The 68589-nt window shown below is 48.1% G+C and overlaps 6 protein-coding genes, 2 long non-coding RNA genes and 3 pseudogenes across 11 annotated transcripts; 4 read left to right on the top strand and 7 right to left on the bottom strand.

Moving 5' to 3' along the window:
• Positions 1-6229: 6229 nt before the first annotated feature.
• Positions 6230-10387, bottom strand: LOC112902699 (transcription factor GTE1-like). Its single transcript, XM_025971867.1, has 8 exons — positions 10180-10387; positions 9851-9991; positions 9178-9255; positions 7497-7721; positions 7268-7366; positions 7034-7092; positions 6772-6922; positions 6230-6562 (listed from the first exon to the last, which is right to left on the bottom strand). Exons 1-8 carry the CDS (start codon positions 10297-10299, stop codon positions 6401-6403), a joined length of 1035 nt encoding a protein of 344 aa, XP_025827652.1. The 5' UTR covers positions 10300-10387; the 3' UTR covers positions 6230-6400.
• Positions 10388-15794: 5407 nt separating this feature from the next.
• LOC112902697 lies at positions 15795-17002 on the bottom strand (annotated as a pseudogene).
• A 1817-nt stretch (positions 17003-18819) lies between these two features.
• On the bottom strand, positions 18820-20870 carry LOC112902700. Its single transcript, XR_003230638.1, has 3 exons — positions 20814-20870; positions 20484-20624; positions 18820-19888 (listed from the first exon to the last, which is right to left on the bottom strand). It is a non-coding gene; the product is annotated as an uncharacterized LOC112902700 (long non-coding RNA).
• A 19371-nt stretch (positions 20871-40241) lies between these two features.
• On the top strand, positions 40242-41690 carry LOC112902856 (verprolin-like). The gene has a single exon (XM_025972041.1). The coding sequence runs from the start codon at positions 40700-40702 to the stop codon at positions 41375-41377; it is 678 nt and encodes a 225-aa protein (XP_025827826.1). The 5' UTR covers positions 40242-40699; the 3' UTR covers positions 41378-41690.
• A 974-nt stretch (positions 41691-42664) lies between these two features.
• LOC112903316 lies at positions 42665-43479 on the top strand. The gene is made up of 3 exons (XR_003230781.1): positions 42665-42755; positions 42857-42959; positions 43131-43479. It is a non-coding gene; the product is annotated as an uncharacterized LOC112903316 (long non-coding RNA).
• A 1477-nt stretch (positions 43480-44956) lies between these two features.
• LOC112903518 (short-chain dehydrogenase TIC 32, chloroplastic-like) lies at positions 44957-47559 on the bottom strand. The gene is made up of 8 exons (XM_025972782.1): positions 47295-47559; positions 46592-46823; positions 46401-46480; positions 46067-46220; positions 45893-45971; positions 45732-45813; positions 45559-45617; positions 44957-45461 (listed from the first exon to the last, which is right to left on the bottom strand). The coding sequence occupies exons 1-8, from the start codon at positions 47467-47469 to the stop codon at positions 45279-45281; spliced, it is 1044 nt and encodes a 347-aa protein (XP_025828567.1). The 5' UTR covers positions 47470-47559; the 3' UTR covers positions 44957-45278.
• A 1578-nt stretch (positions 47560-49137) lies between these two features.
• LOC112902629 lies at positions 49138-50118 on the top strand (annotated as a pseudogene).
• A 2720-nt stretch (positions 50119-52838) lies between these two features.
• On the bottom strand, positions 52839-53495 carry LOC112902628 (annotated as a pseudogene).
• A 3017-nt stretch (positions 53496-56512) lies between these two features.
• LOC112902327 lies at positions 56513-58782 on the top strand. 3 transcript variants are annotated; one of them, XR_003230560.1, is made up of 5 exons: positions 56513-56640; positions 57327-57413; positions 57494-57883; positions 57979-58072; positions 58559-58782. XR_003230560.1 is itself a non-coding variant. In XM_025971350.1 (4 exons), the coding sequence occupies exons 2-4, from the start codon at positions 57333-57335 to the stop codon at positions 58009-58011; spliced, it is 504 nt and encodes a 167-aa protein (XP_025827135.1). In that variant the 5' UTR covers positions 56513-56640; positions 57327-57332; the 3' UTR covers positions 58012-58225. The 3 variants fall into 3 exon arrangements, 2 of the variants coding, with proteins under 2 accessions (XP_025827135.1, XP_025827136.1); XM_025971350.1 differs by lacking the exon at positions 58559-58782 and having other exon boundaries at positions 57979-58225; XM_025971351.1 differs by lacking the exons at positions 56513-56640; positions 58559-58782 and adding an exon at positions 56648-57024 and having other exon boundaries at positions 57979-58225.
• Positions 58783-59120: 338 nt separating this feature from the next.
• LOC112902326 (nifU-like protein 2, chloroplastic) lies at positions 59121-62047 on the bottom strand. 2 transcript variants are annotated; one of them, XM_025971348.1, is made up of 4 exons: positions 61777-62047; positions 61594-61684; positions 60522-60835; positions 59121-59588 (listed from the first exon to the last, which is right to left on the bottom strand). In XM_025971348.1, the coding sequence occupies exons 1-4, from the start codon at positions 61873-61875 to the stop codon at positions 59397-59399; spliced, it is 696 nt and encodes a 231-aa protein (XP_025827133.1). In that variant the 5' UTR covers positions 61876-62047; the 3' UTR covers positions 59121-59396. The 2 variants fall into 2 exon arrangements, with proteins under 2 accessions (XP_025827133.1, XP_025827134.1); XM_025971349.1 differs by having other exon boundaries at positions 60522-60832; positions 61777-62044.
• A 422-nt stretch (positions 62048-62469) lies between these two features.
• On the bottom strand, positions 62470-67799 carry LOC112902325 (MLO-like protein 4). The gene is made up of 15 exons (XM_025971347.1): positions 66918-67799; positions 66781-66838; positions 66132-66340; positions 65925-66041; positions 65772-65832; positions 65585-65676; positions 65127-65201; positions 64927-65012; positions 64451-64500; positions 64323-64363; positions 64053-64223; positions 63925-63960; positions 63614-63681; positions 63252-63312; positions 62470-63030 (listed from the first exon to the last, which is right to left on the bottom strand). The coding sequence occupies exons 1-15, from the start codon at positions 67035-67037 to the stop codon at positions 62737-62739; spliced, it is 1539 nt and encodes a 512-aa protein (XP_025827132.1). The 5' UTR covers positions 67038-67799; the 3' UTR covers positions 62470-62736.
• Positions 67800-68589: the final 790 nt, after the last annotated feature.

Below are 68589 nucleotides of genomic sequence, written 5' to 3'. Positions count from 1 at the left end.
GTATGAACAAATCATGAGTGTGAATCATGATGTTTCAAGCAACGTGACCACTGAGTAATAAGAAAAGCATGATGTTTCACAAATAGTGAATCAGGGAAAATGCATGAACATACAATCCGAATGATAGAACTCATGAGCAAGCTGTGAGAAATTCCATAAACTAGCATGGCCATTACAGAACAATAACACTATGAAAATGCTACAATCGTATCACGGTTACGGGGCTCTAAATATAGATTATGTGGCATGAAGTTTGCTAATTGGTCAGTTTTGGAACAGCTGCCCTTGCACCTTCATTACTGTATCGGTCTTCGTATCAGTACGTGTAAGGCATGGAAAACGGCATGCCTTGGAAGCTAAACGGGTGTTGCTTGCAAAAGCGATTGGTTTAGTGCGAAAAGACTGAGTCTCAGAATAAAAGTTCATCGATCGTAATCTCTGCCAGTCTAGCAAAGAAGTGTTTGTTCAATCTTATCTGAAGCACTCTGTTTTATTTGCAGAAATAAACATCTATTTTTTTTGGCGTGTTTTTTCCTAAATTAATAGCAATATCTCTTTCAATCATACTGCCATACTGTCATCATCGCAAGTCAGATTTCAGAAACATGCCAAGCGGATGCGACTAGAACCAGCAGTTCGATCGCCACGCCAAAGGCCAGGGGTGGACGTGGATATATCGCACCCTGCCATCGACGGTGGCGAGAGCTCGAGCATCCAATTCGCCGCGGGAACAGAAGCCGAGAGTCTTTCCGGCCGCATCACGGCGACGCGGGCGCCGGCGGCGGCGGAGCAAGCAGCGCGGCGGGACGACGAGATGGAGCGCTGCGTCCTCCGGGAAGGAGGCGTCCAAGCGCTTCTACGGCGTCGCCCCCCGATTGATCCCGACCACGGGAAACGGATCGGACGGCTCCGAGCTACCCAGGGGATGGACGGTGAATGAAATACCGTCCACCCTGGGACGGTATCTGTACTACCGTCCTCCCCTGGTCGTGGCCAACGCCAACCGCCGGAGCGCCCGGACGCGGCGGCTCCGCGGAATCAGGCATCTCAGCCTCCAGGCAGCACCATGCGGCGGCGCTGCTCCCTGAACGCCAGGTGCGCCTGCGCTTGGCGCAGCAACAGCACGCCGTGAGCTCTGACTCCGAGCAGCGCGCGACGCGCCCCGGCATGCCGGGACTCCGGACTCCTTGATGCAGCGGCGTCGGGGCTCCAGCGGACTGCGTCCGCGTCGGACTGCGCAGATGGACGGAGAAGGCTATGGTGGTGGACGTTCGATGAGCCGGCGGACGGTGGTTGCCGGGTGTTCGAATGGGAGGAAGCAGGCGGCTGCACGGTGACGACGCGAATGGCTGCACACTGCATGCGCCGCGTCAAGTGTTTCTCTCTCATGCGATTGGTGGTATACTCAGATCTACAATGCTGCCTATATTCCAGAGTAACAACATCTAGCAAACTAGCACACACAAATCACTTATAACCATTTCTGCAGATTAACATGGAGTTATGGACCACCCTACCGTCTCGGTGGACTAAATAATCCAGTTACAATAGCACGCGAAGAAAACACAATCATCACGATGGAGACGACGGGTGTTGATCGCATCCGTACTCAGTTTCCCCTAATGCCTCAACTCATATGCAGGGCATGAATTTGTTTTCACAGCATAGCTGAAAAGTGGTTGGGTGGGGGGTGGGAGAGGGCAGATTTGCATATCATCTTCTGGTGCAAGTTAGCAAGACTAAGGTGCGCAAATGTTACAATGAACGAATAAGGTTATATAACTAGACAGAGACCAAAGCATGTGGATAATAAGGACTAATTAGCATGGCCTTTGAGGAAGAAGAGCATGACGTTTTTTGTAAAAACAAAGTAAGAAGATACTGGATAAATTTTAGTGAACCAGGGACAAAGATTTCAGTTGAACTAATATAGTAGTATAGAAGGTTGAGACTGAATGATAGAACTCAGGATTCCTCCCGGATGACTAGTCCATTGCGAAAGAAATAAAGTGAGGACGAATTCAGAGACATGCTGAGAGAGATCATGTCCAGCTAGAAGCCTTTCAGCAATCACTTATTCAACTGATGTCTGCAGGTTCTCGGTTTGAATAACAAGAGCATGCTCGTCGGCGCGTATTCCCCCATAGCAAGGTTCAGGATTCAGAAGTGGCTCGGTGGTGGCCTGGCCCCGGTCGTCGACGAACATGGCCCCTGCACCCTGCGACGGGAGGGTGTCTTCAGGTCTCCTCGGCACGGTCATGTGGGCAAGATCAGCGCGCCGCCGCCATGGCTTTGGTTGCAACCACCTCGACCGCTGCCATGCCTCGCATTGCCCGCACCTCTCACCGTTTCTGGCTCTGTCTTGCGCCTTGCACAAGCACCAGATGCCTCCGGTGAACCACCGGCCGGGCCTCCGCCCTCCGAAGCCAGCGCCGCCGCCGTTGCCGTCGTCACGCACCCTTGCCACCGTCGGTCGGCCTGGGATCGTTGGTTGGTGCAGTGGTGCTGCCCCACCAGAGACAACCGACCATAGCTCCGAGATCTCCTCGACATGGAGCACGCGCGTGAGAGGGCATTCCTTCGCTCGCCGCCGCGCGCCGGGCCGCCGCTGCTTCAATTCGCCGCCGAACACTACGACCCAGACGAGGGACCTATATGTAAACATGTGGATAAATATTTTCACACAGACCCCTGAATCGGATCGCGACTATTAATCGCGATCCGAATCAGGGGGAAAATTGAAAATTTGAGGGGCTACTTTGATAAATAGTGGATCCATTTGAGGGTCCTATTTGAAAACATGCTCAGAGTGATTCCACGACGATTGCGCCGCCGGCGGTCCGTTCCGCCGCCCACGACCGGCCGGCGAAGTACTCCTGTGCAAGGCCGCCACGGCAGGAGATGCACTTGCCTATCCGGTTGACGCTTAGGCTGCCGCCGGCCCTGCGCCGCCGCACAGAACGCAGGAAGGGGACAACAGAGATGCAGTGCACCTGCACGGGCACGGGCACGCACGCCACGATCGGTGGGGTCCGAGGCTGCTCTGCGAATTGCTCCAAAAGTTCGGCAAATTTGCACTTTTTTTCCTGAACAAATCGTTTCCCCGTCGTGGAAATTCAGCATCTCAATGAAGATGAGATTCACAAGAAATGTGGCCGTAGATTATTCAGAGTTCGGTGGCAGCGAGGCGTCCGTTGGCTCCAGCCGTGACCCGTGGGGTTGCAGAGCGCCATGCTCTGCGCCTGCAAGCGATCCCCGTCAGTCATCGAAGGCGATGGGCTTCTGGCCTTCAGCCGGCGGCCGAGAGGATGGGCGCGAGGAACATGCCGAGGCCCTTTGCGGGGAGGAAGGAGGGGATGGAAGCAATGTAGCGGCCGGAGCGCGGCGGCGCTCCGGCCAGAGCAGCCGTGCGAGAGGTAGTCGGTATTCGAAACACACCAGCTGCAGACAGAACAAGGACGTCCAGATGATAATGATACACGAGAACATGGCACATTGAAAATTTTCAGATGGTTATCACAGTTGTCGTTACTGAAGCTTCAACCAGCTGGCCAGCTGCATCAGCTTGGAAGTGGATGCACAAAGACATTCGCAGTGCAGATTCTTCAGGATTCAGAAGTGGTGCGATGGCCACCTGCTGCAACACATCCAGAAGTACAGACATTCGTCCTCTGTTCCAGTTAAATGCTCAGATTCAGTAGGTCAAGCGGTGTGAGGCTGTTGCAAGCCTGAAATGGAGGGCTTCTGCAGTGGGCGATTGGAGTGGTGAAGTGGAGGATGGATCATCTCGCGATGGCGCGTGGTTACAGAGAGGCTTTTTGCAGGTTCAGATTGGGCACTCGTCCTGCTCGTCTGCTCATCCGCAAGCTCAATGTTGGCAAGGAAGAAAGAACGGGCAGTGAGCCGTCCACTCAAATCTCCTTCCATCCGCCCTTGGTTAACCGCCGGCCGGACCACAGGGACGGACGCGCGGCGCGGGAACAGCCTTTCCCGCCGCCGTCGCCATCCTCGCGCTGTCACGCACTGTCCTCTGCGAAGGCCATCTAGCAGAGACAAGCGATCGTAGCTTCGAGATCTCCTCGACATGGAGCACGGCACGTGAGAGGACAATCCTTCGCTCGCCGATGCGAATGGCGACTGCGTGCGCGGCATTAAGTGTTTCCTTAAGCGCTTGGTACTCTGCCAGGTCTACATGGCTGCAAGCTGCTTTGTTGCTTGGTCGAGGCTACAAAACATTTTATGAAAGACATGGTTGAATTTTGATAAACTAACCGTGAACAGAGACTGAATTTTGACAATTGATTTGGAAAGTTGTACAATAGGAATGGTAACAAAAGCTACCAAGTTAGGCACGGAGTTTGATTGCCATACACCTTTAGAACATAGAAGAAAACAACTGATACTTAAAAATTCTCCACCACTTCACACGTGATCATTCAGAGCAAGTACTGCAAGGGGGTGAAGCGCTTCCAGTGTGAGGCAGCCACACAAAAAGAAGAAAAACAGATCAAATTATCTCAGAGCCGTGCCATCAGCTCCACCACCTACCAACTTCCCTCCGGTTTCGGACCGTTTTAGGGCCCTCATATTTTTTTGACGAAATTTCACATGTTACCATGTCAATTACACAGTTAGCCCTAACTTCCAATGTTCTCACGAAAGCAGAGTTGTTTTCAAGATCTTCTTGAGCCAGAATTTGGAGCATTTTGGGGTTGGAAACAAATCATATTTGAACAACTGCTCCGCGTTGAAGGACAATGGATCTTGCTCTGCTCTCCACGATGACAACAACGAGAGCCCATGGCATCCAATTTGTGGAGGGGTCGAAGGCGGTTTCTCATCTACCCTGCTTAATCATGACCGACGGACGCATCATGTAGAGCGAGGATTTTGAACAAAAGGCGGCATTTCAGTACCGACTGCAAAGCCAGCCAATCATGTAGTATATCTTTGCAAGACATAGTACCCAGAAAGAGCAAACAAAAAAATTTCATAGATGCTGAGTGAGTGCTTTCCTGTGAGCTTAATTAGCAACCTGATCACCTCCTTTGGTGCACCAAATAATCATATTACCCTGGGATAGAAGAAACCCAAGTATCTGATAGTCCATCAGGCCATCTTCAGCAGCTCATAATCATAGTATACATTTGTTTAAAGGGCAAATGAAATAGTAGCAGGAGATGATTGTTTTGGGGAGAGAGCTGCATCTCATGTCCTAAGGGAAGTACAAAAACACATAAAAGAAAGGTTGCCATGCTACTGGAACTCCGGTTATATCAAATCAACAATGTAGTAGGTATAAATCATAAGCGATATAATACATGAACAATAAGCCATTAGGGTTCAACTAGCATGACCATCTAAGAAGAGCATGACTTTTTCTAGTAAAAAAGCAAGTAAGAAGAGGGTGAAGAAATTGTGCTATGATGAAAGGACCAAATTTCAGTTGAACTCATGAGCAAGCTGTGAACACAGATCAGTGCCATTACAAGCATGACTAAAGAAACAATGGCATGAAGAAAACAGTTCCCTCTACAGGTTATGGGGCCGTGCCATCAGCTCCACCACATGCCATCTTCCCTTCACTTTCAGACATTTTAGGAACTAATATTTTGTCTTTTCTTTGATGTAATTTCCGATTTGCCGCAGGAACAAAGGAAGGTTCTCATCACGTAGAGTGAGGATTTTGAACAAAGGGTGACATTTCAGTGAGACACTAGCCACCGTTTGCCTTGTCAGTGACCTAATGAGAGAGCGTCTCAGGTTTCTGGACAGAAAACACTAGGTTCTTGAATACAGTCTCAAGGTTAAAGGCGACGGTGGTGACCGTGGAGGCGACCATAAAGGGCAAGGTGAGCAGGGCCATGGCAGGAAGGATGGCGGGCTTGTCCTTGTCGTCACCGGTGGTCGTGAACAGTGTGTGGTGGCAGTGGAGTATAGTGGTAGGCTGTAGCTGAGATTTCAGCGATCAGAACTCATATACGATGTCTCAAGGTGGCTCCATGCTGTGCGTGTTGACGAGTCATTGTGACTAAAGTGTTTGTATTATTATATTATAGGCTGGAATCCCTAAAAGATCTTTTAAAAAATAACTGCTTGAGCTGGGTCACCCCTGGCTAACCGTTTCTTGCGAAATTCTTGTGGTTTATGTCAACATGCCCTGCAACAAAAGTTTGCTGAAGGAACCTTGACGTCATGTCTTCTGCAAGCAGGGTTCAGAGACACGAGAGGAAGCAATCACCAGACATTTTGCAATTTCGAAACACTCACGAGTTACAGACCAATGCATACTATGTACACGACGACTGCACACGAAAGGGCAAAAATTGTTTTACCAAGGCTACTCCTACTTCAAAAACATTCTGAACAATCAGTGGCAGTCAAAGAAAGGTCTGGACTGCTAGGGCTGCTTCTTGATTCGTTTTGAAGCAGTTTTGGCCAGGGCATTGCATATCTCTCTCTTTCTCTTGGCGTTCTCGTCCATCTTCCCAGAGGCAACGTTGGCCTGTCGTTCCAGCGCTTCCCGCACAAAGAATTTCAGCCTCCATAGTGTTGTCTCGCTCTGCATCAGGGAGCACGGTTAAAGTGGACCAGAAGAAATAACCAAAATGGTTTGAGGGAACTCTCAAGTTGAAACACATGGGGTGGTATTATTTCCTTAATTTTGAGCCACGATAAAAGAAACCAGTTATGGTCTATGGTCATTATTGAACAGAAAGAAAAGGGGGGGGGGGGGGGGGTTCAGTGTTAGGGAAACAAACAAAACATTACCTGAGCATCCATGTCGAGATCCACTTCTTCTGCTTTAGTTTGGAAGCTTGGGTTGTCTTGTGCAACAATTTCTAGTGCCTTGTTAAGATCGTCTGGAGACAAGTGGCAGAGACCTGCACCCAGTTTCCTCTTCTCATCTGTGGTCATTTTCCTACGATATCAATATTTTAGCAACCATGTGATTCAGCTACGCAGGTATGATGGCATCGTAACATAAAAAATCAAAGCAACGGAAAAGGAAATTGAGCATTATAGCATATACCTGCATCTGTGGACCACCATTTTCCGGAGTTCCTCCAGCTGTTTATTGATCTGATTCAGCTGCAGATAAAGAAGAGGAAGTCTTGAATATCCATGGGCAAATAGGATAAGATCCTTGAAATCTAATACTGAGGCAATGAAGATTTGTCAACATTTATACATACTGCTTCTAACACTACATAATTGAACTGATATTAACCATCCCAACAACAAACAATGGATTGAAACATCATACCTCATCATCAGTATCTTTTGCTAACTTTGCAATTGCTGCTTCTCGAGAAGTATTGGTGGCTAGAACACCCTTTGATTCCTCTTCCTTTTGTCTTTTTTCCTACAAGCATATGTAGACAAATATGATGCACAGAACAAAAGATTCTGACATGCTTTTATCAAAGGCAAGGCAACTCATGTCCATAACAAAACAAAATAAGAAAGAAAAATGTATGACTAGAAAACTTTACCTCACTCTCAACTTTAGGAAGAAATTGCCGCCACTTCTCTTCAAATTTCTCAAGCAATGATTTAGCGAGCAAGTGGACAATATTCTCATCATCATTGTACTTCATTGCGTTGGCAAAAATTAATCTAACATCTGCATATATTTCTCGAACATTTTTGTAAGTGGTAACATCCTTCCCTTCCATTTTATTTTGAATAGTAGAGAAGTCCATAGGTTTGGTAATAATCTGTGAAGAAGATAAAGTAAATACATGAAAAGTACTGCAAATAAGTTTCAGGAAAACATAATTAAATAAATATTAATTGTCCCTATTAAGATTGTTTGGTAAGCATACAATGGTAATCAAGCCAAAGAAGCAGCTCTAACTCAGGTCAGCTAACCAGCTGCAAAGAAGAAACTAAATATAGAGACATACATGCTAAATTTCAAGGATTCCACAATTTGAACTAAGCAATAAAGGGAACATTATAAGTGATCCGACCATTTAACAGATAGTATAGGTCAAAGACACAATTTCATATCTCATAAAACTGAATGTTAGCTGGTATATTAATTCCATTGATGGAATTCTGAATAGGAAAAAAAAAAGCACTATTGCTGAAGGAAAAACCACACACTACAATCGCTTGCTTCTAAGGTGTTATATTTATATAACACGAATATGGATGTGTATTGGTATCAGACAGATATGGATACATGGATACACAGTTTTCCAAAAACCAAAACATGTTTTATTTTACAACAAATAAATAATAAGGCATATATAAACATATGTAGGAGAGAATATGTACAATAGAGAATAAGAGGAAAATACAAGCACTAATGGGCCACAATAACTCTGAGCAGCCATCCCACTCAGTAGAGCCCAATCCACCCAAAAGCCGATAAAGCAACCCCCTCCCCTCTCCCCTCAAACCCTAATCTATAGATTCCTTACTGGATGCCGCCTCCTTCGTTCCTTCCCGACTACACCCGCAATGGAGCAACGCAGCAGCAACAACTATGGCCGCCCCCAGGAGAAAGGACCTTCCAGATCGAGCTCTATTGTATGCAGCTCGAGTGCCAGCAAACCCCCCCCCCCCCCTCCAGATCGAGCTCTGCAATTAACCGGTGAAGAAAGCTGCTATGGCCACAGGTGCCGGACCAGCACAGCAAGAATAGCAGTGAGGGCAGGTGCAGGCATGCAGCCTAGCCTGTTTCTCCTGCTTATCCTCTCTCTTCTCCCTCCCCCTCTGGTAGCGATTCGCTCAGGTGAGCTGGGACATAGCCACGAAGTGACCAGTACATATCGGCTCACATATCGAATTATCTCATATTTATTTGTCTCGATACTCCATGGATACTTATCGGCCAAATATCCAGCGCATAACGGTATCGCATACGTGTACAATACTGATACGTATCTGATACAATCTGTTCAGCATAGATTTATATATATTTGTGCTTGCAGTAGAACATAAACGATGGCCAAAGTGGACCCTAATCAAGGTCGAGTCCGTATACCTCTATAAGATTTTGTATTGCGGGTGAATATCCAGGATTACACTAAATACATAACATCAATAGATTCACATTTTTACTAATCTACAACAATATCCCCTTGTAATCAAAATTACTATCGCAATATGAATTAACTACAGCAATAAGGGATAAAAATGCATTATCAGGCTTAGTCGCGCTACCTTGTAATAGTCATGAAGGTGCAGTCCTACAACATCCACTGGCTCCCGAAATGGCCATGCATCATTATCATCGGTGATCTGTAAGGATGGAAATCAAGAAGATTGAGTGCGAATTACAGACTCATGCAGCAAACTATTCTCATGTTAAAACTTTTTCCTTAAAGAGAAAGCCATAAACTTTGTCAAAGTATCTGCAAGCTCGATATATGAGGTATTTTAACTTAATGCACGTAATGGACCTTGAATACAATCAATTAACAACAAAGATGCGTTTATGCCTCAATAGAATATGTATTTTAATTGCCCAAATGATCTTATCAATAGCACTTCCAAAAGCTGCAATCGCATACCACCTTCACTACTTAAGAACCTCAAGTAGAATTAGAAGAACCTCATTAGTATGTGCCAAGAGTATTATTCGCAAGTTCACCCAAAGACCGCAGAAGTAAACTTATAATCTAAAACATATGCTCAGGCGATCACAATGATAATAATCTAGGTCCTCACATGTTTCATTAGGAATTAGGATGGTCTGATCTATCAGGCATTCAGGCCGTTTACAGTTCTAATTGATCAGATTTCTAGAGCTTCCTTCATAATGCAAGAATACTGAGCTACACCAACAAGCACTAGGATAAACAAAAGTGCAACGAACCAATTCGAGAAATATCACCTCTCGTAAAATCACGCCCAACTGGCGCATAAGGTCGGGCATCCCCCTCCCGTATGCCCCATGCCTGCCGCCCTTACGCCCGCCGCTGCCGTGCTTCTTGCCATCGTAGAAGTCCACCACCTCGTTCACCCGTCTCTCTAGCTGCAGCACACATCGCAATAACCCCCGATCTCAGAACGGCTGCGCCCAATTCTTCTTGCGCGCAAAAGAAACTCACAAATTCCCCCGAATTCCCCAAAAGCACATTCCGATCGACGCTTTCCCCACGGCCGGATCGCCGCTTCGACGCTAGGCGGGACGGGGCTAGGGGACGAGGAAAGGGGGGTTACCACGTCGGTCTTGGAGACGAGGTCGTCGACCTGGCACTGGAACGCGTCGGACTCCACCTCGGGGGCCAGCGCTGCCTCCGCCACCGCTTCTGGCGCTGCTGCACCGTTCGTCGGCGTCATCTAGGGTTCACGGACTGGGGCGGGCGTGGTTCGGCGGCGGGGCGGGCGGGGGCGGGCGTCGGGCGGGGTTCGGCGGCGGGGCGGACGGGGGCGGGCGGCCGGCCGGCGGCGGGGCGGGGGCGGGGGCGGGCGGGCTCGGCGGCGGGGCGGGCGGGGCGGCGGGACGGGGGCGGGCGGGGCGGGCGGGGCGGTGGGACGGGGGCGGGCGGGGCGGCCGGTGGCGGGGAATTGGGAGGGCGCTGGGCGCAGCGCAGGTCGGGGAGACGGGGGGTCGGGGGCGGGCGGACGGGTGGCTGGCGGCTGGCAACTGGGATGGCCGGATGGGAAATGGCAAACCCTAAAATTTGTATATATATAACCACTCGGGACCCACATGTCAGCGGGTCTGGCGGGTTTGCGGGTTCGGGTATTAATTTTTCAAATCCGTTACAAATTATCCGTTGGGTTTAGATCTGTATCCGCGCCCGTACCCGCGGGCACACATCTAAACACGTACCCGCGCCCACCGGGTTTAGTATCCGCGGGTACGCGGGTATTTCATACCCGTTGCCATCCTTAACTACAGCCGACTGCGCCGCTCTGGCGGGACTCTATTTTCTTTTCTTTCTTTTTTGTGACGGCGCATGATGTCGATGATGATGAGCATATGGGCCAGCTGAAGCGGTGAAATGGGCTGTGTATGGGCTATAGAGTGGGCTGGACACGACAAGACGGCTCTGGCACCTGATTTTTGCACCTCTATATTTACAACCAATTTATATTGGAGATATATTTTTTTAGATAAAATGGAGATATGGTTAAGTTATAAAAGAGTTATAGGGATTTTTTGAGTAATTTCTAAATATATATTGTGCAACTAAAAAAATCATGCGTTAAACTTCTCTCGAATACTTTTGCTACACTATGGTCTGAGTGTTAAACATCTAGAAAATATTAAAATTCTTTCTAAACAAATCTATTAAGCTCATATGATTATATACGGAATATATTTTTATTACTATTGTTGGCCATATAAGGGAGATACTTATGTGCTATATTTCTACTATAGATGAGTGAGCTAAAGAGCGTGCTATAAGTTACAAAATAGCTTGTTGGTGTATAGAATCAATTTTCATCTCTCATCCTATGAATTTAGAATAGGCTTATATCTAAACTTTGAAAAGTGGTTGGAAAGTGACGGGATGTCAAATTCTAAACCAAATAGCCTAATTTATTAAATAGATTTCAATTCCTTCAAAATAAGAGTATCGAAACGGCCCCAGCCAAACTAGAAGCTAAATGGTCCGAATTAACAATTAGTTGTGTCAGAGGAATTCTCCAGCCGGGTGGCGGAATGCACCCGCCTAATCCTAGTCGAGGAAGGGTTTGGAGGAGACTTAGGAGCGCTCGATCGATGGTGGATAAACACAGGAAGAACACGAGGATTTTAGAGTGGTTCGGGCCGCCGGAGCGTAATACCCTACGTCCACTTGGGGGTTGTATTGCCCTTGACCTTGAGAGCTTGAGAGTGTCTGAGCTTGCCTGTCTGCAACCTGAGAGGCCTCGAGAGAGCTTGTGCCTGTGCGAGAGCTCGAGCGTCTCTGTCCTTGTGTGCTAACGGACGCACGCTCCCTTGTATAGTCCAAGGGAGACGCTTACACTGTGCGGGCCCCGACAGGTGGGCCCGGCCAACAGTAGCCTAGTCTATAAAGATATGGAGATCTTTATCTTCTGCTCCGCGTGGAGTCTTCTTGACCGGGGAGTCGTGCGCACAGCCAGGGCATGGCTGTGTGCAGTCTTGTCTTGACAGGTGAGGGAACAGCGCGCTGTAGCAGCGCACGCCTTGTCTCACTGTCGCAGCCGGCGCACTGTAGCAGGCATCATGACCCGCGCGCGGTGCGGTGATGGGACAACACGCCGGCTGCCTGTGCGCAGAGCACAGTGACGTGCCGCCTGTGCGCAGAGCACAGTGACCTGCCACCCTTATGTCAGGCGGGCTTACCGTGGTGTCAGGTGCAGGCCACGCCTTTGACCTGTGCGCCCACAGCCCACCTACCCGCATTTAATGCGGTAGTTGGACTGGGGCGCCTGTGAGGGGCCATCTGCCACGCGGACGCGGCAGGGCCAATCCTGCGGCCACCGAGGAGGAGACACGTGGCGGCCCCGGACCCCTTCCCGGGGGAAGGGGGTCCGGGCCCCCGAGGCCGGTTGGAGCGACCCCGGACCTCCCTGGGGGTCCGGGTCGGCGGAGGATGGGCCTCCACACGGCGGTCCCGGACCTCCCTGGGGGTCCAGGCCCGGAGGCTGGTTGGAGCGATCCGGACCGTGGAGGTCCAGCCCGTGGAGGTCGGGACCGTGGGGTCCGGACCTCCAGGTCCGGACCGTGGGGGTTCGGCCCGTGGAGGTCGGACCATGGGGGTCCGGCCCCCACACGTTGTGGCCCCGGACCTCCCTGGGGTCCGGGTCCGTGGAGAGCCATCCAGGAGTGTCCCTGCCCTTGTGGGCACACGAGGGCCCCCGGACCTGTAGGAGCACGAGGGGGGATCGGAGACCAAGATCCCAGCAGACAGGTCCGGGCCGTGCGCCACGAGGAGGGCCTGGACACCCTAGCAGGAGGTACCCCTGTCCGGATGTACCGACAGGTTGGGAATATTATTTTGGCCAGAACAATTGATGGTCCATGAAAATTATTAGACGTCATGTGCATAGTCTATTTTGGAGAGCATCCTTGAATTAAAGAATGAGGTGCATCCAGTTCTGTACACTGGCAGCATCAATCGAATACATGAAAGGTACATTTATATAAATACTTTTTTGCATGGATATGCTTTCTATTTCAATTAATCGAATGCAATTAGCACGATAACTATTTTAATAAATAATAATGGAGCTAATCTCTGGCCTCCACACTAAATAAGGATGCACATAACTATTTTATTTTTTAAAATATAGGATTTGAATGATATTGGACCTAGTCATGCATCCACAACTCCATAAATTAGTAATGGTACCAAGGCCCATATACTGTATGTGTCGGTACATCCGGACAGGGGTACCTCCTGCTAGGGTGTCCAGGCCCTCCACAAGGGCAGGGACGCTCCCAGATGGCTCTCCACAGACCCGGACCCCCAGGGAGGTCCGGGGTCCGCAACGTGTGGGGCCCGAACCCCGCGGTCCGAACCTCCACGGGCCGGACCTCCGCGGTCCGGATCGCTCCAACCAGCCTCCGGGCCCGGACCCCCAGGGAGGTCTGGGACCTCTGTGTGGAGGCCAGTCCTCCGCTGACCCGGACCCTCAGGGAGGTCCGGGGTCGCTCCAACCAGCCTCCGGGCCGGACCCCCAGGGAGGTCCCGCGCCACCGCTTGGAGGCCAGTCCTCTGCTGACCCGGACCCTCAGGGAGGTCCGGGGTCGCTCCAACCGGCCTCGGGGGCCCGGACCCCCCTTCCCCCGGGAAGGGGTCAGGGGCCACCACGTGTCTCCTCCTCGGTGGCCGCAGAATGGCCCTGCCACGTGCCCGTGGCAGAGGGCCCCTCACGGGCACCCCAGCCCAACTACCGCATTAAATGCGGGTAGGTGGACTGTGGGCGCACAAGTCAAAGGCGTGGCATGCCCCTGACACCATGGTAAGCCCGCCTGACATAAAGGTGGCACGTCACTGTGCTCTGCGCACAGGCAGCACGTCACTGTGCTCTGCGCACAGCCGGCCGGCGTGTTGTCCCATCACCGCGCCACGCGCGCAGGTCATGATGGCCTGCTACAGGGCGCCGCCTGCGACAGTGAGACGAGGCGTGCGCTGCTACAGCGCACCGTTCCCTCACCTGACAAGACTGCACACAGCCATGCCCTGGCTGTGCGCACGACTCCCCGGACAAGAAGACTCCAGGCGGAGCAGAAGATAAAGATCTCCATATGTTTATAGACTAGGCTACTGTTGGCCGGACCCAACTGTCGGGACCCCGCACAGTGTAAGCACCTCCCTTGGACTATAAAAGGGAGCGTGTGCCCGTTAGAACTGAGGCTCTCTGAAGGCCTCTCAACCAAGCAGAACTAGTCTTAGACACTCTCAGGCTCTCAAACTCAAGTGCAATACAACCCCAAAGTGGACGTAGGGTATTACGCTCCGGCGGCCCGAACCACTCTAAAATCCTCGTATTCTTCCTGCGTTCATCCACCATCGATCGAGCGCTCCTAAGTCTCCTCCAAACCCATCCTTAACTAGGATTAGGCGGGTGCATTCCGCCACCCGGCTGGAGATTTCCTCCGACAGTATGCATCACGACTACAGGAAAAATTGCGGTCCATAAAAATTATTGGGCGTGTGGTAGCATGTTGGCAGTCCATTTTGGACAGCAAGCTGAATTAAGGATGAGGTACATTCCGTACCTGCACAATAGCACTAGCATGTTGCCATATTATCGAATGGTACAAGAAGAAAAGAACATTGCCGATAGACACATTAAATGGATGTGACACTTGACCTGCATGCAGATACTGCACTACATAACCCAGTCAAGCCTCGGCGGGCTTAATATAACTCCAGTTACGCAATAGAGTATTTCAGATAAACTCACAGAATAATCCAGTTGCCAAATGACTGAAGCTATGTGCCAAAAGCCTAAAAGTGTCACACAATAGTCAGGCCTGAAATGCTACGCAGACTAAATTTTGAGACAAACTCGCCAAAAAAAAAACAATCAAGCAACACTGGTGTTGAAAAATTACACCAAAGATATGGTAAGAGGCTATAGCAGAATGTCCTTCGTAAATCATAAGTAACTGAAAACCCAGGACACAGAATACATCATGGGATGATCAAAACATTTTCTTCTATTTACACTGGAAATGAACTTGCACAGATATTTAGCACCATACTTTCAGAAAATGAAAACAAATTATGCTTCTTCGCCGATATTTATAGATATCTAAGCAGCTGGATAACCAAAAGGTAATACAACACTCAGTGCTTGTTATGAAGCCCATTGTGCTAAGAGCATATATGAACTCTCTTGGCTTTATCAAAAAGAAACATATACAGCGGTATTGTTGATTTGTTATTGGTTTCAGATCAGGAAAAATACTCCGGTTCCAATGCAGACAAGTAAGAAGACTGGGTGCTAAACTGGAGAAGACTTTACCACTGATGAAGTCATGAGATAGGAGCATGAGGGTGGCAGTTCCTATTGAACCTCAGACCAGAGCAGTGGAGATTCACTTTCCTGCAGGCTAAAGTTCATGTGCTGAAGTAGCTGATGTAGAACAATACAAAATTGAAGCATTATCAGAATGACAATTTTGCTCCCAAAATCAGCAGCAGAAATCAAGCACCCATATGATCCTCCAAGAATTGCATGGATTCATTCATTTTGTTAAAGGCTTAAAGAGCATAACATAATCAGAAGAAAATGCAAATGAAGATACGGTGAGATCAAAGTGCAAGCATCCTTATTTCTGACTCAAGAAAAATAACAATAGTAACTTCAGTCAACCTCTACTTTGAGAATCACAATGTATGAGCTACAAGGCAACAATCCCAAAATTCAAGCTCCAACAGAGCAACAGGGCATTTGTGCTGTTTCTACGGCTGCTGCTTGGGATCACGGTAACCAGCATCCACCAGCACCTTCTCCTTCTTGGCGAGCTCAATGTCGTGATCAACCATCATCTCAACGAGCTGCTGGAACCCAACCTTGGGCTTCCATTTGAGCTCCCTCCTCGCCTTGGTCGAGTCCCCTTTAAGGCTGTCGACTTCCGCCGGCCGGAAGTACTTCTTGTCAATGACCACATGGTCCTTCTAGTTGAGCCCGGCATACCCAAATGCAGCCTGCAAGAACTCCTCTACGGTGTGTGACTCCTCGGTGGCGACGACGTAGTCACCTGGCTGATCCTGCTGCAGCATGAGCCACATTGCCTCGACGTAGTCCCCAGCGAATCCCCAGTCCCTGGCGGCGGAGAGGTTGCCGAGGAAGACCTTGGTCTGCAGGCCGACCTTGATGCAGCCGACGGTGCGCGTGATCTTGCGCATGACGAAGTTCTCCCCGCGGCGTGGGGACTCGTGGTTGAAGAGCACGCCGTTGCAGGCAAATAGCCCGTAGGCCTCGCGGTAGTTGACGGTGTACCAGTGCGCGGCGACCTTGGCGGCCGCGTAGGGCGAGCGCGGGTGGAACAGCGTGTCCTCGCTCTGCGGCGGCGGCGTGGAGCCGAACATCTCCGAGGAGCCGGCCTGGTAGTAGCACATGGGCTTGCGCGCGAGGCGGACGGCCTCGAGGAGGCGGAGCGCGCCCGTGGCGGCGACGTCGGCGGTGTAGTCCGAGATCTCGAAGGAGACGGCGACGTGCGACTGCGCGGCGAGGTTGTAGACCTCGTCGGGGGCGATGGCGTCGAGCGCGCGGCGGAGCGAGGAGGAGTCGGAGAGGTCGGCGTATTGGAGGCGCATCAGCGGGCGCGGGGATGAGGGCACGGCGTGCGGGTCGTGGTAGATGTGGTCCAGCCGCTGCTTGTTGAAGTTGGAGGAGCGGCGGATTAGGCCGTGCACCTCGTACCCCTTGGAGAGGAGCAGCTCCGTCAGGTAGCTCCCGTCCTGCCCCGTGATGCCCGTGATCAGCGCCACCTTCCGCGCCGGCGCGAGGGGGCGCGGAACCGAGGCGGGCTCGCCGTCGCCGGCGGCAGCGTCGCCGTTGGAGTGCGCCATTCGGGAGGGAGGGAGGGGGGTTTGGCCTCGGGTTGGGTGGGTGGGGGCTCAGATCTGAGCGGAGAGATGGGAAGCAAATTTGGGGGGGGGGAAGAAAGCAGGGGAGGCAGGGAGTATTTGTAGGGCCCGCGTGCAGAGCCGAAGGACGGGGGTCTTGGTCCACTGTGATGTGCAGCATGGGAGGAGGATTGATGGTTTTTTTCCATTTTGACGACTTGTCAACGAAATATCGGTGACTGTATTCCACCATTCGCTCTCCATGAATCTAGGCCGGTAATCGATCGAATTAACAAAATTGATGCTGTCGGAGGAAATCTCCAACCGGGTGGCGGAATGCACCCGCCTAATCCTAGTTAAGGATGGGTTTGGAGGAGACTTAGGAGCGCTTGATCGATGGTGGATGAACACAGGAAGAACACGAGGATTTTAGAGTGGTTCGGGCTGCCGGAGCGTAATACCCTACGTCCACTTGGGGGTTGTATTGCCCTTGAGTTTGAGAGCTAGAGAGTGTCTGAGCTTGCCTGTCTGCAGCCTGAGAGGCCTCCAGAGAGCTTGTGCGTTTCTGTGTATCTGTGAGAGAGCTTGAGAGAGTTGTTGTCTGTTCGGGCACACGCTCCCTTTTATAGTCCAAGGGAGGTGCTTACACTGTGCGGGGCGCCGACAGGTGGGCCCGGCCAACAGTAGCATAGCCTATAAAGATATGGAGATCTTTATCTTCTGCTCTGCTTGGAGTCTTCTTGACCGGGGAGTCGTGCGCACAGCCAGGGCATGGCTGTGTGCAGTCTTGTCTTGTCAGGTGAGGGAACGGGGCACTGTAGCAGCGCACGCCTCGTCTCACTATCGCAGCCGGCGCACTGTAGCAGGCCATCATGACCTTGTGTGCTAACGGACGCACGCTCCCTTGTATAGTCCAAGGGAGACGCTTACACTGTGCGGGCCCCGACAGGTGGGCCCGGCCAACAGTAGCCTAGTCTATAAAGATATGGAGATCTTTATCTTCTGCTCCGCGTGGAGTCTTCTTGACCGGGGAGTCGTGCGCACAGCCAGGGCATGGCTGTGTGCAGTCTTGTCTTGACAGGTGAGGGAACAGCGCGCTGTAGCAGCGCACGCCTTGTCTCACTGTCGCAGCCGGCGCACTGTAGCAGGCATCATGACCCGCGCGCGGTGCGGTGATGGGACAACACGCCGGCTGCCTGTGCGCAGAGCACAGTGACGTGCCGCCTGTGCGCAGAGCATAGTGACCTGCCACCTTTATGTCAGGCGGGCTTACCGTGGTGTCAGGGGCAGGCCACGCCTTTGACTTGTGCGCCCATAGCCCACCTACCCGCATTTAATGTGGTAGTTGGGCTGGGGCGCCCGTGAGGGGCCATCTGCCACGCGGACGCGGTAGGGCCAATACTGCGGCCACCGAGGAGGAGACACGTGGCGGCCCCGGACCCCTTCCCGGGGGAAGGGGGGTCCGGGCCCCCGAGGCCGGTTGGAGCGACCCCGGACCTCCCTGGGGTCCGGGTCAGCGGAGGACTGGCCTCCACTCGGCGGTCCCAGACCTCCCTGGGGGTCCGGGCCCGGAGGCTGGTTGGAGCGATCCGGACCGTAGAGGTCCGTCCCGTGGAGGTCCGGCCCATGGGGTCCGGCCGTGGGGTCCGGACCGTGGGGTCCGGACCCCACACGTTGCGGCCCCGGACCTCCCTGAACGTTAGCTGGTATATTAATTCCATTGATGGAATTCTGAATAGGAAAAAAAAAAGCACTATTGCTGAAGGAAAAACCACACACTACAATCGCTTGCTTCTAAGGTGTTATATTTATATAACACGAATATGGATGTGTATTGGTATCAGACAGATATGGATACATGGATACACAGTTTTCCAAAAACCAAAACATGTTTTATTTTACAACAAATAAATAATAAGGCATATATAAACATATGTAGGAGAGAATATGTACAATAGAGAATAAGAGGAAAATACAAGCACTAATGGGCCACAATAACTCTGAGCAGCCATCCCACTCAGTAGAGCCCAATCCACCCAAAAGCCGATAAAGCAACCCCCTCCCCTCTCCCCTCAAACCCTAATCTATAGATTCCTTACTGGATGCCGCCTCCTTCGTTCCTTCCCGACTACACCCGCAATGGAGCAACGCAGCAGCAACAACTATGGCCGCCCCCAGGAGAAAGGACCTTCCAGATCGAGCTCTATTTGTATGCAGCTCGAGTGCCAGCAAACCCCCCCCCCCCCCCTCCAGATCGAGCTCTGCAATTAACCGGTGAAGAAAGCTGCTATGGCCACAGGTGCCGGACCAGCACAGCAAGAATAGCAGTGAGGGCAGGTGCAGGCATGCAGCCTAGCCTGTTTCTCCTGCTTATCCTCTCTCTTCTCCCTCCCCCTCTGGTAGCGATTCGCTCAGGTGAGCTGGGACATAGCCACGAAGTGACCAGTACATATCGGCTCACATATCGAATTATCTCATATTTATTTGTCTCGATACTCCATGGATACTTATCGGCCAAATATCCAGCGCATAACGGTATCGCATACGTGTACAATACTGATACGTATCTGATACAATCTGTTCAGCATAGATTTATATATATTTGTGCTTGCAGTAGAACATAAACGATGGCCAAAGTGGACCCTAATCAAGGTCGAGTCCGTATACCTCTATAAGATTTTGTATTGCGGGTGAATATCCAGGATTACACTAAATACATAACATCAATAGATTCACATTTTTACTAATCTACAACAATATCCCCTTGTAATCAAAATTACTATCGCAATATGAATTAACTACAGCAATAAGGGATAAAAATGCATTATCAGGCTTAGTCGCGCTACCTTGTAATAGTCATGAAGGTGCAGTCCTACAACATCCACTGGCTCCCGAAATGGCCATGCATCATTATCATCGGTGATCTGTAAGGATGGAAATCAAGAAGATTGAGTGCGAATTACAGACTCATGCAGCAAACTATTCTCATGTTAAAACTTTTTCCTTAAAGAGAAAGCCATAAACTTTGTCAAAGTATCTGCAAGCTCGATATATGAGGTATTTTAACTTAATGCACGTAATGGACCTTGAATACAATCAATTAACAACAAAGATGCGTTTATGCCTCAATAGAATATGTATTTTAATTGCCCAAATGATCTTATCAATAGCACTTCCAAAAGCTGCAATCGCATACCACCTTCACTACTTAAGAACCTCAAGTAGAATTAGAAGAACCTCATTAGTATGTGCCAAGAGTATTATTCGCAAGTTCACCCAAAGACCGCAGAAGTAAACTTATAATCTAAAACATATGCTCAGGCGATCACAATGATAATAATCTAGGTCCTCACATGTTTCATTAGGAATTAGGATGGTCTGATCTATCAGGCATTCAGGCCGTTTACAGTTCTAATTGATCAGATTTCTAGAGCTTCCTTCATAATGCAAGAATACTGAGCTACACCAACAAGCACTAGGATAAACAAAAGTGCAACGAACCAATTCGAGAAATATCACCTCTCGTAAAATCACGCCCAACTGGCGCATAAGGTCGGGCATCCCCCTCCCGTATGCCCCATGCCTGCCGCCCTTACGCCCGCCGCTGCCGTGCTTCTTGCCATCGTAGAAGTCCACCACCTCGTTCACCCGTCTCTCTAGCTGCAGCACACATCGCAATAACCCCCGATCTCAGAACGGCTGCGCCCAATTCTTCTTGCGCGCAAAAGAAACTCACAAATTCCCCCGAATTCCCCCAAAAGCACATTCCGATCGACGCTTCCCCCACGGCCGGATCGCCGCTTCGACGCTAGGCGGGACGGGGCTAGGGGACAAGGAAAGGGGGCTTACCACGTCGGTCTTGGAGACGAGGTCGTCGACCTGGCGCTGGAACGCGTCGACCTCGGACTCCACCTCGGGGGCCAGCGCTGCCTCCGCCACCGCTTCTGGCGCTGCTGCACCGTTCATCGGCGTCATCTAGGGTGATGGAACCCCGAGGGGGAAATCCCGATCTTTCGGTGAGGGACGAACTGGATAACTCGATTTGGAGGAAAAGAGGGGACGTTGGCGGTCCAACTTTCAGCAACCGGGGGATTGCTGCGCCAGCAACCGATACACCTCCTCCCTGGTCGCCGCGCCCTTGCGAAGCACGACACCAGCCACGAGGGCACCCGACCTGCAAGCAAATCGAAGAACTCGCAAGAACAAGTATACAAGCACTGAAATCGCAAGGAAGAATCAAAGACTCAGCATGGATTAATCGAAAGTGGAGTTCTGAAATACAAAGAGACGGGTGGCTGGATCAGCACACGCGCTCCAGGAGAAGTAGCAGCAGCTAGTTCGTGAAATCAAAACCCGCCTCTCCCTGGTGGCGGCTGGAGTGTCTAAGTACCTGGGAGGGTCACTCCCCAACCCTAGGACGCGCCCTTGCTGGGCTCAACTGATACATGGCCCATTGGGCCGAAATATGGTGGCGCAACATCTGTGGATAGAACCCTCCTCTGTAAGGAAAAGACGATTGCGCCCAACTCCGAAAAGGTTTGATCATGAGGCTGGATCCGTTTGAAAGAGGACTTCATAAGCTTTATGCGAAGTACTGGAACGGCCCAATCCGAGTCCGAATGAAGTCGGGACTGATGTCACAAGATGGTGTTGTCATGCTGTCCGAAACCAGCCCATGCGAATCCCCTCTCCTTCTTATCCTCTCCATCATTCCTAAGCAAAACAAGAGTGCACGTGTTTCCATTGTCTAAATATAATGGACTAGAGCTTAAGAATGAACTTACTTGATGATTGAGTTGACGGGCACGAGCACGAGTAATAGGGCCAAGTGGTAGGGATGTCGCAGCTGATGGTGTAGCTTGTGGTGTGGAAGTATCGTTGGTGTTGATGTCCTCATCATAGGGTTCACGGCCGGGCGCGTGGCCGTCGGCCGCCTGCGACTACAGCCGACTGCGCCGCTCTGACGGGACTCTATTTTCTTTTCTTTCTTTTTTGTGACGGCGCATGATGTCGATGATGATGAGCATATGGGCCAGCTGAAGCGGTGAAATGGGCCGTGTATGGGCTATAGAGTGGGCTGGACACGACAAGATGGCTCTGGCACTTGATTTTCGCACCTCTATATTTACAACCAATTTATATTGGAGATATATTTTTTTAGATAAAATGGAGATATGGTTAAGTTATATCAGAGTTATAGGGATTTTTTGAGTAATTTCTAAATATATATTGTGCAACTAAAAAAATCATGCGTTAAACTTCTCTCGAATACTTTTGCACACTATGGTCTGAGTGTTAAACATCTAGAAAATATTAAAATTCTTTCTAAACAAATCTATTAAGCTCATATGATTATATACGGAATATATTTTTATTACTATTGTTGGCCATATGAGGGAGATACTTATGTGCTATATTTCTACTATAGATGAGTAAGCTAAAGAGCGTGCTATAAGTTACAAAATAACTTGTTGGTGTATAGAATCAATTTTCATCTCTCATCCTATGAATTTAGAATAGGCTTATATCTAAACTTTGAAAAGTGGTTGGAAAGTGACGGGATGTCAAATTCTAAACCAAATAGCCTAATTTATTAAGTAGATTTCAATTCCTTCAAAATAAGAGTATCGAAACGGCCCAGCCAAACTAGAAGCTAAATAGTCCGAATTAACAATTGGTTGGGAATATTATTTTGGCCAGAACAATTGATGGTCCATGAAAATTATTAGACGTCATGTGCATAGTCTATTTTGGAGAGCATCCTTGAATTAAAGAATGAGGTGCATCCAGTTCTGTACACTGGCAGCATCAATCGAATACATGAAAGGTACATTTATATAAATAGTTTTTTGCATGGATATTGTAACATCCCAGTTTTCATCACTATTGAAGGAAATGCAAGGCTACTCTCTAGAACCTTCGCCACTAAGCAAGAGTGGCAAAAATTGGGAAGACAGTTTGCCATATGCGAAGTTCTCTTACAACAATAGCTACCAGTCTAGTTTGAAGATGTCGCCGTTTGAAGCCCTCTACGGGAGGAAGTGTCGCCCACCTCTCATGTGGACTGAGGTCGGTGACCGCACTATTGAGGGCCCAGACTTTATTAAAGAGGCAGAAGACAAGATAGCAGAAATCAGAGAGAATCTAAAGGCAGCTCAGTCCCGCCAGAAAAGTTATGCCGATAAAAGAAGACGTACTCTCAGCTTTGAAGTTGGGGACTATGTGTACCTTAAAGTTTCCCCAATTCGCGGCACACGCAGATTCCAGGTACAAGGAAAGTTGGCTCCACGTTACATTGGACCTTTCCCAATTATCAAGAAAGTGGAAGCGATAGCCTACAAGCTTCAGTTGCCAGCAGAGATGTCAGATGTGCACGATGTATTCCACGTGTCCCAACTCAGAAAGTGTCTACGAGTACAAGAAGAACAAGTGGCCCCAGAAACAATCGACCTGCAGGATGATCTCAGATACCAAGAAGTACCAGTAAAAATTCTAGATATTGTGACGCGAAGAACCCGCAACTCAGCAGTCAAAATTTGTCGAGTCCAGTGGAGTAGACATTCGGAAGCAGAAGCGACTTGGGAGAGAGAAGACGCGCTCCGAGCCGAGTTCCCCAGTCTCTTTAGTGGTGAAGCTGAATCTCGGGGACGAGATTCAACCTAAGTGGGGTAGGTTTGTAACATCCCAGTTTTCATCACTATTGAAGGAAATGTAAGGCAACTCTCTAGAACCTTCTCCACTAAGCAAGAGTGAGATATTTTCAAGGCAATCCTCTAGATCCTTCTCCACTAAGTAAGAGTTAGATATTTTCAAGACAACCCTCTAGATCCTTCTCCACTAAGCAAGAGTTAGATATTTCCAAGGCAACCCTCTAGATCTTTCTCCACTAAGCAAGGGGGAGATATTTTCTATGGAATACTCTAGAATTAGTAATAAGTAAAATTTTGAAAATGTTAAGATATTTTTGGAATTCTCTAGAAGAGGGACACTTGTCCTAATATCATGGCTTCCCTTGACCTATAAATAGAGCCCCCTCCTTGCCATGGCATCCATCCATAAGCAAGGTAGATAAGTTGCGGTAGGGCTAGGAGGTGAGTGCTGGACTAGCCACTTAAAGGTGCGCGTTCCTTCGGGACTTTGTCGCTCCAATAGGGTAAGTGTTTTTATAAGTGCTAGTCTCCTGGTTAATTCTCAGATAATCATGCCAGCGCCTATTTCCTTCGCCATAACTTCAGCACTCCCTGTAAGCCACAGAGTACCCACACCATTGACCTTGAAATAACCCGTCATGCAAATATGGCGGCACCCCCCCTCGCCATAAATCGGGGTCGTCACGCACAATGCCGGCCGAGATATTTTTCCGCCGCGTGAACCGCCTCACCTCGAAGCCGACGCCCTTCCTGCTGTCCTCACCCGCGCTCGCGCACGCGCGACACGCCGGCCCCATGACGGGACCGCGCACTGCCGTCGGCACCGCGCCGTGCCGCCCACCTCCGCGTCCCCACCTCGCCCACGCCGCTGCAGCGTCCTCGCCGGCTTTGCCGCCTCGACGCTCGCGCCTTCAGCACTATCACTGTTTGAGTTGACGGCGAGCTGCCGCAGCCCACGCCGTCGCCCGTCCCTGTGCGACGCCGCTGCTGCTCTCCTCGCCTATAAAAGGAGCGAGGCCGTGATGAACTCCATCACCAGCCCAAGCACACCGAGCCGCTTCACTCCGCTAGCTGAACCACTTCTCACGAGCCCAGCTCACTCACGAGACGAAGCCCCAACAGTTGACCCTCTTCCTCGAGCTGTTCCGCGCCAAGGTGAGATGGCAGGCAGCTCCCCGACCATTAACTCTGCAATACTAATGAAGGCCCAAAACACCCACCAGACCGTGAGCACCTAATCGAAATCATTCTATTTAAATACCAACCAATACTGTAAACCCAATATCTCCTTCATATAACCTCCTTTTCATATAACTCTTTTTTCTAAACTCTCCTCAAATCATATACTATCTATTCCTCCTATTTTCATTTCCATTTGAGCGTATTTTATAGCTTGCTTGTGTTTATTTGCCGGTTGTGCCGTTTCCACCCGTAGACCACGGAGTGACCGAGGAGGAGCCTGCCAAGGAGTACGAAGGCCAGTTCAGCGGGCCGGAGCCAGAAGACCCGTACCGCGAGCAGGAAGCCGCCGCCGCCGACGCGTACGTAAGCGAAGGCAAGTTTCATCGACCCCTACGTGAGCGGTTGCATCCATGTGAGGACGTCTAGTTGTAGCCCTGGTTTAGGATCGATTACATATACCGGTACTTGAGTGATTGAATGTGCTCATACATGCATATGATTAGTTATGCATATCCAGAGTTGAGACTAGGTTATGAAGAAATTTGGCTAGGGCAGCTGGGTATGCTGGAGCCGGCGCTACCGTGGTGGTAGACTGGCAGGTGAGTGCTACCGGGGAGGTGCCGAAGCCGTGGAAGGCTTGGGCAGCGGCGATGAAGGCGTCGTACGTGTAGAAGCCCCAGGCAGGGCACAGAGCGTTGTTGCGGTAAGGCAGCAGGTCCTCGAACACGGAGCGTGTGATTATGGAGGCGACGCCGCCGCCGTCGCAGCCACTGCACTGGCTCTGGCAGCCGCACCAATAACCTTATCCTCATCAGCCACATAAAGCCTGAAAGGAACCGCTCTCCTAGGTGCCTTGAGCACGGGCGGTGAAGACAAATAAAACCTGATGTTCTCAAATGCCTCTTGCTGGTTTGCCCCCTAAGTAAATTTGGCTTCATTTTTAATCGAAGAATAGAAATAAAAGCATCAATCTTTCCAGACAAGTTAGATATAAATCTTCTTAGAAAATTCACCTTGCCCAGAAACTTCTACAAGTCCTTCTTACATGTAGGAGCTTGCACATTCCTCGTAGCTTCAATTCTTTTTGGATCAATCTCTATGCCTTTCTCATGAACAATGAAACCCATGAACTTTCCAGCCGATACAACAAAAGCACATTTAAGTGGATTCATCTTGAAACCATACTGACGCATCCTCTCAAGAGCAAGTCTCAAATCAGCCAAGTGATGATCCAATCCGGCTGATTTAATCACAATATCATCAATATAGACTTCCAAGATAACACCAAGTAAGTCATGAAAAATCAAGTTCATAGCTCTTTGATAAGTTGCACCAGCATTTTTCAATCCAAAAGTCATGACAATCCATTTCAATAAACCAACAAAACCTGGACATCTAAAGGCCGTTTTAGATATGTCTTCTTTGGCTCTGAATATTTTATTATAACCAGCATTACCATCAAGAAAACTAATGACTTTGTGTCCAGAAGCTTCATTAATCAACATATCGGCTATAGGCATAGGATATTCATCTTTAGGTGTAGCTTTATTGAGATCTCTAAAATCAATACATACCCTTATTTTACCAGAATCTTTCTTCTCAACAGGCACGGTATTAGAAATCCAATCAGCATAATGACAAGACCGAATAAATCCAGCTTCTAGTAAACGATTAATCTCCTCTTTAATTCGGTCATACATAATAGGATTAAAATGCCTAGCAGGTTGCTTGTAAGGTCTAAAACTGGCTTTAATAGGTAGCTGATGTTCAACCAAGTCACGACTCAAACCAGGAATTTCATGATAGTTCCATGCAAAGCAATCAATATATTCTTTTAACAACTTAATCAAATCGGCTTTATACTCAGCCGATAAATTCTTGTTTACAAAAGTCGGCCTAGGAATAGAACCATCTCCAAGATCTACCTTTTCTAATGGATCAACCGACGTAAACCCTTGCCCTAACTTGTCTATATCATCAAAATCTTCAAAAGCTTCACACGTATCGTTCGCATGTGCCCGATAGTGTTCAATCCTCTACTGCAACCATTCTGAATCGGACCGATCTGACCGGTTGGGCAATCCGGTCTGACCGGTTGCACCTGATCGGCTGATCTAACTCATTCTGATCACATCAAACGGTTTAGCCAATTTTCAATCGGCTTTAATACAGCAGGAACGAAGCCATCTTTAGTGCAACTGATAAGCTCATAATTGAACAGATCCAAGCCTGATAAACACTTGATGTTGTCATGAATATCCGTAGAAGTTGTATCGGCTGTAGCAATGAAGGATTGAAGTGTCTCCATGGACTACCTCTATCTCATTGCCGATCCACTGAATTAAAAGCTGATGCAAGGTAGAGGGAACACACTGATTCGCATGTATCCTATCACGTCCCAGAATCAAATTGAAGTTACCTTGTACCTCAGAGACGAAGAATGTTGTAGCAAGTGTCTTACTTCCCATGGTCAGCTCCATGGAAGCAACTCCCTTAGCGCCAATAGGATCACCTCCTCCTACGCCGTTGACCATCATGTTTGTCTTGATCAGCTCCTCGTCTGTTCCGCCAAGCTTCTTGAACAATGAATATGGCATTAAGTTCACAATAGCACCACCGTCAACAAGCATCCGAGAAATTGGTCTTCCATTGATGTTCCCCCTCATGTAGAGAGCCTTCAGATGGTTATCTAATTCCTTCGGCTTCTGCAACACAGCATCACGTGGTCCAAATTCCAAATGAGCCAAATCTTCCTCTAGAACTACAGAGTAATCCGAAGACAAGCGCACAACGTTGATCTCCACGTTACTATGTTCTGGTGATGACCCATAATCCACCAACTCCTCATCATCCTATGCCTGAGGAGCCGCTGGTAATTCTCATTGGGAAGAGCCGAAGCAGGCGCCACCGATTCAGCTTTCTGTTCTGCTCCAGGGGCAACCGGTCTGACCGGTTCTGCTGGGCGGTCAGACCGGTCCTCTGTACCGGTCAGACCGGTCGGCTGGGGTGGCTCCACTGGTCCTGCTTGCTGGTCAGCTGCCTTGACCCTCCACACCTTGCTCTGAGGGACCATAGGCCTGTACTGGTTGAACTGCTCATCCCTCAGCTTCTCTGCTTCCTGCTCCTTCTTCTCCTGAAAGGGCAAGCGCTGCAACTTCCTCTTTTGGGTACGGGTCAACCTCGGAGGACACCACCTTGGTTGAAAGTACTTTGCTATCGAACTGCTGCTGCTAGCTTCATGATCATTTGCCATGACAATTTTCTGGATAGAAGACTTGTCCGAATTACCAAAAACCATCGGCCCCTTGCCTACATCCTTGACGACCATATTCACATCACCAATCTGCACTATTTTATAAGCAGCAGTTCTTCCTGAGTCCACCTGCATAGGCTGCACCTCTTTCTTCTTCTCCTTGACACGATATTCCTACCTTGGAGAGCGATAATGTCCTGGCCCCTGGTAGAACCGGTCTGTAGCGGTGTGACCGGTCCGTAGACGGTCTAACCGGTGCAGGCTGCTGCTTTGGACCTGATTGGTGAGATCCCAATCGGTCATGCACCGGTCGTGACAACCTGTCAAACACAGGCCTTCTGTGATCTTCCTCCCTCTGGTGAGATGGCGGATGCGGCATTGGATAGCATTGCATCCAGATTCCTTCATGTTCCCATGTTGGACAAGAAGAATACGATGCCGGCAGCACCCAAGGCATTGTAGCATACACCTTCTGAGGTGGAAACAACATAGTGACGTCGCCCCTGTGCTTGCTGAATTCTCCCTTAGGAGATGATGGCCTATCTTCGCGTGGACACCACCTTGGCTTTTTTTTTAATGGGCGATCTCTTGGAATGGCCTTTTGATTTGTGTAATTGTTCAGAAGCTGATCAAAGGTCAGTTTTTGTTTTGCAAATCTGCCCTGCACCTTTGACTCATTAACCTTCCAAGTACCAACTTCCGGGCGCTTGGGTTTAATCATCTTGGGTCGGCTCTGGGCTGGACCGATCTAACCAGTATGAGCAACCGGTCTGACCAGTCGCACCTGAGTCTCATGAGGAATTGGCTTGCCCCCCGAGTCCAGAAGGTTTTACAGTAATTTTTAGGGACTCCTTCCCATAAGGAGTCTTCTCAAGCACCACTTTCCTGGCTAGAATCTTTTCTTCTAAAGTTTTCGACCTCTCCTCACCAATGACCACATTTTTCCCTTTAGCTCCTTCGGCTTGTTCCGGCCAAATGAGTACCTTGGCGTTATCCAGATCAATGATGTGAACTGGAAACAGTGTTTTAGCAATCTGCATCTTAGGCAAGACCAATCATCCTTCATTGATGGCCGATTGTACTTGTCAAAGGAAAACATTACAATCATTAGTTTCATGAGATGAAGAGTTATGCCACTTGCAGTATGCACGCCGCTTCAACTCCTAAAGTGGCAGTATGGCATGAGACAACTTAATGTTTCCGTTTTTAAGCAACTCATCAAATATACAATCACATTTAAAAATATCAAAGGTAAATCGCACTTCTTCTTGCCGATTCTTTTGAGTCTACTTGAGTGATGAGCATGAATATGATTTGGCCTTAAATGGCCAAACAAACTCGACAGCATAAACTTCTTTCTCCTAATCGTCCGAAGAGTTAGATTCGTAATCAACAACGTGTGTGTTGGACCGATGAGTTTTATAAGTATCTTTCGCATTTTTAAACTTGAACTCTTGATTCAAAGCTCTAACTTGAAGTTGGTTGACAGTAATAAAATCATAACCTTCAATTTTTTCTTTAAAATGCGAACGCAAACCACCAAGAGCCAAATCAGCCAAATCCTATTCAGAAATTGACAAATTGGAACAACGGTTTTTTATGTCTTTAAATCTCTTGAAATAATCAAGAATTGATTCATCCCTATCTTATCTAACCGATGTTATATCTGTCAATTTTTCTTCATTATCCCCGCTATAAAAGTGATCATGAAAGTTTTGCTCTAATTCGTTCCAAGAATGGACCGAATTCGGGGCTAATGACAAAAACCGAGAAAAAGCAGTCCCAGTCAAAGACAGAGAAAATAAGCGAACACGCAAAGCGTTACTAGAACTAGCTTCACCAAGTTGAGCAACATATTGACTAATGTGTTCCAAGTAGTTCTATTATCATCACCACTAAATTTTATGAAATTAGGAACACGCCAACCAGTGGGGTAAGAAACCAAATCAAAATCATCAGAATAAGGTTTTTGATACAACCTGGACTTGCCCATATCCACCCCAAGTTTGGTTTTAATCATGTTAGCCAGATCTTCCTTTAACTTAGCAAAATTGGCTTCATATTTGCTGCACGTAGACGTCTGTGTGTTAGAAACTAGACGAAGTGAGATAGGATAAGTTTGTGCCATCGTCTGAACCAAACTAACAGGCACGTGCTTCAACAAGTCATTATACACATCATCCGGAATCTGTCCTCGAGGGACACCCGATGCTTGTGGAGGAATAGGTGGCACCCTGTATGCAACTGTAGCATAAGATGGCACAAAATTGGCCAACTCATCCGTTTGGCTTGGGTCTGCCGTACAAGGAAGTGATGCAATTGGAGCAGGAGTTGCTGGACTGATCACCTGCGAACCAGTCTGACCGGTCTGTTGGAACGGTCTGACCGGTCCAGCCGTAGTCGGCTGCGACACATGCGGAGGTGGTGTTTGCCCTGCAAAATAAATCATCAGCATGCCATACAATGGTTACTGTGCAGATGCAGGCGCAACCGATGCACTAGGTTCAGTTTGGACAGAATAGCTACTATCTGCCGATTTACCTTTCGTAAAAGTGAGCACGTGATCGATAAGATTAACGAGCAAGTCATTTGTGAACTTTTGCGACTCAGCAATTTTCTGGTCCATGATAGATGAAAGTTGACCAAGTAAATCAGAAGACGAAGTGCTTACATCGCTGGATACCTTAGACGGGATTGTCATGATGAACTTCTCCTTCTCAATCACACCTTGCCGAGTCTAGCCGAAGCATGAGGCCATCTTCCTTCTGCATTCTACTTCGTACTCCTTGAAGTAGGCCTCACGAGCTTGGCGTTTATCTTCTGGCACATCATCATATTGAGCATCAATGATGTTCTTGGAGTCGACCTTTGATTTGTCTTGATCTTCACCGGCAATACTTGCCGATAGTGATTTCTTCTTCCCCAGTGGAGTCGCCAAAAAGTACATTGACGCAAATCTGGTCAACACACAAATACGCTAGAACGCGCGGATCGCAAACGATCGTCACCGGCGGTGCACCTGTGCAGGCCGGTCAGACCGGTTCTGCGGACCGGTCATACCAGTTGGTCAAGGGGCAAAGCGAAGACCTAGAACCAAGAGCTCGGGAGGGACCCCGTCGGAGCTGATGGAGCTAGGGTTGTCCTGAGATTGGCAGGCCACTCAGAACACCCTCGAACGCTGTAGAGATGCAAGAAGAACAGCAATTATGGTTTGGAGAGTAAAAAGTAAAGGCAACAATTGTTGAATTGATTGGGGATCACCCTCAATCGGCCTTAGCCTTCATATATGTAGGTCGGGAAAGTCGTACCCCTTCACGAGTCGGTTTACGAAGATCATGATTTACAAAATCTAAACCTACTCGGATTATAGCAGACCCAACCGGTCTAACCGGACGGCCTAGGTCTTTACCAATTTTGGCTGTCAACGCATCGTCATCCTAGCAAGGTGCCCCAAGGCTTGAGATCGATGAGGCCAAGCACAAGTTTCATTATGGTCCAGCTTGGCCATTGGGTTAGAGTTCGTGCAACCGTCTGCTCGATTGAGATGTAAATTTTGAGGAGGTATTCAAGAATATTAATATGAATTTTCACATTTAAAAAAATATACATATGACTATCCTCTAACTATCTTTTTTTCGAGACCATGTCTGAGCACGTTTCCAATTAAGAGGAAGAGATCGATGAGGCCAAGCACAAGTTTCATTATGGTCCAGCTTGGCCATTGGGTTAGAGTTCGTGCAACCGTCTGCTCGATTGAGATGTAAATTTTGAGGAGGTATTCAAGAATATTAATATGAATTTTCACATTTAAAAAAATATACATATGACTATCCTCTAACTATCTTTTTTTCGAGACCATGTCTGAGCACGTTTCCAATTAAGAGGAAGAGAGTTACAACGATGCAGCTACTAGAGAACCCTCGTAACGCAGAGTTACAGACCACCAAGCAGGTGACTAGCGACCAAAGCGAATCTAAAAAAAAGAAAAGAGAGGGACCCCAGCTCTGAAAACCTAACAAGACGACCAAGACAACTGCGCCTACGAAAACAGAAGACTCAACACCAGAATTGCCTAAGCCAACCGCCTAAAACTTAAGGATGGCAAAGCTTCCATCCAAAGATGATAAACATTCCGAACCAAGATGGCAGCAAAATTCCGAACCAAGATGGCAGCAAAGCATCCGCCCGGAGCGATCCCGCATCAATCACGACAGTAGCACAGCAAAGCATATGCTGAAGCAGTAACACGACGACAGCGTATCCAAAGAGAGACGCACGGTAATGGTGGCAAAGCAGGGCCGTACCAAAGTTTTTGAGGCCCTGGTGCGAGATATAAAATGGTAGTAAATATAAATACCCAAAATAAATTGAAATTTATTATTTAACTTCGTGCGTTTGGCGGTGCTAAGAAATAACATAATCAATTAAGCTAAAGGAGAAAATAGCGAACCTTTCTTACCATTATTTTTTAACCTTTATTAAATATAATCAGCGTCTCGGTGACAATTAGAAAGTCGGAAACTTGGCAAGATAGCGACAGATAGTCAGCGACAATCGGAAGTTAGCAACTCATGAGTCACGGCTATAGGGCGGCACCGCCGCAGGTCATGGTGTTGGCACTTCGCCGAGGGCGTCAAGCGCGGTGCATCCTGCACCCCTGCATGCATGGCCGTGTCGAGTAGGGATGAACAGTCGAAGTCAAACCGTCTAATCCTAGGTAGCAACGAGGCCTCAAGGAAATAAAGTGTCGGTCCTTCAAATTTGATTTCCGTATGTTAGCTCTGGCATGTTCGGCTAGGGAAAGGAATCAGCATTTAGGAGCTAATTTAGAAGCTACGGCTGGCTATCACCTAGGCCTAATTAAGTGCTGAATAATTAGGGGGCCCCAGGATTTTGGGGGCCGGTGCGGTCGCGCTGATTGCACCACCTAATATACGGGCCTGTGGCAAAGCATCCACCAGCGGCGGCAAAGCATCCGCCGAAACTGAAGTAGCAAACTCGACGATCCATACGACCTGGCAGCAGCGGCACAATAGGGCATATTATGGCGGGGAAGAAAGTGTAGCACACGAAGACACATGCTCTCAAAGGAGAGGCGAGGCCGGTTCCATTGCGACCATTGGCATGCCGTCGACAGAGTGGGGGAACAGGGCGGTGACGACCCCATAGAAGGCGACAGACGCCAAAGGGAGGCGCAGGGGCCCGCATTGGCGGCGAGAAAAGGCCAACCGCAGCACCGGCGGCAGGCGCGGCAGCCCCGCGCCCAGGAGGGAGCGGGCGGGAAGAGGCCAGGCGTGGCCACGAGGCGGCGCACCCGGAGGCTGTCAAGCAGGAGGAGGCGCACCCGGACCTGGCGCGAGCGACGGCGCACCCCCACGCCCAGGAGGGAGCGGGCGGGCGGCCGGAGGCCGGGCACAGCCCCAGAGGCTGTCGTACAGGAGGTGGCGCACCAGGACCTCGCGCGGGAGGCGGCGTACCGAGACACCGACAGCCGGCGAACCGCCTCCCCCCCCCCTCCTCCATAGCCGAGCAGCCCCGCAGAGGAAGGGGCGCCACCACGATGAGATCTAGCCCAGATCCGCCGAAGAGATGGCCGGATCCGGCCCCCGGCAGCGGCCAAGATCGGAGCCGGGGAAGACAACCTAGGTTTAGAGCCGGGGGAGGGTGAAGCGTCCCCCCCCCCATCGGGGAAGACTTAAAAGTGTCACTTTATCAGTCCCAGGAGGCTGATAACACTTTTATTACATCAGATGGTACATCACCGTACAACTCTTCGCGGTAATGGGCAGTGAAGCGCCACTATTGCGAGGATTACAACAAAAACCCATATTACTACACTAACTACGAACAGGGGATCATCAGAGTCTTGCGCCATGCGGAGCTCCAACGGTGACCTCACCCACAGGCAAGACTGGGTGCAGGACGGAACCCTACTCGTCGTTCTCGGGGATGTAGTCAGGGTCCTCCACTGTAAAGTAAGAACGGAGTGAGTACAAACGTACTCAGCAAGTCCAATCACACCCACGGGGGGGGTATAACAGAATTAAATGCACAGGATAATCCAAGGATATAGTTACGGTTCTTTTGCGGGAACACAATTATATGCAAGGGTTCGTTTTTTAAAAGCATTTTTCAAAACAAGTTTTCAAGTGTCTAAGAACACACGATGTCGATCCTCACGGTTCCAAGTTTCAAACCGCTACCGGACTTCCCGTCCGTCGTAGCTCACAGCACCATTGCCGAATACTTTTCAAACAACTCACACCAGTTCAACCATTTCCCAGAGAGTAACACTAGTTATGTGACCACACCGTAACTTGCCCAGTACCGTGGGCACGGCTATTCGAATAGATTTTAAACTCTGCAGAGGTGTGCAACTTTACCCACAGGCGGGGTACCACAACACGAACACCTTAGCGCCGGTGCAGATCCCATCGAAGCCCTTACCCACCTTAGCTAGACCTGACTAGCCACCACGGGATCTATCAACGGGTCATTCGACCTAACACTGAGGTTTAACCGGGGCATAAGTCACACAGAGCTTATCCCGTCTCCTTGATCACCCGTTGCTCCCAGCTCTCCTGATGGCTATCAGACTAACTAGTGGGGTTAGGCCAAGCCGTTGTCCATACAACGGTCAAGTGGTTTGCACGACAGGAAGCTAGGTGAGATGTCACAACAACTCGGTCCTTAGGGATGACAGGACGGACATCTCCCTCCCTTGCCCTACCACACAGGTACGAGCACACCAGCGGCAATCCACACAGAAATGCCGTCCATCCCGTCTGACTCACTTTTCGAAACCACATTTTATCCCTTCCCACACACACACGCATTTCCTTTATAAAATTAGGTGTTCAAGGTATGGTTATCACAACAAGGGTGGCTATCCTACCATGTTTACGGCACGCAAAACCATGCAATTTCATAAAACAGGCCACTGGGTTGTGTTTATAAAAACTAGGACAAAAATATGCATCAAAGGGCGGAATTGAACTTGCCATCGTCAAATCCTTGCAGAAAGTCCTGGTCGAAGCACTGTCCCTCGGGTTCGGGGTCGCAGAACTGGTCCTCGTTCGCTTGGTCACAGTCGGGACCTTCCTCGTTCACTCCGTGTCCTACGACGCAAACAAACAGGCACACAATCAAGCACAAGAAGTAAAAGCTTTTATCGTCGAGCTCGAATCGGAAATAATTTAGTTACGGAGGTCGGGGCAATATCTCTGGGTGGTTTCTTAATGGCATGGCTAAAACTATACTAGAAAGGGCGTAGTAAAGTTTCGGGTCAATCGGAGGTCATTTCGCACATAAAATGACGCGCTAAAGGTGGTTTCAGGGCTTAAACGGGGGTCCAGGGGCTTGGTCGTAATTATCTAAAGAGGGCAGGGGTTTATTTGCAAATACTAGAAATATTCAGGGCGTGCTAACGGGTGTCGAGTGTAATTAGGTTTACGGGGTGAGGGGGGGGCTTGGTTTGAAATATTAAGAAGAGCGGGTTTCCTTTTGTAAAAAGGGATGGATATGTGTGTTAGAGTGAGGGGGGGTTTCTTTGGGAAAAACAGGGGAGGCCAGGGGGTTTTTCGCAAAAGGGGCCTCCTTCTTCCTCCTCCCCTCACAGGAAACAGAGGAGAGGGGAGGGAAACTCGGCGGCGGCCCATCCCGGCCGGCCGGGCCATGGGGCGGCTAGGGTTTGAGGGGGAAAGGGAGAGGGGAGCGAGGGGGTCCCGTTCCTACCCTCTCCTTGGGCGGGGGCGGCGCGTAGCGGCGGGCCGGCGTGGGGCAGGCGGCGGCGGCCGTGCGGCTCGGGTGGCGGCGGTCTGGGCGCGGGAGAGGGGGTAGGCAGGGGCGGCGCAGCTTGTGGGGAGCGGGGGGCTGCGGCCGGGCCTATTTATAGGCGGCCGGCGGTAGGGGGAGGCGGTGGCCGGCGAGCGGCTCCACGGGCGGCCATTAATGGCGCCCGTGGCTTGCGACGGGGCTCAGCCGTGCACGTGGGGGGGGGGGCCGGGCGGCGGTGTGCGGCACAGAGGGGAGGGCGCGGGCGGCGAGGCGGCACAGGGGAGGCGCGGGCGGCGAGGCGGCACAGCGGGCGGCGGCGTGTGCGCCACGGCGGCCGTGCGGCCGCGCGCGTGCGCCAACGACGGGCGGCACGGCGGGCGGCGCGGCACGTGGTGCACGCGCGGGTACGGGCGGCCGGGCACAGGCGCGCGCGAGGGGAGGGGGGGGCCGGTGGCCGGCGCGGCGGGTGCGGCCGGGCACAGGCGCAGGAGCAGGGGCTCGGGAGCAGAGACAGGGGAAAGAGAGGGGAGAAGAAAAGAAGAGGGAAAAAGAAAAGAAAGAGGGGAAAAAGAAAAAGGAAAAAAAAGGGAGAGGGGAAAGAAAGGGAGAGGGAGGTTGGGAAAAAGAAAAGAAAAGAAAGAATGGGAGGGAGAGAAAGGAGAGAGAGGGGGAGGGGCGTGTCGGCGCCGGTCGCGGCGGCGACCGCGGCCGGTCGGCCACGCGCGCGGTATTCGCGCGAGGAGAGAACGAAAGGGAAGGGAGTCGCATCTGCGTTAATCACGGCGGATGGTCGGTCACGCGCGCTGCACGAGGAGAAAGGATGGCGTGACTGCGATTAGATTCGGGTGCCGGGAAATTTAGGGTTTCGGTGGAACGGTTCTCGAAATTCTTAGCGCGTGATTTCTAGGTAAAATTTTCAGGATGTTACAGAGGGAGGTAGGGGTGGGCAAGGAACAAGCTGGGCCGACTTTGGCGCAGCTACGGGCCACCGAGGGAGGGGCGGCGACACCATGTCACCCCGTGTCGCCAAGGAAGGCGGGGGGAGGGGGGGTTGTACATTTATCCTGACTATCTATTTAGACGACGCCAGAACTTTCGTTCTTGATTTGCAAAATCAAAGATGACTAGTAGTCTTCGACTATCTGCTCGAGGTGTAAATTCAAAGAGGTGGTCAAAACTGGTCCGGCATGGTAGTGACTCAACGTCAGGTGACATAAAGTTAGAGGAACCTGTTCCAATCAGATCCCAGGCTCCCAGCCTCGAACCAATCGGCTGACCCTGGATGACCTCAAATAATGTAAAAAAAAAATAGGCACATGAAATTGTAGATTTTTTCGACACGGTCGTTTTGGACGAGGAAGATAAAATGAAACGTGATCCTCTCAATTGTGCTTATTGTGAACCTGTAATTATTTTTCTTTTTGTGTTCAGAAATACGGTAAACAGATCGTTGTGACCTCTAGGTGTCTGGTTTTAATGATTAAAGACCTGCTTTTGTTTACTTGATTTTCTCTAAATGTATTTAGATAGGTTGCTAGTTTTAACCGTTCGTTTTTTTTCTTAAAGCAGATTTCGATTTCACCGTCTACAGGAAGCAGCCATATCATATCACTTACCCTCTCGGTTCAGGGCCATATCCTATCTCGCTAATGGGCCATATCCACGTCTAGCCCGCCAGGCTTTTTGTTCGTGCAGGGCCGAAGCACCTAGCAGGCCCGGCCGGCCGACAGCAGTCGCTCCCCTGCTGGGCTTGGGTGGCGAGCGTGACCCAGATACAACGTAGAAAAATCCGGAAATAATTGGAGTCGCGCAGGTGAGTGCGAGCCGACCCGTCGCAGAAGAGACGCTGCGCTCGCTGTAGGTGGACCCGCCGGAGGTACTGCTTTTCTTCTTCGCTAGCTCGGCATCGAAGCTCCGGATAGGATTTCTAGGGGTTCTCAAGGTCTCTGGCTTTAGAAAAAGTTGGGAGGGGTGGTAGGGAGGCTTGGTGGCGGTGGCGAGTTGAGAGGACGGCACGGTGAGATGGTGGGAGTCGCCAGCCGCCGGCGGTCGGAAAGATAACCGGTGGCCAAGCACCGGGCGGGAAGCGTGAGAAATATTGGGGCCAGTTTGGCAGAACTCTTAGAGCTGATTCTCTGCTGATTCTGTGGAGTGATTTTCTGAAATAAACTAAGAGCCTGGGAGCTGAAAAAAGTAGTTTCTCTTGATTCTGTGAAGTTATTCTCCATCCTGATTTTCAGAATTTACGCTAGAGAATCAAAGAGAATCACTTTCAGCCACAGAACCATTTCTCTTAAAGAATCAGCTCCCACAAAAAATTAAGATCAGTTGTTAAAGTTCTACCAAACTACAAACTGGCCTACATTAGCACGCTGGTGGCTGCTCGGTAGCGGATCCGGCAGGGATGGCGGAGGCGAGATGTAAGTGGACCGCACGTGCACCTTCTGCCATGCTCTGCTTGCAGTTACACCTACAACACCGAGCAGCCCGTGTAAAATCGATTGACAAGGATAATAAAAATCACCCGAGTGACAGCCTGACAGGCAGGAATTCAGTTCGTGACCACAAAATTGAGAAAACAAATTGATGGATCAGGAGATCGGATTATTTAAACCTGGGCCTACAACAAGCGGTGGGACAATTCTTGCACTGTTGGCCCACGAGCCTGTTTAGTTTAGTGTACGACGCCCGTTTCCTCTGCACCAAAAGAAAAATGAAACAAAAACGATAGTACCGCATCGCCTGGCAAAGGTAGGATTTACATGGAGATAAGCAAGCCCCATACCAGTCGACTCTCCGTGAGGTAACCGTGGTAAGCCATCATCTACATTGAATTCTACCAACTTCAACCAATTTTCTAACCAAAACCTCAGCTCTACAACTCCATAGAGCACCAGCTATGGATCTAGATTTAGAATTCTGGATTAATACCCACCAATATCCGTTTGCATCTACGGTGGATGTGTGTCCGTTTCAGTTTAATGGATACATATATTGTTACAGTCAACCAAACCACGGGCAAAAACACAATCCACCCTCACAACCATCTTTTCTGGAGCTAGGTACCCTTCTAGCCAAACACGCCATCTAGGCAGCTCTAACTTCACCTGAAGAATACTTTGAAGTGGAACAGAACCTATAATGTATAATGTGTGCTTAGCATTTTTTCCCCCTTGCCTCAAAAGAGCGTCATTACATTCCAGGCTGGACTCTTCCTTCTCCTTACCGTGATTTTTTTTTGATCCAATTCTACATGATGTGAAGAGTGGCGGCAGAAAAGATCATATCGATCCTCGGTTCAGGCTTTGATTCCGCAGTACTAGCTAGGGTGTTTCCTGCAATAATTTGGTGGGGATGCACTGTGCTTCATTTTAATACAATTCCCCTTTTGCAAAAATATATTGGAAAATAAATACTGAATCAAAATTTTAGTTCCTCAGGTGCAAAGAAAAAGAAAAAGAAAAGGTCTCAACTTGCTAGCCAATGGTTTGGATACAATTTAGAAAAGCTGCGGCAGTTTGAATAATGATTTTAATGCACTATAAGTGTTGTTAATTGAATCATCTCAAAATTATTTGGCTACGTATGAAACCGACTATAAAAACCATGCCAGCATACTTACCCTTAAGACGGATTAGGAGAACGGTTTACGTTAACCATGGGCCGTTGGGCCTACTACAACCCGTGGAACAGTTCTTGCCTGTTGGGCCACGAGCCTGGGCGTTCATCTGATTAATTTGTACCACACCGCTTGGCAGAGGTAGGATTTCTGTGGAGATAAGCGACCTTCCTGATGCTTGGCTCGCCACAAGGAAGCTGTGGTAAGCAACCATCAAAAAGGATTAATGATTATGCTTGTATTCTTTAGCACGCTACATGATGTGTTTAGCCTTTTTTTCCCAAGATTTTTTGCATTTCGTATTAATTCTGTATGTGTCTATTCCGAAGAGTATTTTTCTAGTCTTGCTAATCCTACTTTCTTAGTTATTGTTCTAAGGAATACACACGGTACAAAGTTCGTGGTAGGAGCTTTTTGAGTCATTATATGTGTATTTTTCTGTTCAAAGGAACAGAATGTGACTTTCCAAATTGGAAAATTCGAAATGGAGCCGTTTCTTTGGTCCAGCTGGGCCTTTGTCGTAAACAAATGAATAATAGGAATTAATTAGCTAGAATAACTGTATATAAAAAAAATCAAATTTTGAGTTTTTCTTTGAGTAGGCAGAGAAATCGATGACCACAAGTCAAACTATGTTTGTATTTTTTTTCCCGTCCATATTCATTCTGGACCATGCACGTGCCCATTCGCACAATCACACCTTTCGTTACCGCAGACAAGTGGTTTTCGACATCGGCACGGTCCATGAAACGTTCAGAAAAATCCGGTTCTCACCAGTCACCACACCAGCCAATGATCGGCGATGAACAAGCACAAGCAGCAACACCAGCGTGAAGTGTGAACAAACACCACCCCCACTACCGAGACCAGCGACCAATCGCCCTGGCACAAAGAGCACTCCACTCCGACGTGCCCGCCTGGCCTTTCCGTTCGTCAACGCACGCCGCCGCCGCCCCAATCCCCGGCCTAACCGAACTTGTCCGAATGTCCGGTACAGGGACACGAAGTCAAGCAGAACGTGGAGGGCCACGAAATTCAGCTAGCCTGCCACTCAGTGGCGGCGCTCGCTGCCAAACCGCCGGCCGGTGCGGTGCCCGATCTCCACGCCGGCATGACCACCGCACTAGAAAAAAGTTCAGATAACCCGCCACTACCTGACTGACGACCGTTTCTGATCCAATCCGCCCCCTCCAATCACTCCTGAATCATCGCTCGGCACAGTGCCCGGCGCCACTATAAATTGCAGCCATTGATCATGGATCCATTGATCAGAGGTAGTGTTAGAGAGAGAGAGTCAGAGAGGGAGAAAGAAGCAATGGCGGCGGCGATCGACGACTCGTGCCGGCGGCCAGGGTCGGTGCCGTTCAAGTGGGAGGTGTGCCCGGGGACGCCCAAGCACGTCCGGAGCAGCAGCGCCAGCGCCGCGCCGCCGCCCTACTCCTCCCCGTCTCCGCTCCCCAAGGTGGCCGTGTCGCCGAAGCTGACGCCGCCCCCGGCCATGTCGCTATCGCCGTACCACTCCCCGCGGGTATCCTACTACGCCGCACGCTCCGCGTCGGTATCGCCGTCCCGGCGCCGCGCCCCGCACCGCCCGACGGCCTTCCTCGACATCGCGCCCCGGGTCGCCCCCGCGTCGTACGGCCCCGGCCCCGAGGATGAGGACACGGCGGCGTCGGCGGCGGCGAGTAGGTGCTTCCCGCTCCCCGTGTTCCGGAGGAGGGACCGGGACGGCAAGAGAGGCAGTGGCTCGGGGCGGCAGCCCGGGGCGTCGTCGTCCGGGAGCAGCTTCAGGTCGGACGGCGCGCCGTGGCCGACCGGCCTGCGGCGGTCGGCGTCGAGCTCGTCGTCCTCGTGCCTGTCCCTGTCGTCCAGGAGCAGCGGCAAGCTGGTCGAGGCGAGGGAGGTGGAGGCTGCCGGCGGCTGGTTCTATTGAGACAACCGGCAACGGCAAGTCGGCAAGGCAATCAAGGATGCATAGCTGAAGAACAAGGATTGGAAAAGTTTGTCAGCGTGTGATGAGACGTTGAGACCCCAGCAAGAACATGTAGTGATTCTTGGCTGGAGACTGTGTTTGTATGCGCACGTTCTTGTGTACAAAACAGTTGCTCGTCGATCCGATAGTTTCAGATACGTCAGATACTGGATTGTGCAGAAGTCAGCTGATGAGAGAAAAAAATAACAGTGTCACCTCACGATCGATTTATAATCTGCAATAAAGGATAAAACAGGGCAACTTATATTGTGTACGAGTACAAATACAAGGCATGCTTCTTTTTTCCGGCTTGGCTAATGGCTACAGCACAATGCCAATAAGGTGTCTTGCCACGAAACACTTGTCCTTTGACCATGAGACGACGACGATGACGACAACGTGGATGCAGCGTCACAAGATTGGCATTTTTAGTGGAGTTTATTGTCTAATGTGCGTGTGCCCACAACGTAGGTAACGTCGTGGGAGAGGCTCACATCTTGTTGGATTGGATTAACACATCTAGTGGTATTCTTCTTTCGACAGTAGGTGACGTGTTCGTCAACGGTGAGACGAATTGGGCAATGCATAAAACTGTTGAATATAAAAAATACTCTCACGAACGTCAATATCCACTTAACTGAATTTAAGCATGTGAAACAATATTTTGTAAATTCAAAAAACTTTTAGAGAAAATCTTAATCAAATTAGAATACAATAAAAGTATTTTCTCTCACAAAAATATATCATTGAAATATAGTGGTGTGAGATCTTATTTTGAAGCTCTTGTTGAAACAAACACGACGGTGTAAGTAGTTTTTATTTTGATGCTTGATTTTAAAACTACAGTCCTTTTATTTTAAAATTATGTGCATGCTCAAAGTTATCCATTCTTTTCTCCCCTCACATTTGCATTAATGCACTTACGTCATTTCTCTTTTTTTTCCTCTCCTTGCCCTCTCACATGCATGCACATACACTGGTGCGTTGTGAATGCTCCGAATTGATCTAAGACCGTACTGCAGCCGGCCGTAAATTAGCCGCGTTTCCTTCAGAAATATCATAAATTTTTAAATAAAACAGATCTTTCTGCGGTGAAGAATGAAAGTGAAACCGCCATCCCCGGCCCATTCTTGATCCACAACCACGAATATGGGCTGCTGGAGCCCATTGTTTCTTGGGCCAGGCCTTGTGCGTGGAAACTGCAGCTCGCGACTCGGACACGGTTTGGTGCGTGCAAACCGTGAAGATATTGGCCCAGACCTCGACCGTAGTCTTCTTCCTCGCGAAGGAGCTCCGCACGCCTCCAGACCTCCTTCCGACGAAGCTAAGCACCACAGAGGTAGGTCGTCTTCTTTTTTCACGAAGACCTCCTCGCCTTGGGTTAATTTGTTGGGAGATTTAACACAAAGAGTTTCACTATCTTCTTTTTTCCCCTTTCAGATCTAGTATTCCCTGAAAGGTCTCAGCTTTCTGCTGAATCTCCATGGCCCGCGTCCTCGGCGCCCCCACCGGGTCTTGAGTGCTCGAGTACACCATCACCCAGGTACGCTCGCCTAAACTGCCTCCGATTTGAGCTTGTGAATTTCGTCGAGAAGAAGCACGGACACGGATCTCTCAGCGATAGGGGAAATCTTCCGCCTTGGGTCCGGATGCACGGCTGATTTCCCTCTTCTTCTTCTCCTTAGTGCGACTAATCCCTGACTTGCCACCGCAGATCGTGTATGCTGCTTGGTTCTTGCTCATGATGGTGATGATCCGAAGAGAACGGCAGTACAGCGTGGGAGGGGCGTTCCTGGAGGCGGTGTGGCTTGGATCACCTACATGCTCGGGGCGTTCATTGTGAGAGCAATCTCTTTTTTTTATTTTTGATCGGTTGTGGGAGCAATCTTTGTGGCAATCTCTGGGGAGTCAGATCGGCAGGTGGATGTTTGTCCCTCGTCGGCGAGATGTATGTCATGAGTTCATGCATGACTTCGTTACTTGCTCGAATTGGACAATATGTAAATCGCTCATCTAGATTTGCAGATAAATATCAATCAGATATAAGATTAGCTCTATTTTGAGTGGCTCATGTCAGCGTCGCAAGCGGCAGTCTCCTAATCGATCTGACTCTGCACCACAATCAAGGAGTAGTCTCATGAAATATTGATCTCATACCTTTATTTTAATGGCAAATATGAGAGGCATGGCATAAGCTTTATGAGAACGACCAAGGTCTCACTTATGCAACTGAAGTGATAAATATCCAGGAGTCCTCGAAACCACAAGACACGTGTTATAGTTTTCCCAGGAATTAATGGATTATAGGTGAACAGGACAAACCAATTCTGGAGAACTTGCGGTTTAGTGCAGCATATCTTTAGGAGTTTACTGTGTCTATTTGATAGTGAGATAACTGGTATTTAACACGTTTTTGTTTAGTAACTAATGAAATGACAAAAGTAAGGTATGCTATGATCGGCACATGTTTGAATTACCATCAAAACCCAAGTATAGGCAACGAACTGAGGATGGGTTGGGTGGAAAACTAGTCAAACTGAATCCATGAATGATTCACATTGTCACTCTTCATTGAAGCCCTCTTGTTGGGAATGGCTACAAAGTAACAAGAACCGAAGGTCATAGGGTGCTTCTAAGCTCACCATTATGAAAGGTATAACCTTAGGATTTATATTTAACCTAACGGAACTGCCGGAATGAGTGTATCTGCTATGAAAATGCATGCATGGAGTCGTCCATAAGGCCGAAGGTAGCCACTGGAACAGGAAGGCGAAACCAAGCATGACCGGTGCTTCCGATTCACCGTGTGGGTTCAATGGGGTCGGTACCGAAGGAGTCGGCCAAGAATTATGAGAAGGCCATGATTGACACAAGACCTTCGATAGGAGTGTGACCTGAAGCCAAAAGTGATGCCTGGGCATCACAAGGTGGCCTGGCTTGACTATCGACCAAAGGTTCCAAATGGAGGTCACGAGGAAACCGTGAATTAGATGGAGAGGTCTGAGTTGTACACTTCTCTTTCAAATGACCTTGATGTACAACACATTCTTATAATGTTGTAAAAAGTAAAGGGTAGCATGGGAATAAAGTCCCTCTACATCCCTATAAATAAAGACCATCATTTCCCATATAAAAACTAGAAGAAAACATGAAAATCATATTGCTCCTAGGAATAGTTTTTCTTCTTCTCCACCCTTCTCTGTTTGTCTTTCTTTTCTTACCATAGTTGAATATGACACATATATATAAAGGTACGGCTGGATCAGGAACATCTTGTAACCTATAAATATTAAATTTCCTATATGATTCGACAAATTTTGGAATACTCTTTCACATAAATGAATTGATGATCTTTATCGAGTGGTATCAATGTCAAATGCAGACCAACTACTTATTTAGGTCTATTTTATTTAATATGATAAAACATAAGTTCCATAATGTTTTAATATATGCATTACTAAAATTGATATGTTATCATTTATAACAAACATGTGCCATAGGAGCACTAGAAAAGGAAGCTTCATGTACCAAATTAAAATATATCTATACAAACATCATCTTTTTAAAATTTCCTACAAGAGTCTTTACAATGTCCCTTGAGAACCTAATGAACCTTCTCCTTTTAACATTCCTCCTAAATGTTCACTTCATTCGCGAAGACCGTTACTGTATCTGCTAATGCAGTCATGAGTCATGATATTTCCTGATAATTCAAGCTCAAAAACATCTAGCCAAACACCTCTGCATCCATTCATGCACACTATCAATTGTTTCATATTCTTGGCATCTTTTAGAAAAGTTACATTTTCAACATTGGTACTCTCATAGGCTCGCAGCCACAGCACATATGGATAGGGACATATCATTTGGGTTTGCTCGCCGCATTGGTCCCTACAAGCTCTTCACTGAACAACCATACCTTCTTCGCCAGCTCTGCATCTCTTGCGACCGCGGTTGGTGTCGCTTCATTGCAATCCGCAAAGTACTTGCCGGATACATTTTTCAGATCTGGGTGCAATGCCAGGTAGCAAGTAGTTGCAGCTCCCTATAAATCCATGTTCGTCAGATGCTATTCTTATGAGTTACGAGACCGGTTATTGTGGTAATTGTAGAGAGTTAGCAGGACACTGCGATTCAATTACCTGGGGTACGCCCTTCAGAACTAGTTTTGCCAGTGGGGAGAGAACTGGAAGTAGCGCACCTGCCAAGTATTCATTTATATTAGTTAACTGAAGAGAGGGTCTAAGAAATCAATGTTGTTGTTTTTTTCATTTTCGAGTTATCTTTTCAGTGCTTGAGCTTGCAAAGTTATTACTGTTTCCTGCGATATAGCGGACGATATTAGTGAAGATTACTCCAGGGTGCAGGGAATTCGCTGTTAGATTGCATCCTTCTTCCTGAAATTGCACCGAAGTACCAAACATGTGTAAGTTTGTGAGCATGTAGTGAATGTCGGCAAGGCAAAACATTGCATACCTGAAAACGCCTGGACAGCTCATTTGCATGGAGAATATTGGCCAATTTGGAATGTGAATAAGCAATGAATGGGTGGTACCTATAAATTTCGGGAGTATAAAAATAATCAACTTCTTGCTATGTTGAACTCATGTAACAAGATCAATGAGAACTAAACTTTAACTTCTTGCCAACCTAGCCTTGTCGTTTAGCTTTTTCAGCTCAAAGCATGTTCCATCACTTCTTTTATGTGCGACTGAAGATACGTTTATGATCCTGCCTTGCACACCGGTCTCTCTGGCAGTTGATTTCATCTTGTCGAGTAGGAGACTTGTCAGCAAGAAATGGCCTGCTCACAAGGTCAAATTCAATAGATGCTTGTGCCTAATTAATCAAGCACTATTTTTCTTCTGAAGAATACTATATTCTTCTGAACAAAGTACTAACTGCAATTCAGGTCGTATCAGCAAAACAAATCCCCTGATGCTACATGTGATAGAGATTTGTTGACACGATTGACTGTACTAACCAACATGATTCGTCGCAAACTGCAGCTCAATCCCATCCTCGGATATCTGGTAAGGGCAGGCCATAATCCCTGCATTGTTTCTTCAGAGAAACATGTCTCAGGACTCAGATTGCCAAGGGAATGAGTTCAGCAGTAGAACCGCCGTGCTAAATTCTGAATATCCGGAGTCTTTCAGAGGTGGCCATACATACATGAGGATGTTCAGGTGCTCATGCGACGAGTCGAAGGACCGTGCGAAGTTGCGGACGGAGCTGAGGGAGCTCAGGTCCATCTCCATGACATGAAGCTTGGAGCTTGGGACCTGGTCTGCAAGGCTCTCTTTGACCTTCTGGCCACTCGCCAGTGTCCTTGCTGGTATGATCACTTTCGCTCCCCGCAGCGCTAGAACTCTAGCTGTTTCCTTTCCAATCCCGTTTGTAGCTCCTGGTTTTGACAAATGAAACAGAGTGGGGAACAGTGAGGGACAGGTCATGCCTATCAATACTATGTTAAGTGAAATGAATACAGTACTGTACCCTGAAGTTGTTAGGGGAAAAAAAGTATTGTACTTTGAAAAACAAAATAGATATCTAGCATCTGTCTTGGTGATAGTTAACTCCTGCATAACATGTTCAGTAATCCCTATGCTGTAAGACTGAACCATTACAATCTTCCGAAAAAAAAACAGACTGAACAATTACAATCTTTCAGTAATCGCTTTTGTGTGCTGCATACTGGCGAGGTTTGCATAACTTTGAACTATAAAAAGGCCTGAAAAATTGGATTGCGCATTTGGGCCTTCCGCATCCACGTTAACCTCTGCAACGACTGGCTGAGGTGCCGCTGGAGAAAGCACCGCTGCTGCGCTGCACTGTCACTGAAAGAAAGAGAAGGAAGATGGGAAGAGTCGGAGACCTGTGACGATGGCGGTGAGATTGGTGGCGTCGACGCCGGCGGTGACCTCCTCGGCGGTGGAGGCCGAGCCGAAGCCCGACGGGCCCCGCCGCCCCCACGGCCAGCCCCAGAGCCCCATCACCGCCGACACCGCCTCCCTCGCCAGCCACCAGTTGTCAGCCACCCGCTCAAGCATCGCACATGGCGCCGCCCGAGGTGACCTGCCCTGCCTCTCGCTGGACACTTGCCGGGGTGGATAGGAGGGGGAAGAAGAGGAAGCCTTGCAGCCAGTGGGTGAGCGGTGAGCCTCGTCGACGTCGACGCGTGTTCCGCCCCACTGCTGGGCCTGCCGCTGCCAGCCGCCGTGCTTGTCCCGCGCGGCCCACCACCACCACCACATGCGCCGCCGGTCCCTTGAGTAACGGCCCACATGCGCGGGAAAAAGGAAATCCTTGGACCCGCGCGCATAGGTGCACGTGCACACACATAAAAGGTTATTAAAAAAATCCTGGGACTCAGCCACAATTCACCGTGTCTAAGGTTATTAAAAAAAAAGGTCCACTATCTTCCTAAGCTAGCGAACATTATTTGTTATTTCTAAATGACGCACTAATTGACCACTATAATGTATGTTTTTTCCAACCCAGCTTCCAGGGAGTATCGGATTGTTGTTGCACGAGTACGAGACCATGCATGCATGTTTTCTCTAAGACTGACGGTGTCAAGTCCTGTTTGTGACAAGGAACCCTAGCCGAGGGTTTCTCATCTGCCCCCCGTACGTCAAAAACAAATGCTCTCTGGTGGCTCATTGTTGTGTGCAGCGTGAACACATGCTTTCTGTCGTGAGCTAGCGGCTTGCTCCTGCACCGTACCAAACCCAGCTCCTTCTATACTCAAACTGTTTTCGATAAATTCAAATTGAAAAGCGCACCTCGAGATAGAAATCAACCTTAAGGTAGATAAAAACTCTACAAATTAATAGAACCCCCCCCCCCAAAAAAAAAAATTCAACTCTGTCATAGTAATTTTCATGGAGCTTCTCGTTACCTTTATCTTAGGAGGAATTTTACTATGATTGAATAAATGAGGGCCCTTCATCACGGTAAAAGCAATGACTGAGATATAAAGGTACAAAGCCTACCAAAATAGATGGAGCCAGTACCAACATTAATTTATTTTTTAACTCACATATCATAGCAACGGTCGGCAATGATCAATAAAAAAAATAGTACCAGAGGGTACGCCTGGTACCTTCCAACCAAAGGAACAAGCGTTTTGTTTTAGGCATTAAGCTTTTTTATGGTCGTAGTAATGCTTTCTCAACTCTACAACTGATTCAGGGGGTGACACATGTAAACAATCGAAAATGTCTACACGCAAAAAAGAAAAAACAATCGAAAATGTCGAGTGGGGTCATGTGCTCCCGCTCCCTCAAGAGATGAAATGCCTTAATTATGTAACAAAATTTATGTTTAGAAATTAATAAACTTGCACATTATGCAGTACATAGTGCTTGTTAGCCCCCTCTTGCTTTACGTTCCGCCACAGTTCTTTTGATCGTAATCGTCAGGAAAAGCTATAAATTTGTTTTAGATATTTCATCTTTCTCACAAAACCATGCCGCACTTTTCAGTAAGCCCCTTCAGTTGAATGTGAATTTAACAAGCATTTGCGCAGAGGTGTGGTTGCGAAAACGGGCTAAGAACAGCGGGCTAAAACCCTAGATTAGTCGTAGAAAAACATTAGAAAGAGAGCCTTTGCCGTCCTTCCATTCCAACAGCCCACTTCTCCGCGGCACCTTGTCTCAAAGATCGCCGCCGCTCCTGATCGATCAATGGCCGCCGACGCCACTCCTGATTGATCAATTGCGGCCGCCGTCGCCTCCTCGCCGAAGCCATCCCCGCCGCAGCCGCGTGCGGCGTCGCCCGCCGAGGATCATCGCCGGCGGCGGCTGGGGATCGCGGTGCCGCCACACGTGAAGGCGGCCGTGGGGTCACTGGGCGGCGTGGTGGAGGCGTGCTGCCTGTAGCCGGCGGACGTGGTGAAGACGCAGCTGCAGCTGGACCGCGCGGGCACGTACAGCGTACCGCGGCGTGGCGCACTGCGGCACTGCGGTGGCGCGCGCCGAGGGCGCGGCCGCGCTCTGGAAGGGGCTCACGCCCTTCGCCGCGCACCTCACGCTCTAGTACGCGCTTCGGCAGGGCGCCAACGCGTCGCTGCAGTCCTGGCTCCGGGACCCGCCACCGGCGCGTTCTCCATGGCGGCGCTCCTCGCCTCCGGCCTCGGCGCCGGCGTCGCTGAGGCGCTCCTCGTCGTGATCCCCTTCGAGGTCGTCATGACCCGGCTGCAGCAGCAGCGGGGCCGCCTCGGCCCGGGCACGCTGCCGCTGACGCTGAGGTACCGGGGCCCCATCCACTGCGCTCGTCGTCGTCCGCGAGGAAGGCCTCGCGGGCTGTGGGCGGGCGCGGTGGCCACCGTGCTGCGCAACGGCGCCAACCAGGCCGCCATGTTCACGTGCAAGAGCAGGCTCGACGCGGCGCTCTGGGGCAATCGCGACGGCGACGGCAGGGCGCTCCGGGTCTCCCGGTCGATGGCGTCCGGGTTCATCGCCGCCGCCGTCGGGCCGCTCTGCACGGGGCCGTTCGACGTCGTCAAGAGCAGGCTCATGGCGCAGGGCGGCGGCAACAGCGGCGGCGCGAGGTACCGCGGCACGGCGCACGCCCTGCGGATGATCTACGCCGAGGAAGGGGTCCGGGCGCTGTGCAAGGGGTTGCTGCCCAAGCTGGTGCGGATCCCGGCCTACCTCCACTCCAGCCGGCGGCGCATCTTTGATCCACTCGTGTAGTCGCCTGTGTTTTTAATAAGCTTGTTCAGTTCGACAAGGAAGGTTGATGGATTGGAAGGTGTATCTTCTTGTTCGCCGCTCATGAGTGATCAGCCCTGCATGGCAAAACTTTAGCGCAACTCCGATTTTTTCACGCGCGTGCTTGTGTTTTTAAGGCACTGGAATTTGGTGTTTCAGATTCAGACTTTTCCCATTGGCCACCTTTGTGATCAAGCCAAATAGACCGTAACAATCTTCATGTATGGCGCCACGGCGGTTCGATATTAGGGTACCATAGTAACGGTATAGACATTTCCGTTGTATGATTCATACAAAGCAACAGAAATATACAGATTTAAATCAGCAAAACAATTATTACTTTGTCCTAGGGAAGTTTCGAGTTTTATGGATAGCCAAATTGGAAAACAAAAGAAAAAAGAAAGAAATATGAAATGGCAATATAGCAAAGTGAAACGCACGCACGGTGGGATTCAAACCCACAATCGTCTGATTAGAAGCCAGACTCCTTACCCATTAGGCCACAGGCGCCGCTCAGTGCTCCAGATAAATAAGATCTCATATAAACTTAAAATCCCTTCAGCCACCTCATGTTTTTCTCCTTTCAGCTGTTCCTGTTCAAAATCCATCCTTGTACGGCCGCCATCCGCGTGTCAAGTGTTATGACATAGGTTCTGCTCAATCCAAAGGGGTTACTTATTCTCTTTAGGCAACGCTTCCTCCCATCGTTGCAACTCCAAGGTCGAGTGTTCTTCCCTCATGACCGCGGCACCACACTCACCAACAAGATCCGTCGCGGACTGCGGCTCGTCCCATCCTCGGCTAGCTGTAATCGTAAAGGCCTGGCCGTCATCTTAATTTCCCTGGTTTCTTCAGAGAAAGATGCTGCATTTTACCAATGCCGATGAGGTTTGAGTTCAGTAGCTTGACGTGCATGCAGGCTGTGAAGATGTTGAAAGCTTTCAGAAATTAGAGCTCAATAATAACTTATATAATGCGCGTGTCCAGGCACAGGCCGGATAAATCAGGCATTTTGAGAGTACTGAAAAGTGAAACTGATACTGAAATTGCAGTTGCTCTTCGACGCAGCTCAGCACAGATGCAGAAGTTATCGTCTTTTACTGATGAGACCACAAAATCCATTTACAAGATATTATCTTCCTTCTCCATGCTTCATTTGCTGATGAGACCACAAAATCCATCAAGTTTCTTCCAGGCACGACACCATGATCAAGCATAGTATTCTAGTTCATACCAAGTACCGATGGCAAGAAGCAATGGCAAGCCACTAGCGCTGCGTTTGGAAGTTGGCTTTCAGCTGGAGGAATTGCATTGGATTATGAATTCCAAAGATTACCGGAAATGGAAATGGATTACGATACCAATACTGCTGTTTGGATGCAAATGTAATGGGTAGCTGGAATCAAAGGTAGCAACCAATTCTAATTCTTGTTTGGATGCACAAATCTATGAATTGTATACCTCAAAGAGTTTGAATAAGATATCATGCTGTACATGTATGAAAATTTAGTTTCCGTAACTTTTACACATATGATGTAATGTTTATAAAAATATATTGTGATAGTAATATTAAAATAGCAAAAAAATTCTGAAAATAATTAAAAACAGTACGTATATCATGAGAAAATAAGAGAAAAATAATGACAATAGTAATATAGCACAAGCCATTATACAGACAAAAATATGACAACAATAATCCAAGTTTGTCACAAGAACCGTACAGATAACATATCACAACAGATAGTTTTTGTCCATCATAACAGATAGTTTTGGTCCATCACAACATGAAACACCTACTTAGAATAACAAGTTCTTAAGCCCTAAATAATACAACAAATAGTTTTTGTCCATCACAACATGAAACACCTATTTAGGATAACAAGTTCTTAAGCTCTAAATAATAACCACCATACAGTACCACCCTCAATTGTCATTCGTTTAGTTCAACAACAAGAGCCATTCCTTCCTCATATCCATGGGGATTTCCAGGAGCCATTCCTACTGTTTGGATGCATATGTAATGGGTAGCTGGAATCAAGGGTAGCAACCTATTCCAATTCTTATTTGGATGCACAAATCTATGAATTGTATACCTCAAAGAGTTTGAATAAGATATCATGCTGTATATGTATGAAAATTTAGTTTCCGTAACTTTTACACATATGATGTAATGTTTATAAAAATATATTGTGATAGTAATATTAAAATAGCAAAAAAATTCTGAAAATAATTAAAAACAGTACGTATATCATGAGAAAATAAGAGAAAAATAATGACAATAGTAATATAGCACAAGCCATTATACAGACAAAAACATGACAACAATAATCCAAGTTTGTCACAAGAACCATACAGATAACATATCACAACAGATAGTTTTTGTCCATCATAACAGATAGTTTTGATCCATCACAACATGAAACACCTACTCAGAATAACAAGTTCTTAAGCCCTAAATAATACAACAAATAGTTTTTGTCCATCACAACATGAAACACCTACTTAGGATAACAAGTTCTTAAGCTCTAAATAATAACCACCATATAGTACCACCCTCAATTGTCATTCTTTTAGTTCAACAACAAGAGCCATTCCTTCCTCATGTCCATGGGGATTTCCAGGAGCGCTTGGAATAAGCGTTCATTGAGGATGAACTTCCCATAAGATTTTAGCATATCAGATCTAGCCAAATCAGGTACCATTTAAAGTGTTGCAAGAATCTCAGCAGGAGAAGTAACACTAGGCATCGATAGTGGTTCGGTGGACTTCAAAGAATCATTGAATGAGGTCTTCATATCTCCTAGTATAGATAGAATGGCCTCACCAGTTCGCTGCTTCTTTTGGAGCAAATCTGGTGATGCATCATCAACTTGTTCAGGTAGAACTTGAGCACTCTCAGCACCTGTCTGAGCACCTTAACCATTGGCATGATCTTTTGAATAAATGGTACTGATTGCATCCCAATTCTTCACTACTTTGTTCTTGTAGCAAGCTGCTGACTTGTTAGCCTACATAAACACACATATATGTATCAATTTGCTGCAGTTCCCATTGTGAAGAGTGAAACAAACAATAGAAAATATTCATGCACTTACCTCCACATATTTATTCCAAACATCATCACTATCAATTAACAGCTTATCATTAACCCAATCCCAGCCAAAGCCGCTCTGAGAAAGAATCTTGCTAATGACCTCATAGTGCTTGTCAAAAGTTTTGCACCTTGATGCTATATTGTCCTTTGTGATCTTCACATTACACTTCTCACATACATTCCTTATAGCAGCATTGTAGACATGTGGCTTCCAACCACCATTGTTGTGATGTTCCATGAGAACAGCCAGCAATGCAGCGTCCATCTCATCAGTCCAAGTGAGATAGACCCTCTTATTTCCTTTTGTTGTAGTCATGGTGCTAATCACATATATTTGTCAAAATACCACAAAAGTTAGTATGCCAAACTATATGGTGCATGCATAAAAGTTTACAAAAGGCACCACACACTAGCTGCCCAACACAAAATAATGCAGCCAGCTTTGACACAAAAGATATCCCACACGGCCTACTCCATCTCTAGTTCACCATGCCTCAAAAGGTACTCATCAAACATGTCATTGGCATGCTGATCTCTAAAAGAGTTCCATTCAGCAGTGACTTGAACACTAGTAATTAAGTTAGCATCATCTATCGGTTCAATTGGCGCATCAGCTAGTTCAGCATCCACTTCCGGCAACAATAAATCATCCTTATGATGCTGCCTATCCTGTGCATAGTTGTGAAACACGCAGCAAGCATTAATAACTCGAATCTGCAATAATATTACTAGTTAGCAATTTTCATTCAGATTGATATTGTTGAACACCATATGTACTTTTGTTACCCGATCCTTAATGCCAAAGAAACTTCCTGTGCGTAGGATGGCCTATTTTTTCTTTGCTAAACCAAAAGTTCTCTCTACAACATTTCTAGCACGAGAATGACGCAAGTTATATAACTCTTTGGAAGTTTTATGCTGCTGTTGACTTGAAGCCCACTCTTTCAAGTGGTAGCGAGTGGATCTGAATGGAGCTAGAAATCCAGGTCCATTGGTGTATCCAGCATCAACTAAATAATATTTTCCTATTGGCAAGCAATCGAGTTAGTTAAGAAGCAAATAAAAGAAATAAAATACCAAGACAAAGAGTCGTACCCTTAGGCACAACAAATCCATCTTGGTGACTCATTGCATCACATAGCACTCTACCATCATGAGCTGAGCCCTCCCAGCCAGGTAATACATACAAGAATTTCATGTTCCAATCAACCACACCTAGCATGTTAGTGCTGATCTGTTGCTTTCTGTTCCTATACCTCCCTTGGTCAGCCACAGGCACACACACATCAACATGACACCCATCCAGTGCTCCAAGTGCATTGCCAAACCACTTCCATTTGTAATCACCAGGTGGTTGAATAGAAGGATCAGGAAGCTTAATGAACTCCGCACTTAGAGATAGAATAGCAGTCAACACATCAGAAAAGTGCCTACTGATAGTCTCTAAAGAACGCTTGTAATCTGAACGAAGCAACCTCAATTTTAGACCATGTCCAACTACTAGCAAGAACATAGCGACCTTTTCTTCCACACTAACATATACACTGTCACGCAGACCACACCTTTCCCACAATATGGCACACAAATCATGGAAGTTTCTTTTAGTCAAATGCAACTTATCGTAGCATGTAACATCAGACCGATCGTACATCTCCTTAAGAAAATACTTCCTATAATTGTGCAACTGCTCACCACTGCTAAAGGACCCTGCACCCCTTGGTGCCCTCTGTGAACTAAGATATGCAAGCTCAAGAACCACTGACTCAAAGTATAGTTTTATCAACACAATCCTTCTCTTCTTTCTTCTTTCATTTTCTTCAGTTATATAAGAAATCAACTCGAGATCTGACATAGTATAGCTACAATGCACACACACTGTTCATAAACATTATGACATACAACAAAGACACAACAATTAGGCATCACATACCTTCAATCGTCTAGACCAGCAACCCAACGCTGAATTAACCTGAAATTTCAAAGAAAACAGAGTTTTAGGGTTTCATGTCTGCTGCAAATGAGTGACAGAGATAAGGAAGGGGGCAATGGGGAGGCGACATGGATCTGCAGGGATGAGAGACTAGGCAAACATCCAAGGGGAAGGAAGGCGCCATGGATCGATCTGAACTAGCTGCACAAAAATCGATCCGGGAAACACAGGGGAGATTGGGAGAGAGAGATGGTCTACCAAGAAGAAGGGGAAAGGACGGAGGTTTGCTGGAGGAGGGCTGGAGGACAGGTACCTGCGGCGGAGGGGACGGCGGCGACGGTGGCGCCCTCCCGAGGTGGCCGTCCGCCCAGCGCCTGTTGACGCCCGCCAGAGGAAGCCGCGGAGGGGGCGACGTTGGCGTTTTCTTTTTTTTTTGGTCGCGAACCGGTAAGCGGGGAGTGGGGGGAATTAAGATGCCGAGCAATGCGGGGCGGGAGGTCTCCGAATTGTGGGCGGGCGCCCGCGCACTGGCCCAATATTTCGCGGCATTGGAGGGAGGTTTCCGGCTGTCAGTGCGGAAGCCGTCCAAACACGTGAATTGCGGCGTGTACGATTCCAATTCACGATTCCGGCCTTCAATTCCTACTTCCAAATGCAGCCTAGGGGAATTTTAACAGGTTGAGCTAACTAATCTTTCTGTAAAATAGTTATATTTTGAGTATAAATGAATTATCTGCCTTTTCTATCAATTTAGGTTTTTGAGGTCAATTGGTCAAAAGTTGTACCTCAATACATTTTCAAAACCAGATTCGTGATTCGTAATGTTGGAATTACCTTGGTGCTAATAAAAAAATTTGATGTTTTTTTCACATTTTCACTGTAGACTTCCAATGTTTTATGAACATACTTCATCCACTAAAAATATGAAGGCAAGGCCAGTTAAATCTTAGGCGAGGTTCTTTTTTTTTTGAGCCATAGGCAATCTATTTTCTTGCTTGAACTTATCAGCTTTCTCAGATTTAATGTTTAGTAGGCTTTTGTTTTTGAGAAAAAGGTAAAACCTCAAACGTTTGCTAAAAATGTGTCAACCTATAAATATGTTTAGTGTATAACTTATACGATATTTATATTTAGAAGTCAAATTATATTGGTGTTTTAACCATAAGTAAGTGACATATTTTTGTGAGAAAGTATCGGTCAGTTGAGTATTAGTTTGTATTCGATTTTGTGAGAAAGCAATAATCAAGTCGAAATAAATGTATAGGAGTATACATTTTTTTAATGAATACGTATTGTGTTATTTCTCGGACTGTATACAGAAGAAGAAAAACGAAAACGTGAAAAAAGGGGGGAGCTTTTAATATGAAGTGAAACCCCGATTTCGCCGAACCGCTTCGCCGCCTGCGCAGTACGCACCCATCGACCACCGGGAGCCCCCTTCTCCTCTGCGTCGTGGAGCCGCTCCTCCACGGCGTCGCAGGTACTGAACTCGGACTCGAACTCGAACTCGCCTGCTCTCGTTCTGGGGTTCGATTTGGAGTGCGGTTGGGGGAAGCCGCGGCGCGGCGCGTGGTGATTCGTTGAGCCACGGGGGCGGCTAGGGTTTGGATTAGTCGGGGGGTACGGTGGGAGTTGAGGAGCAGCGGAAGAAGGGGTGCGGTTGAGTTGAGGAATTCGCCGGATTTTGGGGGGCGCGTGCCGCCGACTCGCCGAGGTCGTGGGCTGGCGAGAGCACGGGGGAACGACCTCGGCAGCGCCCAGTCGGGCGCGGGGCGGCGACCGTGGGGCCGCCGCAATCGAGTTGGGGGCGACAGCGACGGCGGCGCGAGTCCGATTGAACGCGGCACACAGGCACCTAGGCACGGTACTGCCTTTCTGCTGACATTAATCTTCATTTTTTGGTTGCTGCATCAGTCCAACATAGCAATTAGCAAAGCACCAGACCAATCAAATGCGACACCTATCCATGGCACAGCCTTTGCTGAAACTAGCCTTCGTTTTTGCTTGCTGCATCAGTCCAATATAGCAAAGCAACAGCCCGATCAAACGCTTCACCTAGCCACAGCACATATTTTTGCTTGCTGTATTATTCAAAAATACTAACTAGCAAGCAACAGCCAACATCGACTGGTTGCTGACACAATTTTTGGTCGTGGATCTGTGCAGTTACCAATGGTAATTCAGAGCCTTCGCAACTTTTTCAGTGACCTGACCTATTATCATGAGATAGACCTTGCAAACATGACACCTGAGGTAAAAAAGGAATCATATTGTTTGTATAGTTGCAGCATGATAAGTCAGCGTTTATTCTAATAAATTGCGTGATTGTGCAGGTGAAAAAGGCTGTTACAGACCAAAGAATGAAGCGGTACAAAATTATCTGTTACTGTGGTACAGCGATTATGGTGGGGACTGATAAAGCAGCTCTGCTCAACAGGGTCTATCAATACAACCATACAGCTGCACAGATATGCACGATATACCTCACGATCGCATTGGTTTCTATGCTACTAGGCATTATCGCCTCTTCTGGTCCCAACTCCGCGCCTTGTGCAATGCCAGTTGCATGGAATGGCACTTTGCAAGTGTTTCTGTACCTGAATGCGTACTTCCATTTAAGTATTATGGAGGTTTATCCAGAGTTTCTACACCTAACAATATTGTTTATGGTCACATCCGTGCTTTTTGGCATTTATTGGTCTTTCTGTGCACGAGATCCCACAGTAGGTTTCTTTGATTACCTTCCAAAGTTTGTCTTTATATCGACTACGCTAATTTGATTTGTCAGTAAGTAAAACTTGTGTCTTTTTATGGTCAGGTGCGTTTGTTGGACGCTGCAAATCATGAGTAGGTTCCTCTACATACTCTCAAGGGCTGGGTCGGTAGGGTACATCAAATCCTGAATCGCGAATGTATGCCTTTGAAGACTAGTTATGTAATCAAGAAATGATTTAATTTCTGAAATTTGGGAAATGAGCTTGGGTGTACACTTATCGTGACTTGATGTGCCAAATGATGATGTGATGGTATGAGTTATCTGGTATTATTCATGATTTAGTTGCCTACTGATAACGATTCCCTTGTGTGGCAATATGAATCTAGTTAGAAATACTCTGCATGATCTCTTTATGCTATAGTTGAACTTTAGATGGGTTCAGCTGGTTTCTGTACCTGCCATCCAAGAATTTTGTCTTCTTTTTGTGGTAGTTGTCACACAATAAATTGATGACAGGGGAGAATTGGATATAAAGATATGTCCCCCAACCAGCTGAATGTATGAATGTACGTTCTGGGCTTGTTTACTTTTTTTTTTTTGGTGAAACTCAGTATAAACACAGGCAAACTCATACAATTAAAGATGTCATGTTTTACATTCCTGGAAAACATACTGAAAACAGGGCAATCGCCATGATGAAAGCCTGAAAGAGATGCGAAAGTGCTGCAGATTGCTGGAGGCCATGGAGCTATGGAAGAGTAGCATCGGGTCTTTGTTTTTCGTAGTTTCCTTTGGCCAATGTTTGGCTGGACGTTCTGATGATTGGAAATGCAAGATGCCAAAACTGTGTTGGCTGAAGGTATTTTTGGACACAAAATTGTACCAACCTTAACAGGGTTTTTTGAATTTTGTTTCAGTAAATTTGGGGTCAGAGCACCCCTATCGTGGTCTCTTAACTCTATTATTCTGAAGGGTGATCAAGCAATTGATGCAACTATGAGCCTATCCAGTTCAAGGCGATTATCTATCTTCTCCGTTCCATGTTCTTGTAGGGGATCACTTGTGCCAATGGCGTGTTTGTGCTCTCTAGCGGCACAAGCAATGTTGCAGAGCACATATCGTGTCACTTGACACAGAAAAGCACAGATCAAGAATTTTTAACCAGTGGAAAAACAAGGGAATTTGAGAACTTGATCAATTTTACTGCACACAATAGGTGTCGATATCGAGAGGGGACATTACCATTTTCTAAAAACTGAACTGAATATGACTCCATACTTAAGTTTCTTCCCTCATGGTTATACAGGATTGAGTACCAGATAGTACATACAGAGAGCAAAACTTGGCTGTAAATACGAAAAAACACGCTTACAACATTCTGTATTGATGATCATTGTTAATAGCTGAAGTGGAGCCACATACCCTTCAGGTGCCTACACAGTACGACTTCTTTTTTTGAAGATTATTGCAAATACATTTACATTGTAGATGGAGGTGGCTGGATTCTAAACTTTATAGGCTTATGACAATAGCTGGACTGCTGCAATCTTAGGGATCTTTTCTCGGAGTTTCTGAGTAAGGGCAACTCGAACAGTCATCACACCAGCAGCTGGTCCTGTAAGCCTAACCTTGACAATAGGTTCCTCGATTGCAACAAACTCGAGCTCACCACCTCCTGTGCCAGCAAGGTACGGCCTAATCTCATCAAGTACCTGATATAAGGAGAAAACATGTCAGTGGTGTTCAGTTCCTATCTCAATGCTTTTCTCTACAAAAAACTGACCCATGGAACTCAAAAGAAAGAAAAATGTTCTGCTCTAAACAAAAGGAATGGAAGTATACATCTTCAAGACTATTTTTTCAAAGTCAGATAATTAAATCATAGAAGCAAGATAGCCATATCATTTGCTTGTTGATCCCCATATCTGTCTTGATTGCTTTCATCTCACAGGAACTAAACTTGGAAAATCACAAACCAAGGCATGAAAGGTACCACTGTGTATATCGGTGAATAGAATTTGCAATTAAGCATTGACTAACATCAGTTACTCTATCAATCAAAGTAGGATAGACAGTGACAGCTGAAAGGATCATGTACTGAACAACCGAAATAGGATGCAAACGCTAAACGAATCAGTGAGCGAATGAGCAGAGACAGCAGCTAGTTATATATGATATGAATGCAAGTTCCAGTTCATGCTATGGGAATCAGCTGAAGCACCAGGGCTGCCACAAAAGAAATAGCCAGAAAAATGATAGTGCCACCATACTGAAAAGTCCCTAACCTGCTCTTACCAAACTGAAGTCGAGAACTTTAGCACTACAATTCATTTTCACACCATATTCAGGTAAAAATGGTTAATTCAAGCCTAGTAAACTAGCATAGAAAGATGTATATTAAACGTGAAAATAATCGGTCACAGCTCTGTAGAAATTAATAAGCACAGCCCATCAGAAAACGCTAAATTTGATTTACAAAGTACACTATAGTGGTGGTAAAACACCATATTTCAGAAGAATTCGATCTTATTTTAGGAATATCCATTCCAAATAGTCATCAATGTAAAGCCTGGGTTACTTCAACATTCCATAAGCTCAAGTGAGCTTTACTAATGGAAACATTCAGCCAACAATAGAGCATTTACCTTTTCGATGTTCTCTTGGGTCAACTCAAGCCCAGTCTCCTCATCAGCGATGGGTTCAACTGCTACAATCTCTGGTATTTTCTCCATCAAGCGTCGCTCGATACCCATCTTCATCGTTGTTACTGATGCCGGGCATGAGCCACATGCTCCTTGCAGCTTTAACCTCACGACATTCCCGTCAATCTCATGCAATGCAACATTTCCTCCATCTGCCATAAGATATGGCCTTACTTCATCCAACACCATCTCAACATTTTCAGCAGTCAACGGCAGCTCGATCGCAGGGTCTGGGTTGGCAACAGCTTGAACCACTGCTGAAGCAGGAAACAGGTAGAGTTTCAGTTGCTTGAACAGTTACATTAGTCAAATAAGAAAGATAATCCAAGCAATTAGTCTGAAATTTGTAATGCCCCAGTACCAAACCTAAATCTACTATAGGAGATGCTCCAGCTTGCACCAAAACGGTTAACTTTCTATATGCTTACATGATAATCATTACACACTGCAGGCAACATGAAACTGAGCTCCAACAACGGAAGAGGGAAGGTGCCATATAGTCCTACAGAACATACTGGATAGGTGCAAGGTGTATTTATAGTTTTTAATGATGTTGTCACTGCATAATTACAAAGCATATTATACAACATCCAGATTTTGCATCTACACTTTAGCACCACGTGTCAGTTGTCACTACATCAACAGATTATCATCTTTGAAACTAGCTATGGTCATTTGGAGAACCTAAGCAAACAATCACTATGTGGCAACAAATAGTGGGTGCTTACTCTTTAGACCTGACCATGGGATTTACAACAGCAGAGTTTGTGGGTGCAAAATTCTTCCTTTTTAGCAGACGACGCCGCGGTATGATTCTAGGATTATAGCATCGAAGTTCCACGACACATGACAGGTTAATTCCTCTAAAGAAATCCTTAGTGATAACTCCCTATACTATACTACCAATTCAAACAGTATAGCAAAGCTTGAGATAGCTCCCTACCAATACAAAATCCCAAACAAAGCAAGAAACAGGAAGACATGCATAACCAGGACCCAGAGCCAAAGGACGCACCTTGCCGCCGCCGCCGACGACCCAGGGGCGCAGACGCGGCGACCAGCCTGGGCGCGGAAGAAGCCGGCACGGCCGTCGAGGCAACCCCCACCTGCGCACCACCGAATCAAGAACCCGTCAGCCGGATGGAGCCACGGAAGAAAGCACTCCCTCAAGGACCACGGAGGGCAACGGAACCCTTACCCTGAAGGGGGAAGGCGAGGAGGAGGAGGAGGTGGACGGCGATGGGCCCGGCGCCCACGCCACAGCCGCCGCCGCCGCCGCCGCCGCCGCCGTCTGCATCGTTGGAGAGGAGAAGCGTGGTGTGTCTTGTTGCGCGCGGTTCTTGGCAGGAGACCGGGGAAGATTCGGGGTGGGTGGACCGGTGGAACCGTGGAGCTCTCTTCGTTGTGGCTAGGGGTGATTGGCGTGGCGTGCCTATTTTGCCTTTTTCTTCTCCTCTCCTTTGTTCCCCATCTTGTAGTAGGGAAAGAAAAAGAAAAGAAAAATTACGGCTTAGAAGCTACAATTACTCTCTGTTTCTTTTTCATTCGCTGCTTCGCAAGGAAATGTGATTTTCACCGGGGTTAAATTTTAGAAAAAAAGTTGGGCACGACGACGACTCGACGAGTCGTGGTCGTTCTTGGCTTCTGGTGCTGGATGGGTCCGAGCCACACCTTGTTCCTGTACATAGGCATTAGGCTGGGTCGGATGCATCATGCATGTCAATTTTGACTTGGACGTACTGCAGTTTCTTGAATTCCAAACTGCAGTTTTTCCTCATAAAAAATCGCAGTTTTAAAGTTGGGCCAAGAAACACCTTAAGTTGGTTTTATATCTATTATATTGTTCCAACTTGACTCTTAACATCGGCCAGCTTTGAGATAAAGGCCACGGTTCCTCAAAGAAACATTTCCTGAGAAAAACTGATTCTGTTTCGGTCTTCTGGTTCCTGGTTCCATCAGAGAAATCTCTTTTGGTTTTGTCTCTATTGTTGAATCGTTTGGTCGGGATTCCTCGGTTTCAAAATAGCGCACTGTTTTCCTCTTACAAATTACCATATGGCAGGCCCGATTGTGCTCTCTTTCTTCACGAATCAGGACCTCCTATTACACAGGGTGTAGCTCCGTCGAGCAGTGAGGGGGTCACCAGATCAGCAACATGTCAGACATCCTTCTCGATGCCGGACGGCTCGTCGTCGTCGTCGTCGACGGTGCCGACGGTGAGCTGGTCGTCCAGCGACGTCGCCGACGCCGTCCTCGACAGCGTGCACACCGTGTTCGTCTCGTGGTCGGTCTCGTAGGTGGTGTCGAGGGAGCACACGGACCTCGCCGTGACCGTCCCGTTCCGCGATAAGAGAGCGCTCTGCCGGTTCCGGTCCTTGACCCTCTTGCACCAGCTGTGGAGCGACTCCCTCACGTTCTCCGACACCAGCGACTTCTTGAACTTGGACCCCATCTGCAAGTTCGGCCGAGGAACAGGGTAACAGCTTTAGTACATCAAATTATGTACAGAAAACTTTCCAAAGATTGTTTTCTGAATTTTTTTTATTGAATGAACACGCAAATTATTTTCTGAATATAAACCACACAAGATGAACTTAGATGGAATCATGTCAAGAATTCTATTCTATCCAAGTATGGATCGGGAAAGAAATTTGGTTTGCTCTTGAGGAGTACCTGAGAAATAATCACGTTAAGGGGCAGTGTGCTGTAGCTGCACCAAAATTGAACTAGCAGCCTGCAATGTTCAGAAGAGACATGTCATTTCTGAGTCCTGAACCCAACCAATATATTTGCATCGCAATGAAGATGGTTTAGCACAAAATATCCCATCTCAGCCTATAGACTGAACATTGCAGTAACACAAGTGAAATTAAAGCATGCAGGTTCTGATGTTTTCAAGAGTTTGACATAGAAACTGATGTGAAACGTTCACTTGTGAAAATTTTTTTCCTCGAAGCAACAATATATCATGAACATAAGGAGATGCCAAATTCTTCTTCAAATAGAACACACAATTCTTTTAAGAAACAGCTTACCCAGAAATCAAGCGGATGACAATCATGTAATAGTGCTTCATGAAGCATGTTTGAGCACTCAGTTCCCACTGCACAAGATGTATGTAAATGAGTATAGTAACAAACCCGTCATGCAAAGCTAGGAAGGCGAGTAGTTGACAAATATTTGGTCTTTCTGCAACAATGTTTTAGCATGAGCACTAGAAAGCTTTGATCCAGACCAGCATTCCGATGATAATTGATAAACCCAGCACCTATCCTACATCTCTTGACTATTGGCTGTTAGTGGCAAACAATTTATTCCCAATCGTAAAGATTAAGAAGATTCTCACCAGAGACCATAAGAATGTTGCCAGCTCAAAGGCATTCTGGAAGAATGTAACAAATGTTAGAATGAGGTAAAAGATGTTCATATAAGCATAAAAGCATAACGTTATTTCTAGAGTAGCAGAAGACTCGCCTGAAATGAAATGAACTGTATGAGCCACCAGAGGACCCGAGGTTTTCCAAACCAAAAGAGATCATCCCGCAGTTTGAGTTGTGTGCCCACATAAGGCGCTGTTGCCTCTGCGACTTCCAGAGCCAACTGAGCGATGACATGCTGAAGTTCAGTACCCACTAGAAGGACCAACTGTTTGAATTTTTTCAAGGCACATAATTATGACAAGCATTAGAGAGATATCATTAGCTGAATCTTGCACACTGGTTAGGCAACATGGGTAATACTTACAATTACAGGAAGAAAGGATAGCCAGAAATATATGTTGATACCTACATTTCACAAAAAAAAAGATATTTAAAAAAATATAAACGGTGTCATATGAGGCTTATAAAGTTAGGGGTGGGTGGGGGGAATACCATGAACATTGACCAATATGCATACGATCGCATACGCCCAAAGTGGCCAACTGAAACAAACAGGATTTTAGCTCACGCATGAATATCATACCTGAACCATAAATCCAGCACCTATAGGACAGAATATTACAAACAAAAATGATAGCTCCAGGCATGGGCATGCTGTAACCAAGTTCTTAGAATTCAGAAAGCTGAATGTTTACATAGCTTCAGCTGGAACTATGGATCGCAAGGAGTAAAAAGCTATGATATATTTTGGGCCACTATGTTGCTTCACATGGTTACACAACATATCCACAGGAAATATTTGAAATACTTTGCTCAGGACAGTCATCAGCTCATCATATTTAATCCCATGGGAAAACATTTTCAGACCAGTATATATTCATACTTTGGTGTATGAATCAAGGAATCTGTTACAGATAATTTCGTCTAATTCTAATTTTATCAGATGAGAAGTGAGCAAGTTTTATTACCTGATACCAATAGACCCATTGTAATCATCTTCCATGCTCCGTACCATGTATTTGTGGAAGTCATATGAATGTGGTAGCTTGTGATACTGACATAAAAAAGGTAGACAATTTAAAATCACAATGAGGGGAAACTGGCATATTGTAAGCATCTTAACGCAAAGGAACAATTATAACAACAGAAACATATTTGGAGTACTCACTGTGACAAAGCCCAACCTCAGTGCCAAATAGTCTGACCTTTTGATGGAACCCTTGAATTGACGCAGAAAGCACAGCTGCAGTGTTCCAGTGAAAATTAGAGAAACTTCACAATCCAAGTATTCTCTGTATTGATCAGATAGGATATGCCACATATTTCAACATGCTATAACAGGGGAAAAAAGTGTGCATTCATAGAGTATAGGTTATTGAGTATTTACAGTACTCGAGACTTCAGATAAATGATTTTTATTTCCCTTTATATAGTCCAATGACATTCTTCGATGTCATTCTCAATGAACATCTGACGTGTGTTCAAGGTAAAATTAACAATGACTGAATGAGATGGGCAAATAAGGCATTTTTAAGTCTTTTACAATTTAACATGCCTATCAGGTAGAGAATAATACAATCAGAACCGGTTACATATCCTGACCAAGGAACGAAAAAGGAAACTTACCATCCAAATAAGTATTTTGTTTTTGCTCCATGGATGAGAAGCATGGTGAAAAACAAAGGTAGACTGCCTTCGCATCACCCTGTTTCTCCTAGCTGAGAGAGACAGAGATGCATGAGGTAGAAGAAATCAACAGATGCTGCCCTACAAATGGCCAAAGAAGCGTCTCATTTTTAGTTGATGACCATACCTTTCATCTCCTCAGCAGCAATAGGACCTGCTAGCGTCTCCCATTTCCTCCAGCTATATATCTGCATCAACAGCAGCATGCATGAGAGGGCTACAACAAACTCACAAAGAAGAGTCAAAATGTTAGATCAGCAACAGAGCCGTGAACACCAACCTTGATCATGGACAGAACCACCGTTACAAAAGTGTACACCACATGAGTGATACCAAGGATGAACAAAAACCGATGCAGCTGTTCGAGGCCCTCGTACGAAACGAAAGGCTCATGGCCCTGCAGGCAGCAGCCACACACCAGCTTATCAGTCAGCAAAGGGTGGCTCTCGTGATCAACCTTTCACCAGATGGAACACCTGGCAGGTACCTCGCTGCAGATGTGCATTGAGTGGCTGCTAAACATGGTCTTCTCCAGAGCCGTCTGGTTGGCGCCCGCGTTCTGCAGAAGGTCCTTGTAGTCGCTCTCCGAGCACATGTAGAAGCGGCTGGTGAAGAGCGACGAGGGCACACAGATCTCGGATATGAAGCGCGACGTCTGGCTCAGCAGCAGCGAGATGACGCCGAGCAGCATCAGCTCTGTGGACAGACACGGTTCTCTGGGTGAGGCATACAGTCGAACAGGTCATGGGCGGCGGCCACCGCCGCAGCAGGAAGTTTTCAATTTGCAGTTGGGGAAATCAATTTGGTTGTAGAATAAAGGGATGACTAAGCAAGATATCGCAGCACCTGCAGAGACCTTTGGAAGCAATGTGGCAAGAGTGTTTAGACTAGTAAGATCCTAGAATTCAAGAGTGAAAGAGCATGAACAGTGCTACTGCTCCATTTGGTGGTTGTCACTATTTCCATCCACCATACTCTTCTATCCAAAAGGGGAAAAGGCACTGCTGATTCACTTCGGCTAGAGCCTAGAGATGAGTAAGACAACTCCAGTCCGAGTGCGCAACGATTCAGGATGGCGGTAGATCGAGCAGGCAAGGAGGGAGTAGGTTGCGCTGGGGGCGACGGAGATCGCGTACCTTCGCGGACCTTCTCGAGCGCGGCGAGCATGGCCTTCCGCTTGGTCTTGCGCAGCCACTGTGCGGGGCGAGCAGAGCAACCGAGGTGAGCCACGCAACCAGCCCGAATCACGAGCACATAGAGGTGGCGGTCTGACCTTTGCGAAGCGCGAGAGGGAGCGCTCGACGAGGAAGCAGGCGGCGACCATGAGCGTGGTGACGGTGGCCACCGACCAGGTGGGCGTCTCCGCCAGCGACCGCCCCTCCTCCGCCGCCATCCCCGCCTGCTCCTCCTCCCCCCTCGCCGGATCGCTCGCTCTGCACCTTCCTTCAGCTCCCTGCCGGTGCTGCCGCTCCGGTGGCCGACGCCACGCCTAGCCCCGCAGCCTCAGGACGGCATTGGCTGGAGGGAGGGCGCGCGAGGGTCGCGGCCGCGCAAGGCACTTCTCTCTCTCTCTCTCTCTCTCTCTCTCTCTCTCTCTCTCTCCAAATGGGGGGGAGGGGCGGTACGGAAGCGGGGAGTAGTTAATGCGGGTCGAGGCGGGGAGGGAGGGAAGGTCAGAGGTGGATGCGGTCGGCGCTGAGCGCTCTCCGGGATCCATCGACGCCGCCGGGGAAGCTGCTGGCGCCGCGCGCCGCACGAAGCATTCAAGTGGCAGCAGGAGCAGGCGTTACGGTCAGCCCCGTTGTTTAGGCAGCGGCACATGGGCCGGCACCACGAGCACGAGCGCTGGCCGCGACTGCCCCCAGCTGGTAGCTCGCGAGCTCGATGGGGATGCGCCTGCAATAATGGGGACGCGTGGCGCGGCCGAGGTGCGAGGACGAGGGCGGCGACGGCGATTGATTGTCAACGGCGACGGGAGAAGATGCCTGCAGCTGCTCTTCGGCACGCGCCGTACCAGACTGACCCGATCTTCCGCTCCCGGAGATGCCAGACGGTCAGGGGCCGTTTGGAAACCGGAAAATCAAAGGAGCCGCGGGACTCTGACAATCCGGAATTCAGAAGCTGCACAGCTTCTAAACAGTCCAGATTTTGTCCACGCCTCTTATATATCTAGATAAACACAGCATGTGATTTATTTTCACCTAGTTTACAGAAATTAAAATAATATAGCGTACAGTAGTTTTATAAGCTCTAACTAAAATTAAAATGAGCTAAAAAGTAGCACGGATTTTAGAATCTTTTAAAGGAGGCATCAATTTTAATAACGATTTTAATTTCACCAATAAAGCTAATCTACCATTATCATGTAACTCGTCAAGAAAATGGCGGAATTTACTGATTTACTAAGAATCGCTGGATAATACATTCACAGCGTATGTAAAAGATTACAGATGATCATACACACAGTGACACATGCAGGTACCCACGAGTACACGAACACAGACACCACGAGCGTGCGCGCGGGCCGGGCGCGATGCGCGGACGGACACAGAGCAGCCACGCACGGCCGCCACGCAGACGCGCAGATGGTTGGCTCTCCGCCTAGGCTCTAGCCGCTCTATTCACCAACCAGCTGGGACCGTGGGACGTACGTGGACGCCGGCCGACGATCAGTGCGAGCGCCGCCCGCAGGAGAGCACCCGCGCCGCGCGCGAGAGCAGCCCGGGCTTGCCCCTCGTCTTCCGGCGCGGCCCGACCACCCGCCGCCACAGCGAGCTCAGCGACGACGCGCCGCCGCGGCGGCGCGACCGGGACGCCGAGCGCCGGGTCTTCTTCTTCCCCTTCTTCGTCGGCCACAGCGACGGCATCTCCGATAGGCCGGCGTGCGGCTGCTGCAAACGTGTGGCGCAGGGGCTGAGCACGATCAGCGAAGTGCCTAGAGACAG

The sequence above is a fragment of the Panicum hallii genome, chromosome 8, assembly GCF_002211085.1.
Source record: "Panicum hallii strain FIL2 chromosome 8, PHallii_v3.1, whole genome shotgun sequence".
NCBI lineage: Eukaryota > Viridiplantae > Streptophyta > Magnoliopsida > Poales > Poaceae > Panicum > Panicum hallii.
Note: the sequence above shows the minus strand (reverse complement) of the source record. Positions and strands in the feature narration are given on the sequence as shown.

What these genes read in the sequence shown, in the direction of transcription:
- LOC112902699 (XM_025971867.1), bottom strand. Translation starts at nt 10,299, where the DNA reads ATGACGCCGACGAACGGTGCAGCAGCGCCAGAAGCGGTGGCGGAGGCA. An exon ending in CAAAAGATACTGATGATGAG is followed by an intron (nt 7,093 to 7,267) that starts GTATGATGTTTC and finishes CTTTATCTGCAG; the next exon opens with CTGAATCAGATCAATAAACA. An exon ending in ATGGTGGTCCACAGATGCAG is followed by an intron (nt 6,923 to 7,033) that starts GTATATGCTATA and finishes TTGATATCGTAG; the next exon opens with GAAAATGACCACAGATGAGA.
- LOC112902856 (XM_025972041.1), top strand. Translation starts at nt 40,700, where the DNA reads ATGGATCCATTGATCAGAGGTAGTGTTAGAGAGAGAGAGTCAGAGAGG.
- LOC112903518 (XM_025972782.1), bottom strand. Translation starts at nt 47,469, where the DNA reads ATGCTTGAGCGGGTGGCTGACAACTGGTGGCTGGCGAGGGAGGCGGTG. An exon ending in GAGCACCTGAACATCCTCAT is followed by an intron (nt 46,481 to 46,591) that starts GTATGTATGGCC and finishes GTTTCTCTGAAG; the next exon opens with AAACAATGCAGGGATTATGG. An exon ending in CCGCTATATCGCAGGAAACA is followed by an intron (nt 45,618 to 45,731) that starts GTAATAACTTTG and finishes AATACTTGGCAG; the next exon opens with GTGCGCTACTTCCAGTTCTC.
- LOC112902327 (XM_025971350.1), top strand. Translation starts at nt 57,333, where the DNA reads ATGGTAATTCAGAGCCTTCGCAACTTTTTCAGTGACCTGACCTATTAT. An exon ending in TTGCAAACATGACACCTGAG is followed by an intron (nt 57,414 to 57,493) that starts GTAAAAAAGGAA and finishes GTGATTGTGCAG; the next exon opens with GTGAAAAAGGCTGTTACAGA. An exon ending in TCTGTGCACGAGATCCCACA is followed by an intron (nt 57,884 to 57,978) that starts GTAGGTTTCTTT and finishes TTTTATGGTCAG; the next exon opens with GTGCGTTTGTTGGACGCTGC.
- LOC112902326 (XM_025971348.1), bottom strand. Translation starts at nt 61,875, where the DNA reads ATGCAGACGGCGGCGGCGGCGGCGGCGGCGGCGGCTGTGGCGTGGGCG. An exon ending in CCTCGCCTTCCCCCTTCAGG is followed by an intron (nt 61,685 to 61,776) that starts GTAAGGGTTCCG and finishes GGTGGTGCGCAG; the next exon opens with GTGGGGGTTGCCTCGACGGC. An exon ending in TCGTCGGCGGCGGCGGCAAG is followed by an intron (nt 60,836 to 61,593) that starts GTGCGTCCTTTG and finishes TTCCTGCTTCAG; the next exon opens with CAGTGGTTCAAGCTGTTGCC.
- LOC112902325 (XM_025971347.1), bottom strand. Translation starts at nt 67,037, where the DNA reads ATGGCGGCGGAGGAGGGGCGGTCGCTGGCGGAGACGCCCACCTGGTCG. An exon ending in AATGGGTCTATTGGTATCAG is followed by an intron (nt 64,501 to 64,926) that starts GTAATAAAACTT and finishes TGTTTGTTTCAG; the next exon opens with TTGGCCACTTTGGGCGTATG. An exon ending in CATATTGGTCAATGTTCATG is followed by an intron (nt 64,364 to 64,450) that starts GTATTCCCCCCA and finishes TGTGAAATGTAG; the next exon opens with GTATCAACATATATTTCTGG.